This window comes from Gigantopelta aegis, chromosome 14 (genome assembly GCF_016097555.1).
Source record: "Gigantopelta aegis isolate Gae_Host chromosome 14, Gae_host_genome, whole genome shotgun sequence".
Taxonomy (NCBI): Eukaryota; Metazoa; Mollusca; class Gastropoda; order Neomphalida; family Peltospiridae; genus Gigantopelta; species Gigantopelta aegis.
In genome coordinates this window covers 2,881,619-2,953,707 of record NC_054712.1, presented here as the reverse complement: position 1 = coordinate 2,953,707, position 72,089 = coordinate 2,881,619, and the positions used below count along the sequence as shown (strand labels likewise).

The 72,089-nt window shown below is 38.5% G+C and overlaps 2 protein-coding genes across 2 annotated transcripts; both read right to left on the bottom strand.

The window, feature by feature from the left end:
- Nucleotides 1-27,298: 27,298 nt before the first annotated feature.
- Nucleotides 27,299-37,151, bottom strand: LOC121388764 (uncharacterized protein C20orf85-like). The gene is made up of 3 exons (XM_041520257.1): nt 36,717-37,151; nt 33,433-33,514; nt 27,299-30,112 (listed from the first exon to the last, which is right to left on the bottom strand). The coding sequence occupies exons 1-3, from the start codon at nt 36,785-36,787 to the stop codon at nt 29,855-29,857; spliced, it is 411 nt and encodes a 136-aa protein (XP_041376191.1). The 5' UTR covers nt 36,788-37,151; the 3' UTR covers nt 27,299-29,854.
- Nucleotides 37,152-44,753: 7,602 nt separating this feature from the next.
- On the bottom strand, nt 44,754-45,221 carry LOC121388398 (MARCO-like protein). Its single transcript, XM_041519706.1, has one exon. It carries the CDS (start codon nt 45,219-45,221, stop codon nt 44,754-44,756), a length of 468 nt encoding a protein of 155 aa, XP_041375640.1.
- Nucleotides 45,222-72,089: the final 26,868 nt, after the last annotated feature.

Below are 72,089 nucleotides of genomic sequence, written 5' to 3'. Positions count from 1 at the left end.
GGTCCAAAACAAACTGTTCATCCATTCCAAAAATTCCACATAATTAGAATTGAACACAGCACAGAAGTGTTGCTTTCTGTTCTAACTCCGTTCCAGGTCAGCTCACTAACCATGCCAGAGACCGCACCTGGGGTGGACGTGCCTGAAACCATTGGGGTATATGGGCACGTAAACAGAGTTCCGAGTCTGTTCAAAGATTCACAAATGTAAAATCTAATAATTGATTAACAACATTGGGATTAGGGCGATATGCGCACTAATATTTTGTATAGACGGTCATTGGATATAAAATAATTATAGTTTATAAATGTTTGAATACAATTCTTTCAAATTCTGCAACTTAGTATATATGATATAGGAAAAGAATATTTGTTTATCGACACCTCAGCACATTTTAAAACTACGATTGTTTGTGCCTAATTTGGTTATTTCGGGATAATTTTGGTGCAGGAAAAGAGGGAGGAAACCCATTGCCGTTTGCCACCACAAAGGCTACTACAGTGAAAGATCTTTTATATGTATTGTTGCATGGTACATACATCGGCATTTGATGTAGCAGACACGGAGCACTGGTAAACACCTCGGGCAAGCGCTCTACCACAAAGTTACAAGTCGATACCCAACATATTGTGTTGGATACGTCTCTACTAACCCACTGTCCTGGAAAGACAGTCCAAATAGCTGAGGTATGTGCCCATAACAACGTGTTTGAACCTTAATTGGATATAAGCACGAAAATAACTGAATTAATCAATGTGGAACACATCAATTCTAGAGAGACGATCTAGAATGTATTATCGTGATCAAACTTCGGGTGGTGTAGTAGAGTATGGACTGACCAGGGAAGTAGGGTCAGTACTTAACAAACAGTCGTCTGTCTGTACGAAACCGTATATCACTGTGCTCCCAGTTTACCAACACACACGCACGCACACACACACATACATACACGCACGCATACACACACATACACTCACGCACATACGCGCACACACACGCATATATATATATATATATATACACATACACACACATACATACATACATACACACATTGTGCGCACACACACGCACATATAGACATATACATACACACACACATACATACATACATACACACGCAGTATGCACACACACACACACACACACACACACACACATTATATATATATATATATATATATATATATATACATGTGTGAGTGTGTAGGGTACGCACACACACACATACATACACACAATGTGCACACACACATACATATACACATACACACACACGTGTATATATATAAATCTGTGTGTGTGCGCGTGTGTGTGTGTGTAAATCTATTTCAGTGGATTGTCTAAAAAAAAAAAAAAGGCTATTAGTCAATTATTTCAGTGGACTATCTCACATCCCAAAGGAATTCGAATCAATCCCCCACAAGGCAGCAAACATGGCAAGCAATTATTACTAATCAGTAATCGCTCAAACTATAAACGAATCCGTAAAAGCCTCTATAACATGATAAATATTATCAAACATTCGGAGAAACGCCATGCGATATTGTTAACGAGGTGGAAACAAACCACAATGCTTTCAGCAAATTAAACCAAGTTTAGCAAACATAATTAGCGGAAATTACGTTGTTGCAAAGCAGGCGGCTGATAACCATTTGCCGCGCTTCAAAGACAGGCATGCAACAGCAGAAATCATGGCTCCCGGGAGTGTGTAAATTAGTTTTTCATTAAAAATCCTTTAGGTTTTTTTCCCCTTGCTTTTATGAATGTAGCGAAAAGGTAACACGAGATAGTAAAGCGATAAAAACAGACTGCATTCAGTAACAGTCGTAATTATGAAATTAATACCCCAACAGGCGGACGAAGCCAACTATGAAAAGATTAAATTAGAATGAGTAATTTCTTAATTATCAAAGAGTCATCAACGTCACCAAGTAGGCTACGTTTCTTGCGCTGGTTGCGGGTTAGTACGTACATTATACGCTATTAAGAAATGGAGAATATACGAGGTGGGAGGGTAGATCGCTGTGAATGGTTGTTATTAAGCGTTATGCACGTGCTAAACGTAATCTCTTGTTTCCGATTTAGTTTCCGACAATCTTCGCTGTGTTCCGCCAGAATATATTACTATCACTGGTATCAGGTTATTCTTAAATTTAGATTTTTGATTAAAAAGTACATTCATGGCCGTAGATAATATTATTGTACCAATGCACTAAATATACACACATTTAAGCTATAATTAATAATTACAAAATCGCCTTTAAAAACAAATCCTATTAAATTTTTGTTCTATTTTTTTTAGTATTTATACCATTTAATATCATCCAGATATACGTAATATAAAATAAATAAATGAAATAATTAAAAGAAATCTACAAAAAAGAAGAAGAATTATTATAAATACACAAAACAAATAAATTAACAAATAAATAAATTGGCATACTTGGCATATATTTGCTACAAGTTGCTCACTGCATTTAATTTCGGACACTTTAAAAACGAATATTGTTAAAGGTCATGCCGCCGTCAAGGTCAAGACAGATTTCATTAGCAAGCTTTTGCAGACATGTTTTTATTAAAACACACAGTTATACCTACATACATCAAGTAAACAGTATTGCTTTTATAGTTTGCTTTGTGCCATATTATAAGGATGCAATTAATGTTATATTTATAATGACCGGTTACACCACACACATTAAAACTATATATATATATATATAGTTTATTGCATTAGGCTTACTGGTGACCGGCCTCGGTGGCGTCGTGGCAGGCCATCGGTCTACAGGCTGGTAGGTACTGGGTTCGGATCCCAGTCGAGGCATGGGATTTTTAATCGAGATACCGACTCCAAACCCTGAGTGAGTGCTCCGCAAGGCTCAATGGGTAGGTGTAAACCACTTGCACCGACCAGTGATCCATAACTGGTTCAACAAAGGCCATGGTTTGTGCTATCCTGCCTGTGGGAAGCGCAAATAAAAGATCCCTTGCTGCCTGTCGTAAAAAGAGTAGCCTATGTGGCGACAGCGGGTTTCCTCTAAAAACAGTGTCAGAATGACCATATGTTTGACGTCCAATAGCCGATGATAAGATAAAAAATCAATGTGCTCTAGCGGCGTCGTTAAATAAAACAAACTTTTTTTTTAGGCTTACTGGCCTTTGAGCATTCACGATATACATACAAATAAAATGAAATACGGTCGTGTATGAACAAACAATCATACAAAGATTACCAATCATAAAAAAGACATACCAAGTGTGATCTGATATCTAAAGTATTAGCCCCCCAAAAACGTATGTTACATGACCAAGTAATTAATTAAACATACACGTAAAATATTGTCGTGTTATCGAGAAGCTTTAGATGTATAATAAAATATTCCTTAGTTGAAATGCTTTAAAACAATACACAGCTAAATTTCTGAGCATTATTATCATTACACAAATCAATGAATTTGAACAAATTGGGGTATTTGTGGAATATAGTTGTTTCCGTATGCTACCATACAGTGGACAGACAAGTACAAAACGATATTCATCTTCTATGTCATCACATATATTACACGTTCTGTCTTCTAATACAATAGGGTTAGGCGTGTTCCATCTTCCTGTTTCAACCGATAATCTATGTGATGCTACACGAAGTCTGGTCAATGCAGATCTAAATTTCTCAACATACACCTAAATCCAAATATTGCTTATAACAAAATAATTGTGAAAAATGTTTATATAATTAAGCTCTAGAAGATTCATTTAATCGTGACCTCCAGCCTTGTATCTTGGTGTGGATATTTGGAAAGGCCACCTAATATCATAAAAATCATTAATCTAACAATTACTTTCAAAACGTAGCTATTATAACAAACCTGGCAAACGTTCTGTTATCTCAAACAAAGAATATCTTATCAATTTTGTTACCTAAGCAACTATCAATATCTATTACAAAATTCAGATTAGATAACCATCAACGCTCTTTTGAAAAGGGCAGGTGGTAAAATAGACCAATAGAAGAAAAGAAATGTACTTTTTGCACTCAAATTGAATTAGGTGATAAATATCATTATCTTTTTATCTGTCCATTGTTTGTCGATACTCGTAAGAGATATATCAAGTCAAATGAAAATACTTGTTCAGGCCAATGAAAATACTTGTTCAGGCCAATGAAAATACTTGTTCAGGCCAATGAAAATACTTGTTCAGGCCAAATATTCTAAAAGTTCACCAATTGTTTAATAATAAAAGTTTACCAGTATTAAGAAATTATCTCAATTTGTAAGAATTTGTAACATGACCAATGAAGTAATAAAGTGTTTGTTGTCGATTTTTTTTTTTTTATGGTCTATTTCAACTTGATGTTTGCTTAATTAGTTACTTGATTTGTCTTTGTGTGTGACTGTGTGAGGATTACTTCTCAGTCAAGTTTGTTATTTAATTTCAACTTATTTTCGTGCTTATATCCAATTAAGGTTCAAGCACGCTGTCCTGGGCATACACCTCAGTTAACTGGGTTGTCTGTCCAGGACAGTGGATTAGTTGTAAGTTGGTTAGTGGTTAGCGAGAGAGAAGAGGGTGTAGTGGCCTTACACCTACCCACTGAGCCCTTAAGAACTCTCTCTGGGTTGGAGCCGGTACCGGGCTACGAACCCAATACCTACCAGACTGTAGTCCGATGGCTTAACCACTGCGCCACCGAGGCCGGTTCAAGCTGCAGTGATAACAACTAAAAAACCCCAAATATTTTAACCTGTTTTATTTGCACGTGTGTTGGTTCTAGTGTGACGTCAGTGGTATGGATTCAGATTTTAACCTGTTTTATTCGCACGTGTGTTGGTTCTAGTATGACGTCACTGGTATGGATTTATATTTTAACCTGTTTTATTCGCACGTGTGTTGGTTCTAGTGTGACGTCACTGGTATGGATTCATATTTTAACCTGTTTTATTCGCACGTGTGTTGGTTCTAGTGTGACGTCACATGTGTGAATTAATATTTTAACCTGTTTTATTCGCACATGTGTTGGTTCTAGTGTGACGTCACATGTATGGATTCATATTTTAACCTGTTTTATTCGCACATGTGTTGGTTCTAGTGTGATGTCACTGGTATGGATTCATATTTAACCTGTTTTATTCGCACATGTGTTGGTTCTAGTGTAACGTCACTGGTATGGATTCATATTTTAATCTGTTTTATTCGCACGTGTTCTAGCGGCGTCGTTAAATAAAACAAACTTTTTTTATTCGCACGTGTGTTGGTTCTAGTGTGACGTCACTGGTATGGATTCATATTTTAACCTGTTTTATTAGCGCCTGTGTTGGATCTAGTGTGACGTCAGTGGTATGGATTCATATTTTAACCTGTTTTATTCGCACGTGTGTTGGTTCTAGTGTGACGTCACTGGTATGGGTTAATATTTTAACCTGTTTTATTCGCACGTGTTGGTTCTAGTGTGACATCACTGGTATGGATTAATATTTTAATTTTTTTATTCGCACATGTTGGTTCTAGTGTGACGTCACATGTATGGGTTAATATTTTAACCTGTTTTATTCGTGTAAATGGACACCAGAAAAAAAGCGAGAGTAGAGCTCGTCTTCACAAATGTTACTTCTCGGACAAAATAGTTTGTTTTGTTTAACGACACCGCTAGAGCACATTGATTAATTAACCATCAGCTATTGGATGTCAAACACTTGGTAATCCTGACTTGTAGTCATCAGAGGAAACCAGCTACATTTTTCCATTAGCAGCAAGGGATTTTTTATACGCACTTTCCCACAGACAAAAATATAGGCTGTATTTATTTGATCCCAGATCGATTTTTTTTTTTATCTTGAAAACTTTTCTATTGGTGGTAATTGGGGAAAGCCAAAAGACTGCACCGACCTAACATCATCTCACCCCGGCCATTTTTGCTTTGATGTTGCGACCCCCGAGGTAAAATGTACTCATTATTTCGTCTGTCGTAACGTGGCAGGCAGACGGGTTGCATGCATTGTGCTCCTTCCGTGGATAGCGACGGCGATAACTATGTAGAAATGAAAAGGTACGCATACGTCACATACATATAGTCGCCCTGCTGCATAAACTCGGTGAACAAAGGTACCAAGGTTGTACAGTACAGCGTCTTCTATACTGACGTCCAAAAGAAACGTTACAAGGCTTTACAAAACGGTACTAGTGGCGTAGGCAACGGGGCGACCACAGGGACCATGCCCCCCCCCCCCCCCCCCCATTATTAAATTTGATAAAAGCATTCATACATACATACATATTGGAAATGGAAATGTTTTATTTAACGACGCACTCAACACATTTTATTTACGGTTATATGGCGTCGGATATATGGTTAAGGACTACACAGATATTGCAAGATGAAAACCACTGTCGCCACTTCATGGGCTACTCTTTTCGCTTAGCATCAAGAGATCTTTTATATGTACCATCCCATAGACAGGATAGCACATACCACGGCCTTTGATGTACCAGTCGTGGTGCATTGGTTGGAATGAAAAATAGCCCAGTGGGCCCAATCCCAAACCGACCGCGCATCAACCGAGCGCTGTACCACTGGGCTATGTCTCACCCTCAAACATACATACATACATACATACATACATACATACATACATACATACATTCATACATACACACACACATACATACATACATACATACATACATACATACATTCATTCATGCCTAACTCACCACCCACCCCACCTATCCCATCTAACTCATGTAGTTCAGTACCTCGTCTGGGAACTTCTTTTGCTGACGCATTAAAGTCTCCCACCGCCCTGAATCGCAACTCAGGGCGGGATACAAATTTTCGACAAACAAAATTCTATCAATTTCGGCACAACGTTTCGGACAAATCTCAATGGCGCCTTCCAGAAATTAAGAAAAAAATCTCTTCTTTTTGGCTCATCAAATTTCTCCAGAATTAATTTGGACACGCATTCCTGAGGTGCAAGTAGAATGTTACCCAGGCGCCAATTTTAATCATTTTCGGACCATGGCATCAAATTATAAGGGCAAGTCTCAACCCGAAACCATTGTTCTTAACATTGGTATAAACTCAAAAGATCAAAATCCAACCAGTGCAATAAATCAGTTGCGAAACATGATAAGCTCGATTCGTAAACGTTTCCCTAGGTCAAAAATACTTTTTATCGAGCTTAACTTTTCGGTAAACCTGCCTCAACCAAATAAATTTGGCTGCAAAAACAATGAGGAACATACAAATTATACCTGCGCTTCACGCGTGTGATTTTGAGGTTGGGCAGGACAACATTCACTGGACAGAAACAACTGCCAATAAACTTTATCGCAGTTGGATGATGTACTTAAATTTAAATTTAAACTAAGACCGGGAAAGGGTAATGTCCACCCTGATTTAGGACTAGGAACTAACATTGTTAACCTAACTGGTGACACTAACCTTCTAACATCCGCTGAAAAATCATTACTGGACAGGGGTTTGAATTTTGTTCCCACACCCCAACCAAAAACAGGCTTAGAGGCTAAACTTGACAATGGTGTAATGGATACGGCAGTTTTTGACAACAAAATGAAACTGGCCGACTATTTTCGGCGTCAACTGGAGAAAAAATCCCATTCACGGAAAACTCCGGCTGGTTACCCCCAAACTCTAGTGTAGATCCTGAAATCATTAAAGCTCATAAAAGGATAGTGGGAAAAGTGAGTGATATGACAGTTTACACAAATCAGCAAAATCTTTCTGTCATGGAACGTCGTGCTCTCACCAAACTACGCAAAAACCGCAAAATTGTTATAAAACCTGCAGATAAAGGGTCAGCCACTGTCATTCTATCAAGGGAGAACTATATTCGGGAAGCCCATCGACAGCTTAATAATTCAAAGTACTACAAAAAATTAGACAAAGCTATTTGGCCTGAGAATTGTAAAAAGTTCAATGCAATTATTCAATGTCTAAAAGATCAGGGACATATTAATAAAAAACAAGTAAAATATTTAGAAGCCAGGTCACAATCACAAACCCGGAAATTTTATTTACTTCTAAAAATCCACAAGCCAGTCGATACATGGACCGATATTAACACACCATCCGGTCGTCCAATCATTTCAGACTGTGGATCAGAATCGTACAATATTTCAGAATACATAGACTTTCACTTAAAACCAATTGCAAATAGACATGAAAGTTTTGTGAAAAACACTGAAGATTATCAAAATTATCAAAAACCAAAATCCCAAAAGATTCATTCATGGTTACCCTTGATATTGACTCCATGTACACCAACATAGGTATTGATGCGGGCATTGATTCAGTTAAGAGAGCATTTGATAACTACCCAGATCCAAACAGACCAGATAACAACATTATTGAGCTGTTAGAATTAAGCCTAAAAGGAAATGATTTTGAGTTTGATGGAGAAATGTATCAGCAAGTGTGTGGTTGTGCTATGGGCAAACGTTTTAGTCCAAACTTTGCATCTATCTATGTTGCCGAATGGGAAGAGGCTGCTTTAAAGAAATCGAGTAAAACACCTCTTTTGTACCTCAGATATCTCGACGATATACTTATCATTTGGCCACATTCTAAACAAGAATTTTGGAACTTTTTTGAGCTATTAAATCAACAGGATGACAATATCAAACTTAAGGCCACCATATCAGATAAATCAGTTGACTTTTTGGATGTAACAATGTATAAAGGTACACAGTTTGAAACATCAGGTTACCTAGACTACAAAGTGTTTTTCAAACCCACAGACACACACCAACTTCTCCACTGCAAGTCTTTTCACCCATGCCACACCTTTAAAGGCATTGTTAAATCTCAGATTATTAGATTTCACAGAAATTCGAGTAACAAACAGAATTTCAATGAGGCTTTTTCACTTTTATTTAGTGCTTTAAAACCTAGGGGATATTCAAAACGGTTTTTAAGAAAAATTAAATCTGAAACTGTTCGAGAATTAGAAAATCCCTTTAGGGCAACTGAAGACTATAAATCATACAAACTTCAGCATAACCAATTGCCTCAAATAAGCACTGGCTCCTCTACTACTTGTGCCAAAACCAGGTGTGGACTTCACAACTTACTTAAAATGCAGTCGACTTTCAAAAGTCAACAGACCAAAATTGAATATCAAATTCGGACAGACATGAACTGTGATTCGAAAAATGTAATATATCTAATCACCTGTAATTTATGTAAAAAACAGTACGTAGGACAAACGCAAAACCAACTGAGAATTAGAGCAGTTTGTCACAAGTATGATATTCGGCATGAAGTTGACACCCCTGTCGCCAATCACTTCAATCTACCTGACCATTCGCTAGATGAAAATTTTGAAATAATTCCAATTGAACAACCCCTGATACTTGGTTCAAAAGACGAAACAGACCTCTTGAGACTTGAACGACAAGCCTTCTGGATTCGTACATTACAGACAAAACAGCCATTTGGAATCAACGTTGAATCTGGTAAAGCTGTAAAAAGAGATAAAATAATTTTTCCAATAATTTACAGTCGACGTAGCGTTGATATTGGTAAACTTATGAAGGGGGAGTTTTTAAATCTGCAACCCGTTATGAAAAACCCTATTACAGCACGTCCGGTTATTGCATATAGAAAAAATCCAAGTCTCAAGGATATCTTAGTCTCCACCCGACTACACGCCGCTTAAGCCTCTAAGCCAGTCCATTTTTCAGTGGTTGGTTTGTTGTTATCCCTTTCCTAACAATTTTTTAAAAACAAATACATCGTATCCGGCTGTAAACAAAACATAGTACTAGCCAAATAAACTTAAAACAAGACCGAAAAACATTTTGTATATCACAACGGTCAATTTAAAATCAATTTCGAATCCCTGGGGCAAAATTAGAAAATAACAATTTTTTAGTTTTAAAAAATTCCTGAGCCAGTGCGTTCATTCATTCTTAAATACATACATACATTCATACATTCAAACATACACACATACAAACATACATACATTCATACATACATTCATTCATTCAAACATACAAACATACAAACATTCATACATTCATACATACATACATACATACATACATACATACATACATACATACCTACATACATACATTCATTCATACATACATACATACATAAACATACATACATACATACATACATTCATACATACAAACATACATACATACATACATACATACATATATAGATATTCATACATCAATACATACATTCGTTAGATGAAAACTTTGAAATAATTCCAATTGAACAACCCCCGATACTTGGTTCAAAAGACGAAACAGACCTCTTGAGACTTGAACGAGAGGCCTTCTGGATTCGTACATTACAGACAAAACAGCCGTTTGGAATCAACGTTGAATCTGGTAAAGCTGTAAAAAGAAATAAAATAATTTTTCCAATAATTTACAGTCGACGTAGCGTTGATATTGGTAAACTTATGAAGGAGGAGTTTTTAAATCTGCAACCTGTTATGAAAAACCCTATTACAGCACGTCCGGTTATTGCATATAGAAAAAATCCAAGTCTCAAGGATATCTTAGTCTCCACCCGACTACACGCCGCTTAAGCCTCTAAGCCAGTCCATTTTTCAGTGGTTGGTTTGTTTATATCCCTTTCCTAACAATTTTTTTTTTTTTTTTTTTAAAACAAATACATCGTATCCGGCTGTAAACAAAACATAGTACTAGCCAAATAAATTTAAAACAAGACCGAAAAACAGTTATATTTTGTATATCACAACGGTCAATTTAAAATCAATTTCGAATCCCTGGGGCAAAATTAAAAAATAAAAAATGTTTAGTTTAAAAAATTTCCTGAGCCAGTGCGTTCATTCATTCTTAAATACATACATACATACATACATTCATACATACATACATACATACATACATTCATACATTCATACATTCAAACATACACACATACAAACATACATACATTCATACATTCATACATTCATTCATACATTCAAACATACAAACATACATACATTCATACATTAATACATACATACATTCATACATACATACATACATACATACATACATTCATACATACATACCTACATACCTACATTCATACATACATACATACATACATACATTCATACATACAAACATACATACATACATATATAGATATTCATACATCAATACATACATTCGTTAGATGAAAACTTTGAAATAATTCCAATTGAACAACCCCCGATACTTGGTTCAAAAGACGAAACAGACCTCTTGAGACTTGAACGAGAGGCCTTCTGGATTCGTACATTACAGACAAAACAGCCGTTTGGAATCAACGTTGAATCTGGTAAAGCTGTAAAAAGAAATAAAATAATTTTTCCAATAATTTACAGTCGACGTAGCGTTGATATTGGTAAACTTATGAAGGAGGAGTTTTTAAATCTGCAAACTGTTATGAAAAACCCTATTACAGCACGTCCGGTTATTGCATATAGAAAAAATCCAAGTCTCAAGGATATCTTAGTCTCCACCCGACTACACGCCGCCTAAGCCTGCGTCTAAGCCTCTAAGCCGGTCCATTTTTCAGTGGTTGGTTTGTTTATATCCCTTTCCTAACAATTTTTTTTTTTTTTTTTTTTAAACAAATACATCGTATCCGGCTGTAAACAAAACATAGTACTAGCCAAATAAATTTAAAACAAGACTGACCGAAAAACAGTTATATTTTGTCTATCAATTTAAAATCAATTTCGAATCCCTGGGGCAAAATTAGAAAATAAAAATTTTTTAGTTTTTAAAAAATTCCTGAGCCAGTGCGTTCATTCATTCTTAAATACATACAGTGCGTCATTGAATATATGTATGTTTAAGTCAAAACCCGACATACATACACTAGAAATATTCAAAATATAAAAATACATATATAGCCAGTGCCAGGTCTGTCTACATCCGCATGTAAGTCAAACGTTGCCAAGCCATGGGGCCTTAGAACCGCGTGGTTGTTGGACCGGTACGAATATGGTCGACTAACGATCGTTCTATTTTTTGTGGAACGTAGTTGGTCTGATTGGTAGCGTTCCGGCCCAACAATTGCGGGCGATTGGGTGCCACAGGTTCGGGTCTCGGTAACGGCATGAGGTAATTTGTGAAGGCAATACAGGATTTTAATATCCCCTGTGTCAGTGCGTCATTGAATATATGTATGTTTAAGTCAAAACCCGACATACATACACTAGAAATATTCAAAATATAAAAATACATACATACATACATACATACAATATATAGATATTCATACATCAATACATACTAGCCAGTGCCAGGTCTGCCCAAAGTTTCATGCGCGAAAGCGGGATCAACCGCGTAGATTGTAGGCCCCATGCATATGGTTGAGTTAAAGAGACTTCCTTTTTATGGAAGCTTCGATAGCTCAGAGCGTATCGTGGTTAGTCTTGCAATTTGCGGGCGAATCGGTGCCACAGGTTCGAGTCCCAGCAACGGCATGGGACAATTTTTGAGGCCAGAAAGGATTTAATTATTCCCTGCGCCAGTGCGTTAATATCTATGTATGTAATAGTCAACCTCGACATACATACAATATATAGATATTCATACATCAATACATACATACTTACATACATAGACATACATACATACATACATACATACTTACATACATACATACATACATACATACATACATACAGAGCTCAGAGCGCATCGTGGTTAGTCTCGCAATTTGCGGGCGATTCGGTGCCACAGGTTCGAGTCCCAGCAACGGCATGGGACAATTTGTGAGGCCAGAAAGGATTTAATTATCCCCTGCGCCAGTGCGTTAATGTCTATGTATGTAACAGTCAACCTCGACATACATACAATATATAGATATTCATACATAATACATACATACATAGGCATACATACTTACATACATACATACATACATTATAGCAACGAACGTTTGGCTTTAACTTGCCCCAGGTTCATACAGACACAGCAAGGGCGTGTTCTGAAGCGAGAGCGCTCGCGAACAGTTTCACTGGTTAACTTCGTATTCTATCCTCTTACATTCATTTGACGCTTTAGCTTTAGCGAAACAAAATCTAGCCAGCGATCGGGGACTCTCGGTTTCCTGGGGATCGCGTTCCCTACGTTCAGGACAGCGAGCAACGCTAACGTTCTCGGCCTATATGACTGGTACCGAATGTAGTCATTTTATTTGGTCTGCGTTCAGCCAGACCGAGCAGGAAAAACGTCTGTTAAACGTGTTTGTGCGCTTCACGGTAAACTAAACGACTTCGTCAGAAATCACTTCAAATAGTATGCAGACATCAGCTTTGCTCACTGTCGCTTAACATAGGGTTGGCGTAATATGAGGAACATAAACCAGTCTAGCAAACGTTCGCCTGCTCGGTCAGACTGAAATGAAAGCAACACAGAAGACCGATCTTTCGTGGGAGATCGTTAAACTGGTCTACAATCATTCGGTTTAATGTGTAGCGTAACACACACACACACACACACACACACACACACACGTAGGTACACACACAAGAATCACAAGAATACACACTCACATACACACACACACATACATACATACATACATACATACACGCACACACATACAAGTACGTACACACACACACGCAGATACACGCACACACACATACACACATGCAGATACACGCACGCACATACAAGTACGTACACACACACACACACACACACACACACACACAACAAACAAAAACAAGTTCACTAGACAGGCCAGACCCCCCCCCCCCTCCCCCCCCATTAACTTCGATTACTACAGTCGGTTTAATGTATAGCGTAACACACACACACACACACACACACACACACACGTACGTACACACACAAGCACACACTATCACATACACACACACATACACACGTAGATACACGCACGCACATACAAGTACGTACGCACACACACATACACACAGATACACGCACGCACATACAAGTACGTACACACACACACACACATACAACAACAAACAAAAACAAGTTCACTAGACAGGCCAGACCCCCCCCCCCCCCCCCCCCCCCCATTAACTTCGATTACCATAGTCTCAACTGCTAAAATTCCTAAAATTCAGTCGGCTGGTTTTCGCAAAACGTTTGCAAAATATTTTGACTGGTTCAAAATAAACCCCTGTTGTTTTAGCTACGCGTTAAATAAAGGATCACATCATCCCCAAGTTCAGATTAGCCTGTGTGGTGGAAAAAGATATCCTCTCCCTCTCTCTCTCTCTCTCTCTCTCTCTCTCTCTCTCTCTCTCTCTCTCTCTCTCTCTCTCTCTCTCTCTCTCTCTCTCTCTCTCTCTTGTCTGTCTGTCTGTCTCTGTGTGCCTCTCTCTCTCTCTCTCTCTCTCTCTCTCTCTCTCTCTCTCTCTCTCTCTCTCTCTCTCTCTCTCTCTCTCTCTCTCCACCCTCTCTCTATGTCAGTCCGTGTGTCTTTATCTGTCTGTCGCTCTCTCTCTCTTTTTCTGTCTGTCTGTATGTCTGTCTCTCCCTCCCTCTGCCCCCCCCCCCCTCTATCTCTCTCTCAACGCCGCTAGTGTACATTGATTAAGTAATCACCGGCTATTTGATGTCAAACACTTGGTCATTCTGACACCCAGTCTTTGAGGACACACTCTGTATGTCTCCATCAGCACTAAGTGATTGTTAGATGCACTTTCCCACAGACAGGACAGTACGGTCGACACTAAGTGATTGTTAGATGCACTTTCCCACAGACAGGACAGTACGGTCGACACCACGGTCTTTGCTGTACCAGTCGTAGAGCACTGGTTGAGATTGGGGCGGGGGGGGGGGGGGTCAAAGAATAGGTCCACCGACGTTTTTCTTTTAACGACACCACTAGAGAATATTAATTTATTAATCATCGGCTATTGGATGTCAAACATTTGGTAATTTGGACATATAGTCTTAAAGACGAAACCCACTACATTTTGTTATAAGTAGCAAGGGATTTTTTTATATGCACCATCTCACAGACAGAATAGCACATGCCACGGTCTTTGATATACCAGTCGTGGTGCACTGGATGGAACGAGAAATAGCCCAATGGGCCCACCGACAGGGATCGATTCCCAAACCGGCCGCGGATCAAGCGAGCGCTTTACCTTCAACCGATGGAATACTTGTGTAATAATGTACAGGTGCGGGATCCATTTCAGTCGGTAGAGCGCTCTAGTCCCCTCTGTAGACCCATTCTTTCGTAGTTTTTCCTTTCCAACCAGTGTCTCAACTGGTATATCAAAGGCCGTGGTATGTGCTGTACTGTCTGTGGGAAAGTGCATATAAAAGATCCATTCTTGCTTATGGGAAAATGTAGCTGGTCTCCTCAGACGATAATGTATCGCAATTACCAAATGTCTGACATCCAATAGTCGCTGATTAATTTGTCAATGTGCTCCAGTGGTGTCGTTAACCCCCAACTTTAACCTACATAGTAACCAATAAATCTCTCTCTCTCTCTCTCTCTCTCTCTCTCTCTCTCTCTCTCTCTCTCTCTCTCTCTCTCTCTCTCTCTCTCTCTCTCTCTCTCTCTCTGTGGTGTGGGATCTAACGTGTCTGGTGCTTGCCTGAAGTCCTTGGGTTATAGAATCCAATCTCCTCAGTAGACTGTTTTTGTTTGGCCCACAACTCGTATCAAAGGCTGTGTTTTGTGTTATGTCGACGATTAATTAATCAATGTGCTATAGTGTCGTTAAACAAAACAAACTTTAAAAAAAAAATATGATTACTGCCAAATGACCTTGAGCACCGAAGAAGCAGACGAGACGTCGTTAGCTCGCCGGAAGTCACACTTTTAATGTGCAGTCGGGTATTTGCGGAAGAGCTTAGGCAATCGTCTGGTGATGAGGTTTTCTCGCTTTGTGAAAAACAAATTATCGCAATCGCCGGGCGATAATGGCCCTCACGTCTGCATCGAGAGCCACTCGAGTGGCTCGGCCTATCAATAACAGTACGCAGACATTGCTCCAGGTGGTGCAGCCAAAATGGAGGTCGAAAATGGCAAGACGACATTGAACAAAAGCGAAAAACAGTCTGAACTGAACGATCGGCAGTGACATTTCTTAATCATCCTGTTATGGGTCTTATATAGTGGGACACAGTATATTACGCAAACAGTCGTTCTGTTCGCGTGTCGGTTACGCAGTTTAAAATTCACGCGAACCGCCAATCGATTACGTGATGAATCGTTATGTTCTGAAATTAAAAATTGCAAACTTAAGGATCACCAGAACTCGGGAACGGCGGAGCAAAGGGGGCGGGGGCAATAGCCCTCCCCCTAGTAATTCTGAATTCAGTCCCGTCACACTACTCGCAAATCGCAAGTGTGGCCTTGTCAGTCCCGTCACACTACTCGCAAATCGCAGGTGTGGCCCTGTCAGTCCCGTCACACTACTAGCAAATCGCATGTGTGGCCTTGTAAGTCCCGTCACACTACTCGCAAGTCGCATGTGTGGCCTTATCAGTCCCTTAAAAACACACTATTCGCAAATCGCAGGTATGGCCTTATCAGTCCCGTCACACTACATGTACTCGCAAATCGCAGGTGTCATCTTATCGGTCCCTTAAAAACACACTACTCGCAAATCGCAGGTGTGGTCTTATCGGTCCCTTAAAAAACACACTACTCGCAAATCGCAGGTGTGGCCTTATCGGTCCCTTAAAAAACACACTACTCGCAAATCGCAGGTGTGGCCTTATCGGTCTCTTAAAATCACACTACTCGCAAATCTCAAACATTTGGTAATAATGACATGTAGTCTTAAAGAGGAAACCCGCTACTTTTTCCCATAAAGCCCCAGTCTCACATACACGAATTATACCCCGAATGTCCAGGAATATACACGATCCTATGCAGCCCCGATTGATCCCGATTTTTCGGGAAAAAATGTGCATGATTCGGCTTCTTTCCCGAACTGCGTACGACTGTTGCAAGAACTAATACCATACCACTACGATCTTGAACCCGATTCATTACGAATCGAGACGACCTACTACGTGTCCCCTAGGATGCCTTCCCGAATACGCTACGAATCATGATGATTAATGTGGAACGCGTCAAAAATTACTACGACACGCCTACGAATCCGCACGACTGCTACACGAACCAGTACGACTGCCTCAAAACGCCTATATGAAGACTGCCAAATAGGCAGATTTCGTCTTGCCACGATCAGAAGAGATCAGGCCCTTTTTAAGGGCCCTATGGGCAACCTAGGGAGACACCCCAGCATCAACGAGGTCTAATTAACGAGCTACTCTCGACGCACTAATTCCAAACCTAGACGTAGCTCCCTTATTTTACTCTTTAGACCTACCGTTTAAAAATGCGCCAAATTTCCTTCATCTAAAATGAGTTTGGCATTCATTTTGGCCATCATCCAAATTCAAATTCCATAGCACCATTACACTCTCCGCCTGCTACCGATCATTCGGGGCGGCTGGTGCTTTCTTGCGCCAGTCAGCGCAGGCGGTCCTTTTTCCTAACTCCCCCACATTTCCCTGTCATGGACAGGGCAGGCGGCCGAGGCCGACACCCGTGCCCATGATAGGCGTGTGCTACAACAGCTTGTTCTGAATGTACACGTTAAAACCTAGTCCTGTCCTGTCCTGCCAGATTTCATTCGACGTTCTGCCTGCAAGCAGTGAACATCACCATGCCGCTTTTCAAGAAGTCAACAACCGACCGCAAGGAACAAGGGAAGAGCCAGCGTACCCGTGGAGAACCAGAAGCAGAGAAAGAGCCAGATAGTCGTACGAATACCCCACGTTTAACCACGAATATCCCAAATGCGTCTACGAACATACTACGGTTACGCACGATGCCCTCAAGAACTCGTAAGATTGAGTCACAATTTCAATTTTATTCACGATTACTCCCGACAGTTTTGAACATGTTCAAAACAGTCGGGAGTCGATCCAGAACATTCAAGAATACTGACGAAATGCCAGGTCTTTATGGTCTCAGTACGTATATCCAAGAATCACCAAGAATTGTTAAATCGGGCTCATTCAGTATATAATTCGTGTATGTAAGACTGGGGTTTTAGTACCAAAGGATCTTTTATATGCACCATCCCACAGACAGGACAGCACATACCACGGCCTTTGAGACACTAGTCGTGGTGCACTGGCTGGAACGAGAAATATCCCAATGGGCCTACCGACGGGGATCGATCCCAAAGCGACCGCGCATCAAGCGGGTGCTTTACCACTGGGCTATGCCCCCCCCCCCCCCCCCCCAAACCGAAAAGGCAACACAGACCTCATAGTCTATGAGCCAAGACCCCAAATTTGACCAATTATTACCATCCGAGGGCACCAAACTGAACTATACTTTTTTTGATAGGTGTATGTATCTGGATCTTAAAACAGCATGATAGACTTTTCTGCAGAGTAGCTCAAGGTCAGAAAATGAGTTTTAGTTGAGAGGGGATATTTTTTCTAAATTTTAAATAACGTTTCTCTGTATTAATCTGTTTGTCAATATATAGATAATTTTAATCACACAAACTGAAATGCAATTGTCAACATTCACCAGAAATTAATTTTGAACTATCCCCAGCTAATTAAGGCATTGCAACATCATTGTAATCCAAGATGGCCGCCAACATATAAACAAATCGTAATTTATAAGAAGGAAATCGTAATTTATCGCATTTTACATCAACTGGGAATATATTTTGATGATACTGAATGAATTTTATGGGCCAAGGAATTTATTTATGACAACCTCTTGCTAACTAACATATTTCATTATCGTTTCAATCCAAGATGGACATGGAAATGGCCGCCACGAGTAGAAGTGGCCGTATTTTACATTCTACATCTATTCGCCAATGAAGGGATTTGTTATATGAAAAACATTTCAAATATAGTAATCACTTTGTAATACAGATACATTTTATCACTGCCTGAATTCAAGATTCCAAAATTGTTGCAAAAACAAAGAAATGACCATTGTATCACCTAACACAATAATTTTGAAACCAACTGCTACGTTTTAATGGTAAACCAATCCATTTCCCCCAAAATCTACGTACTACATAAAAGTTGCTTGACATGGATCAAATAGTTCACAATGCCAACATTGCTGTGATAAATGGGCATATGCACGCAAGTCACCAGCTACTAGTGTTTATACGAAGGATGGCCGAAAAGTCCTGGTATTAATTACGAATGATATGTTGTACACTCATAACAGTTTGCATGTATTAAATACAATATGTTTTATGCTCATATGCTGCATTTGAACCAAATACACATTGCACCAAATACATAATCTTGTAGCATATCTCTACAGTCATCAAAGTGACTAGATATTATTTGTTGATAAAAATTGACAAAACTGGCTTATGCGCTGTCATCAAGTATCTCCAACACAATTCATAAGCCATGACTAATATAAATATTCTGCCCTAAATGTGAATGGTCTTCAATCAAACAATATTAAAAGACGAGATGTCCTCAACTTTTAACGGAATAAAAAGTCTTCCATAATTTTCCTGCAAGAGACACATAGTTCAGTTAAAGAAGAGAAACAATGGTCAGATGAATGGGGATATAATTTATTTTTCTCATGGAACTAGTAATAGTGCAGGCGTAGCGATATTAATTAAAAATAATTTTGAGTATAATGTCAATCAAGTAATAAGTGATAAAAATGGTCGTTATATTATTTTAGATATATTAATAGAAGATTTCAAGATGTCCTTATTAAATTTATATGGCCCAAACTAAGATTCCACAGAATGTTTTGACAATCTTAAAAAACATTTAGAAAGTCTCCCAGGTTCTGTTATTATGGCTGGCGACTGGAATGTAGTTCAGGATTATTCCCTAGATACTTATAACTACAAAAAAGACAATAATAAAAAATCCCGTAAATGTGTTTTAGAATTAAAAGCATATCTTGGTCTAAATGATCCTTGGAGAATTTTAAACCCAGATAGACACCAGTATACCTGGATATTAAAAAATCAGACCAAACAGAGTAGACTGGGTTTTTTTTAAATTTTTTAGTATCTGAAGATATTTTTGCAATGGTTAAAACATGTAATATTGGTATTAGCTACAGGTCCGATCATTCCATTATCTCGCTACAAATATCACTTAATCAAATAAAACGTGGGCCGGGTTATTGGAAATTTAATTCCAGTCTGCTGTATGATAGCGAATATATACCCGACTGGTCAAAAATACTATTTCTGAAACAATAGAAGAATACCGTACTTCAGATGACGATGGACAAGACATGACCTTCTCCATCAATGACCAACTTCTGTTTGAAATTTTAAAGATGAAAATTAGAAGTTTAAGCATATCATATGCAACTAAACGAAAACAAGAAAGATTAAAGCAGGAAAAATATCTAGAAAAAGAAATATTAAAATTGGAATCAGAATCTGGATCGTTATCGGATAATAAAGTTAAACTGTTACATGACAAAAAACTAGAATTAGAACATTTACGTATTGAAAAAATAAAAGGCATTATTTTCAGGTGTAAAGCAAAATGGTATGAAGAAGGTGAAAAAATACACAGTATTTTCTAAATTTGAAAAAAAGAAACTATATAAGTAAGAATATGGCGGAAATATTTAATGATGAAAATATATTACAAACGGATAATGTAGATATTTTGAAAGTTTGTTCAGCTTTTTATAGGAAATTATACTCCAGAATTGTAAGCAAAATTCTAAGGAAAAGTTAAATAATTTTATTAATGTTAACACAAAATTATTAGATATCGATAAAAAAATAGTTGTGACGGTCCTATTTCTTTTGAGGAATGTACTAAAGTGTTGAAAAATATGAAAAATGGTAAAAGTCCAGGTTCAGACGGCTTTACAGTAGAATTCTATAAGTATTTTTGGAAAGATATTGGTATATATGTTTGGCGCTCAATCAATTACGCTTATCAGTGTGGTAACTTTTCCGATTTTCAAAAACAAGGCATTATAACTTGTATCCCTAAAGAAGGTCGGGGCAGACGGTAACTAAAAAACTGGCGTCCTATAACATTATTAAATGTAGATCGTAAAATTGTTTCTAGCGTTATAGCCTTTAGAATGAAAACTGTTTTGTCAAATATAATAATTGAGTCTCAAAGAGGAATTTTAAAAGGGAGATTTATAGGTGAAAATACTAGGGTTATATATGATTTATCGAACTATTGTGACATAAATGAAATTCCAGGTTTACTGATTACGATCGATTTTGAAGAAGCGTTCGATACTGTTGAATGAGAATTTATAGACAAAACATTAGAAGCATTTAACTTTGGACAGTCTTTTAGAAAATGGATAAAAAAAAATATATAATAGCAATAGCGCGGCTTTAAATCTCGGCTATCTTTCAGATTTCTTTAAATTCGAACGAGGCTGTAGGCAAAGCGATTCACTTTCATCATATGTGTCGAGTTGCTGTCTGATGCTGTCAAACGTAATACGGAAATTAAGGAAATAAACATCAATAATCAAGAATATTGTATTTTTCAGTATGCAGATGACACTAATTTGACCTTAGATGGATCAGAAAAAAAAGCTTAACTGAAGTTATGAAAATATTAGATGATTTTGGTTCTTGTTCAGGGCTTGAGATAAACACAGATAAGTGTACGGCAACATGGTTTGATTCCAAAATAAACTCTAATGAGCAGTTATGCCCACACATGCCACTAAAATGGTCTAAAGAACCTTTAAAATTATCGGCATAATATTTTCAACGGACCTTCAGAAAATGTGTTCACTTAACTTTGAAAAACAATTATGTAAAATGAAAATGGTAAAATAATAATTATAAAGTGACAAATTCTTCCACTTTTTACACATTTATTTATTGCTCTTCCAAACCCAGTTTATTAATTTTTCAAATAATTTAATACATTATTATACATATTTATCTGGAATGGTAAAAGAGACAAAATTAAGAGAAATTTACTAATTAATGAGTATAAACATGGAGGACTTAAAATGATTGATCCTTTGTCGTTTTGCAGATATTTAAAAGTAGCATGGGTAAAAAGATTAATAACATCAGATGGTTTGTGGCAAAAGTTGATAAAGACAATATTACTCTACTTTGGAAGTTTAGATATTTTTTCATTTCAGAAAAAAACAATTACTTAAGATATCAAAATGTGTCCAAAATTTATTCTGGAAAGATGTAATCAATAATCATGCATTACTACAGGAAAATGAATTTCAAAATGAAAACAAATTTATACAAACCTCTACTATATTTTATTATACCTAAAATAATAAATCAGTTCCTACATTGGTATGAAAAGGGTCTAAAATCGGTATGTGATTTATTTACACCGAATGGTATGATAAAGCGATTCATAAGAGTTAAAAATGAATATAACCTAAACGGTAATTATTTACTATACTTTAAAATACTTTCATATATTCCAAAATATTGGTTATGCAAAATAAAAAAACATATGTTAACTTTGGAAACCCTAGATAATGACAATAATTTAAAAAGAATGCAAAAATCGAAAAGCTGTAAATTTATTTACTATTTATATACAAAATCACAAGTGTTTTCTACATTACATATTGCGAATAAATGGTCACAAAAACTTAATACAAATATTACTGAAGGTCATTTGTCAAAATGTTTTGAAATTATAAAACAAATTACCCCTGACATTAAAACTCAAAACTTTCAATTCAAGCTTATACATCGTATTTTGACAACAAATACCTATCTCTGTATGTGTGGCATATAGGCGGAAAATAAATGCAGTTTTTTGTGCTAACGAACCAGAATCTTTGGAACATATATTTTTCTATTGCCTTCACTCTAATCAAATATGGAAAACATTTGAAATTTGGCTCGAAACAAAGATAGGATCAGTTAAAAAATTAAATATTCAAGATGTTTTGTTGGGTATCCCTAGTCAAAGCATTTTAATAAATCATCTAATTGTTGTACTGAAAAGATACATATATAATTGTAAACATAAAGAAAAACTACAAAAATTTATGGAAGCTCTTAGTTTTATAAAATATTATCGAACAATAGAAAAATATATTTTAAGGTACAATGAAGACCGCTTCACAGAAGAAAAAAAGGGGCATTTTACCTCTTTAAAATTAATACCTTAAATAATAATAATAATAATAAGTCCATCAATTCCACTTAGTTTATTTTTACGCTAATGGAAACATCCTTTCAACTGGACATAAAACATTTCCTTAATTATCTTACTAATATAACTGTCCTCCATGACTTTGCCGATCTCTATCATGTAATAGATGTACATAACCTATTTTTCATTATTATTATTATTTGGCGATGTTATTTCTCCTAATAAGATGTATCATGTTTATTATGTATATGTGTGTATAGTATACCCAAGCCACATAGGTATATAACACGGATGTAAATGTGGCATTTCATGGAAATAAACTTTATAAAAAAATGTATCTCCAACTGAAAGGACTAACTCCAACAGCCATCCATGCGGCGTTGGTATCAACTTTAAGGGGTGACGATCCTTTCTTTGTCACTGTTAACAGTTAAGAGGTGGGCAGCGGAGTCCAAGAGCAGAAGAGAGTGTCGAACACGATCCAAGACCAGTACAATCTTCGACTGCCACTATCAAATTTAAAAAAAAATAAATACAAGGATGATCGACGACTCACCACACATCACATAACCAATACAGGAGGCATTTCTCATGAGAAAGTTAAGGAATAAATTAGGTATAACAAAGGTTTCAGCGCGCTTGGTTCCAATACACATATGCACCTGTTGCTGTCATAGCTGCTTTGTATGACTGTGGCTTTGAACGTATTAATCATACTCCGTATTTACCAGATTTGGCACGGCCAGATTTCTATCTTTTCCCAAACTTGAAGAAAAAACTGGTAAGCATTATGCAAATGATGATGCTATCATTTCTGCTGTGGATAACCTTTTTAATTCACGAGCAGGAAGCCTGTAACACTAGTGTGATCCAGGCACTCGAGCACCGTTGGCAGCAGTGTGTAAACCGCGGAGAGGATTATGTTGAAAAATAATAACAACAAACTCCGTCAGCGTAATTTATCATAGTTAGGCTCAGAACCTTTCAACCATTCCTTATTGTTTTACCATTCCCATTTTCTATCTCTATATAATTGATATATACTTTATCCTTTATACCAAGACAATTTAACAAAATGTATCAATCTGATTAAAATCAGCTCCACACGCTATAGTATAGATCAGTGGAGCTGATTTTAATCAGATTGAAAATGTATAAACGTGTGACGCCAACATTTCTCACCATAACATGGCAATTACTAGTATACTAGTGTACTTCAGTTATACCTGAACATGATCGGCCATCACCAAGTAAACCAAGTGGCTCAGTTAACAGGATTAAAAGGACTGCAGTGGTTGTTTTAGCATTTGTTCCATGAGAGCTACATTTTTCATTCAAAAGTTGGTATTGTTTTATTGAAAGCTACACGAATTAGCTGCATAATTTCAGAGATGCTTTTTCTGATTTCTGTCCAAATGACAGAGCTACTAGCAAGAACTGCAATGGACAATGGACAAACAACAATGAAAAGGGTTGCTTCTCATTAGATCTCATGCCCTTCCAGGCTGTACTACTGCTGCTATAATTAATATAAAGGGTTACAAAAACAAGAGTTATCAAAATTCTGCCTGAAGTCACCAGAAAGGCTACATTTAGATGGTACAGGCGTTGATTGGTGAAAATACAAAACTTTAGATCACTTCCACTAGTAATTATTGCACGTGGAATGAAACCATGCATCCTCTGAAATCGTCCTATTCAATGCAGCTCTTTAACCACATTTCGCCGACTGGGTAATGTTGGTGTTCAAGGTGATGTATTTTATGTTTGTGCATTGTTAGGACATCTAGGATTCGGTGATGTATATTCAAAATCAATAATGTTTACTAGACAGCAACCCCTTTTATTGATATTTGATATGGCAACTCATTTTGGTAATATTACACGTATAACGGAATTACCGGATATATATACATGTACTAGAAATTACAATGTTACGTCGAGAAAACTTGATGTTGGACGAGTTTGTCGAGACAAACGGTCCTGGTCATTCAAATGTAGTGATGAAAAAGAGCACATTGATTTATTAATCATCGGTAAGTTTGACATATTATAGTCTTAGAGAGGAAACCCGCTATATTTCTCCATTAGTAGCAAGTGATCTTTTATATGCACCATTCCACAGACAGGATAGCACATACCACGGCCTTTGATAAACCAGTCGTAGTGCACTGGCTGGAACGAGAAATAGCCTTATGGGCCCACCAATGGGGATCGATCCTGGACCAACCGCGCATCAAGAGAGCGCTTTACCACTGAGCTACGTTCCGCCCTGTGTAGTGATGAAGTATATATATATTATATATGTATGTATCCATTATCAAGAGACAGAAAATGGGAATGATAAACTCCACAGTATTTACCAAAACATCGGGTATTGACTACGACTTGCCCATTTATCAAAGCCAGATTGGCATTATAGACTTGGTCTGTATGATGTAACATTTCTTCTAGTTTAAACGTAGATTGGTTCACACTTAACACATAGAAGTCAGCATAAGAATTAGTACTTTAGATGAAATGTTAGACAACTTTACTTATTAATATACATGTATTTTTAATGGATTGAACACTCTCAAAACTTAGCAATTGGATTCAAATAGATTGTTTCAGGTGATGAATATAACATATTTCTTTGTTTTTGCAGCCATTTTGTTAACCATCTTCAATTCTGGAAACGATAAAAATTTCTCAGTAGAAAGTTAATGCAATAATTGAATGTGCTGCCCGATATAAAAGCCTGTGTTTGAAGTAAACATTATTGTTTGGAGTAAACTAGAATGTAAGATCTAGCCACTTCTTACTCCTAACGACCTGTTTCGGGGCCATCTTGGAGTTAAATGAGGATGCAATATCTCAGTTAGCATTTGTTGAAAATGTATTCCTTGGTGAATAAAAAACCCCAAAAAGTTCTAACTTCACAATCTTAATATAGTGTAAAATTAAATAAAATTAAATGTTCTTGTCCTGATTACTATAGTGGTGGCCGTCTTGGATGTAATGTCTTGATTAGCTGTGAGTAGTTCGATATGAATCCTCTGACACCTAAAACGCCGTCAGGAACATCAACAGTTTCGTCATTATTGATAAAGTATTGGAGATGTTTCCAGTTCTGTTTTAACAGCCATGTTGAACGCCATCTTGAAAATTTCAAAATGCTCAAGGATACCAAATTACACCTCTCGGATCCTTAATCAACACTTACGACAGATACAAAAACCACAAAGAACATTGTCGGTACCGAGATACAAGGTTTATAAGTGCTTTAGTAAACACTAAAACACAGATTTCTTAGGTTTTTCGACCACCTGAACGATAAATGTTAAAAAGTGTTATAACTAGGTAAAGCTACATATTGAAAAGTCCATCATGCATTTTTGTTTTGTCCTAGGGTGTACTAAAACAATTATAACAGTTTTGTTTGGTGCCCTCAGATGGTACCATTTTTTTGTCTGGCTCATGGACCATCAGTAATTAAATCGTAATAATTTACAAGGGAGGTAACTGAAACATGAACTTGTTCACAAAATTATAAAACAACCAAACTCCATTTTTTTTGTTTTATCTAATGTATTTTCCGGGGTGCATGACCCTGACCCCCTCCCCCAAATACTTCACCAGCCACAGTCTACCCCCCCCCCCACCCCCTGCACAATGCTCTGTACACGGTTGCAATACGAAAACAATAGGCTACATGCACATAACTGTCAAACGAACAGACACAAACTTTATTGATATGTACAACACAGAACAAATAATGCAGAGTATAATAATAATAATAATAATAATAATAATAATAATAATATAACAAAAGCTATTATTTGGCTAATTATGAGACGGGTGGAAATTATAACTGTACATAAAATGATAAAGATACAGGTAGGGGTACAATAATATACTGCATACTATATAATATATTATAAAACTTTGTGTGGGGTTAAAAAAAAAAAAAAAAAAAAAAAAAAAAAACCCTCACCCTTGCCCATCCTAAAACAAACACCCCAACAAACATCCTTTGGGCTTAAAATAACAAATTAGCCAAAATCTATTGTATTGAATAGTATTTTATTATCCTGTACATACATACTGGAAGTTTTAAACTGCGTCAAAAACTACTTTCTGCCCACTCACGTTATCAGTTTTGAAATCGCCCAAAAACAATGACCAATGAGATGAAGGAACTTTTTTATTAACAAATCCGTATACATATACTGATGAAAATAAATTAGGGATCACACCAACACTATATATCAGGAAAGAGTGACTGCAACCAAGACGCCTCAACCATAGTGTCAGGAAGCTCACGGTGTAATTGACATTCAGTCTGACATTACTGACAGTCAGTCTGACATTACTGACATTCAGTCTGACATTACTGACAGTCAGTCTCACATTACTGACATTCAGTCTGACATAACTGACATTCAGTCTGACATTACTGACAGTCAGTCTCACATTACTGACAGTCAGTCTGACATTACTGACAGTCAGTCTGACATTACTGACATTCAGTCTGACATAACTAACATTCAGTCTGACATTACTGACAGTCAGTCTGACATAACCGATATTCAGTCCAACATTACTGATATTCAGTACCACATTACTGATATTCAGTATCACATTACTGATATTCAGGCCCACATTACCGATATTCAGTCCAACATTACTGATATTCAGTACCACATTACTGATATTCAGTATCACATTACTGATATTCAGGCCCACATTACCGATATTCAGTACCACATTACTGATATTCAGTACCACATTACTGATATTCAGTATCACATTACTGATATTCAGGCCCACATTACCGATATTCAGTACCACATTACTGATATTCAGTACCATATTACTGATATTCAGCAACACATTACATCTTTTCCCACGCTATTAGTGACTGACATGAGGTCTACAATACTAAGTGATCCCGTATTAGAGATATTTCAAAACCACACCGTTACTGTTACGGAGTGATAGGTAGGCTTTGAGTGTAGTTGGTGACGTCGCAACAGTTTGATTCCCGCTCTTTATGATTGAAAGACCTACATAATAAATGTCGTGGTTAATATAACATTATATATACAGTATATATACATTTCACTTCTGAGAATGGCGCCATTTTTAAGTCACTAGCCGTGCCGATCTGCAAACCGAATTATATTGGATCGAATTTACAACGGCTTCTTTTTCTTAAACGCAGATGTTTTAGCAGTATAAATGTATGTAGTTACACACGTGTAAGACATTTATAGCTTTGTAAATTGGGCCCAATATGATTATCCGCAACAGTACCGGTGTGGTTGCGAAACCCGTCTAATGTTTTCACTCAGTATGTGACATTTGTCCCTGTATGGAGATATACATAAATATGTTGTCCAGATAGACAGAACGGGCACTTTTAAAACAAACAACAAAAGGCACTTTTTGTATTTTGCTGGTGAGCCACTGCCTCTGGCACCCCCGCTAGATACGACCCTGATGAACTAAATGCACGTTGGATTGATTCTGTACCTCGTATTTAAATTGGTTTATCACTGATGATTCGAATTCCTCCGTGAGGATTTAACATTTGCTGCCTTTTTATGAAGTGAACTATATATATATATATGTATGAAGTACGTTCAGTTATCCGTTTGTCGCTAACGCTTGCTAGACTGGAATTGTGTTACACACCCGTGTAAGAGATAACCCGTTGTAGATATTGCTAGATAAATATCGTCTCCAGCATGTCTTGGAGATAACTTTTGAGATTTGTGACTGGCTGCTCCACGGTGATGACCCGGTCACTACAACTATACCAGTCAATAAAATAAGGACGTCCGAAATCGATTGTTCTGTGACATAACTGTGTGACGCGTTAGTTAACAGTCGCACGAGTGCAGTGAAAACGTCTCATTAGTTGGAAAAGACGTCAAATGTATTTTAAACCTGGTTTTAAAGGATATGTAAGAAATAAAATATCATATTCGTGTCAGTTTGATACCATTTATCTTATAACTCGTTGTTTGAAAACGTATCCACCTCGGCTTTCGCTCGTTAGATTGGCGTACGTTTATGTAAACAACTCGTTGTAAAATAAATTGTATCCATCAACCACTCCTGTAGTATTCTTTACGCTACACATTAAATAAAATGACCACTTCTGGAACCAGTTAAAATAGTTTGCTAACGTTTAGCAAAAAACGGCGTCTGAACGTGGGCATGTTTTTAATTGGTTCGGATGTAGTTTCAATGAAAGGCACGAGTCCATTATAAAAATTAAAAAAAACAGGCAACCAAGAAACCAGTGTGTCATGTGTTCTGGAGGTCGAGCGCTCGCGAATAAATTGACTGCTACCATCATTTTATAATCATACCAGGCCCGTACGCGGGGGGGGGGGGGGGGGGGGGGTGCGACGGGTGTGTACGCACCCCCCAAACTAATTACTAAAGGTCCACTTTTCTCTATTAAATTTTAAATAACGTTACGTAATCGTTGTTGTTTTGAGGGGTTATTTTTATGTTGATTGGTCCCATCATGAGCAATTCGCACCCATCCATTAAAAATCCTGCATACGGGCCTGCATATCACATTCCTATAACGTTTGGCGCCAAAAAAAAAATAGAAAGTCTAGCAAGAAAGCGCGATCGCTTGCCCTCCTGCACTTTCCTCCTTTCTGACATTTTGATTTTCACAATCCAAGTGACCCAATGCTTGTTAAAATAGTTAGCATTTTGATTAGTTGATGGCTTCTTTTGGCCAGTTCAGCTGTTTCACTAAGCCTCCTTTCGGTCTGGCATATCGGCCATACTTGTCGAGTGCCAATTGTCTCTCCGCTGACCGCCAGCCAATGAGCTGCGCCGTTGTACTGGGGTACGGCCGGGGAGAGGGTAACACTTCGATGTATTCCTCGATTGGGGTCACAGGTCGGATTTGTATCAGCGGGGAAAGTTTCCTTTTCGGTTTTTCCTTCTTTGGAAGTTCGTCTTTCACAATCTGCATTGAAAAAAAAACCACCCACAATAATAAAATAAAGAGAAACAATAAACAAAAAGAACGGTTGGTTAACAACACCTTTACATATGTTAACAGGCGCGGATGCAGGGATTTTACCAGGGGAGTGTAGAATCTGGCGAGCGAAGTTTATAGGGGGCAGGGGGAGGGGGAGGGGTCGAGTCATGCTCCTCCGGAAAATGTTATGAAAGAAAAGATGAAGGATTGTTTTGTTTAACAAAACCACTAGATGATGTATTAATCTTCGGCTATTGGATGTCTACCATTTGGTCATTTTTAGATACAGTCTTAGGGAGGAAACCCGCTACATTTTTCCATTTTTCCATTAGTAGAAAGGAATCTTTTATATGCATCCTACAGACAGGATATCACATACCACTGTCTTTGATATATATATATATATATATATATATATATATATATATATATATATATATATATATATATATATATATATATATATACATATGTATGTATATGTATGTATGTATGTATGTATGTATGTATGTATGTATATGTATGTATATATGTATGTATGTATGAATATCTATATATTGTATGTATGTCGAGGTTGACTGTTACATACATAGATATTAACGCACTGGCACAGGAGATAAATAAATCCTTTCTGGCCTCACAAATTGTCCCATGCCGTTGCTGGGACTCGAACCTGTGGCACCGAATCGCCCGCAAATTGTGAGACTAACCACGATGCGCTCTGAGCTCTGTATGTATGTATGTATGTATGTATGTATGTATGTAATCTATCTATCTATTTATCTATCTATATCTATATATATAACTATATACATATGCCCATAAAAATCACAATCAAATATGTAATTTAATTAACCATTAGGACAGCCAACGGAATTGGGCTCGTTCCTTTCAAGTGAACATTCCATAACATGATGCCAAGCGGGTGTTGCCGACAAGTGTGTTGTCTTTGTGTAATTCATCTCTGTCCTACTGAGTTGCGAACAGTCAACTTGACACATTTGATTGATTCGTCGATTTTATTTATCACAAATAAATGTAAAACTTGAGAAATATGGCACCTATTTATTCAAAGATTATGTGTATAATATGTAGTTTATAGAGATTATTACACGAGCCTGTGTGACAAAAATCCTGACACTCGTTTCGTAAAATCAGTACGATGTAAAAATGGCGAAATATGACACTTATTTATTCTAACATTATGTGTAGAATTTTTAGTTATTAAAAAAAAAAAGAAGTTAAAAACCCCCCAAAAAAAACCCGGAATTGGGCACTTGCAACTATGATACTGCACCTTTTATATATATCGTGGAAGAAATATTGCGCTGAAATTATTAGTTTGAAAGCAGCTTGTGAACATTGTTATCAACTGGTTGATCTTTGTGAGGAGGGATTAACACCGACAGTTTAATGAATCAATGAATCAATCAATTTTGTTTGCCATAGCTGTCATTCAGCTATTGGTTAAAACTTACAAATACAATGCGTGATCATTTTATGCAACATTAAACCCAATAAATGACTAGTGCATTAACATTATTATAAATAATTTTAAAAACCCACCTACATATATACACTATTAGGAGGAAACATGTACTAGAATTATAATAACAACTCTTTGCGTCTTTGCATAGAATAGTAAATATATTTTGATAAACCTAGTACGCACTTGTTTGATGTTAAGGATAAAAGCCTTACAAACTTATAATAAGACGGCCAAGCATAATAATATTTCTTTACGAAACGTAGTCTTACATCTCTGTAACAAGAACAAACAAGTAAAAATTATATTCATCTTCAATGCTATTTGTATTACATAGTGTACACAGGCGTTGTTCTATTGGGATGTTATTAAGTCTTCCATGTTCAATGTTAATATCCAATATACCACATCTAATATTAAATATAGCCATACGATATTTTATACAATAAATTGTATCTAGGTATAATTCAAAACAATAATCTGTCTTAAACATACAATAGTTTTTTAAACGTGAAAATGTCGACATTTTGGCAAATGAATTTTGTATATATTGGTATCGTAACCTTTGTCTGGTACATTCATATGACACAGCTGATGCATTCTCGGTTTTCCAGATAGGAATGAAGCCGAGTTCTTCTAACAGATTTTTAACATGCATCGCCCTATTTTTACATTTTGTAATAGTGTTAGACTGTGTTCTCAATATTTTATACATATTGTAAACTAGAGAATTCTTGTTTCGGATTATTTTAAACCAGTTAATATTCTCTGCTTACATAAAACAGAAATTGGAAATCTCTCTAACTCTGAAAGCACAACGCTGTTTGGTGATGTTCGTTTTGCATTAAGAATATGCTTACACAATTTAACTTCGACCTTTTCTAATTCAGCAATATTATCATTAATTCCACACATTTCGGATCCATAGAGCAAAAATGGGTGCAACCATCTTATCAAATAAAAACAATTTCGTACTAATATTCAACTGAGCAGATGAAAATATATTATACAATACTTTTCGTCGCCTGATGAGCTAAATCTTTACATGCTAATTTAAAATTACCAGTATAATTAAAGGTAATACCTAACCAAGTAAATTTGTCAACAACATCCAGCTCTGTGTTTTGTAAAACCATTTAAATACATTGCTGGATTTTCTATTTTCAAAAATACAGATTTTGGTTTTATTTATGTTAACCTCAAGACTCCACTTATCGCAGTACTTTGCTAAATTGTATCATCTGCATACATAAACATGAATAGAGATATATCGCGTAAGCTTCTGATTGGATCAACGTTGTTAAAATAAATATCATTAACAAACAATATAAATAGTAAAGGTGATAAAGGTTCACCTTGCTTAACCAAGAGACACATTAAAAAAATTCTGATACATTTGAAAACATTCGGACACAGTTTCGTACATGGCTATACATAGAAGTCAGAATGGTTACCATTTTATTTCCGATACCATAATGTAATAACTTTGACCATAAGAAAGAATGTACTACACTGTCAAATGCCTGAAAGAATGTACTACACTGTCACATGCCTGAACCTTAGTGGACATAGGCATGTTAAAAATGACCTAAACCTAAACACCAGTTGTTTAATCTATTTATTAGTACTAAAGAAAATACTTTAGCAAATGCGATGATAATCACACTTCTACACTGGTGATTTTACTTTTAACAGAGCTGAACAAAATCTTATTACACTCAGGCCGTTATGCAACACATTCAATGGTATTAAGTGCCCCCCCCCCCCCCCCCCCCCCCGTGATTATGACGTAATCCGGCCACGGTATGGTTCCACTTACTTCTTTATAATCGGTGGTCAGGAAGTTCCAGTTGTTGGGCCACCGTTTAGCAGACGTTTCTTCCAGAACGATGTGGTCCTTCCTGTAGAATAAAATACATGTTTCATTAAACAAAACTGACGTCATGCAAAATGGTGTGTGTGTGTGGGGGGGGGGGGGGGGGATTCCCGAGGTCGACCCCCCTGCTTAAAGTTGAAGACCTTAGTTTCAACCAGTAAAAATGGACATTAAATTTGGTTTATCTACAAACATATGTAACATATTTGCATAAAGTTATAATAGTATGCAAAAAAGTCTGCGATGTTGAAACAGAAAAATACTCTTTAAAAAACAGACTACAACTCATTTTCACAACCGTTACTTCTCTGAGGTACGTGCGTTTTTCAAAATATGAAAACTGCATTTCATGATATTAGAAACACCAGGATGACCAGAAACACTTCGAATGTACGGAAATGGATAATCTAAACAATGAAATCTAAATAATGTCTGATTTCAATTATCAAAAACGGCCCTTATAGTTAAACATAGCTGTGGTGTTTAAAAACTAGGGTCTGTCGCTTTAAAGCAAATTTGTTCTGGCAGGATATGCTCAACTTTCGCGAACACCTGATATCATCACTCTTTTAAGAGTGATTCATGAGTGCATGTCATCACAACTACTTATTATAATGAGCTCTGTCCGGTGCTAGTTTTGATTTAATAAACTAGTCCGAGAGTGGCAGTCCTCTATGTGGAGGTCAAACTTATGTATTATCTAGAAAAGAATCTCGGGAGTGGCTGTCCTCTTACAGACGAGGCACTAGATAGAGATTCATGGAATCAACTACTGTTTTGCCAAATGCCCATTCGACTGCATTGTGCAGAGATACGATCTTGTGACAGACACGAAAAACGGGTTTTGTCGTTCAGATTATATTATAAAGTTCCTTGAGGGCAGAGTTTTGTCATAAAATACACCACTAGAGCATATTGATTTATTAATCATCCGCTACGGGATATCAAACATTTGGTAATTATGACAGTCTTCAGTTAAAGTTTGTTTTGTTTAACGACACTACTAGAGCACACTTATTTATTAATCATCCGCTACGGGATGTCAAAGTTTGTTTTGTTTCCGCTACGGGATGTCAAAATTTGGTAATTATTTGGTAATTATGACAGTCTTCAGTTAAAGTTTGTTTTGTTTAACGACACTACTAGAGCATATTGCTTTATTTACCAGTCCCTGATTCGCACTTGTCCACTGTGTTGCGTGTATGAGAAAATTGAACTCTCCAAGGGGTGAAAAGTTTGTTTGTATATCCATATATCTATTATACGACAAGGCGACCTGCGTGTGCATAGGGTGTGTTGTGTTTACATAGTGATCCTACTAACACACAGATCGTATCATATATAGCTGTACTTTACAGCGACCAGGTGAAAACTAGGGGCACGCTGCGTGTAGATGGAATACGTCTGTTATTGTATATGTACATATTCACACACACTCACACATACATGTGTGTGTGTGTGTGTGTGTGTGTGTGTGTGTGTGTGTGTGTGTGTGTGTGTGAATCAATGAATGTATGTATGTATGTATCTCACTCTCTCTCTCTCTCTCTCTCTCTCTCTCTCTCTCTCTCTCTCTCTCTCTCTCTCTCTCTCTCTCTCTCTCTCTCTCTCTCTCTCTCTCTCTCTCTCTCTCTCTCTGTGTGTGTTTGTGTGTGTGTGTGTGTGTGTGTGTGTTTGTGTGCGTGTATAGTAAAACCTCTGTAGACCAGAATTTCCACAATACCGGACGTTTTTAACGGTTCCTTTTTAATATTCTGTTCAGAACTTAACATCTCTAAATCGGTTACCTCTTAAAACCACACATTTTACTCAGTCCAGAGGGTGTCCGGGTTACAAAGGTTTCACTGTGTATATACATATACATACATACAATGTTTACATACATACATATATACATATATATATACATATATACATATACATACATACAATGTTTACATACATACATATATACATATATATACATATACATACATACAATGTTTACATACATACATATATACATACATATACATATACATACATACAATGTTTACATACATACATATATACATACATATACATATACATACATACAATGTTTACATACATACATATATACATATACATACATACAATGTTTACATACATACATATATACATATACATACATACAATGTTTACATACATACATATATACATATATATATATATATATATATATATATATATATATATATATATATATATATATGTACATGTATATGTATATATATATATGTATATGTATATGTATATGTATATGTATATGTATATGTACATGTACATATTCTAGTATATAATAGGCAATATCAGAGCTCGTTACAACGACCGTCGTTACGACATAATTTACACCATCCTTGGGACCCAAAATGTCTGGAGCAAACGTACATCAATGTTATTTCTTTTTATTACACAGGACTTCACACCTGATACCGACAGAGCAAATAAGGAACAGACGTACATGTATCTGACTTTTGGAAATATCTCTTTTCATCAACATTTCATAATCAAAGATGCCGGAGCGGGTTCATAGTGTTGCTCTTGGCGACCAGTTATTAGTATAAACGCCACTTAGTAAGTACCTTTGATTTCTTTCCCCAAGATACCGTTGTCTGTATGTACGTGTATTTTTATCATACAAGTTCTGTTTGGGTACAAATTTATAAATCAAACACTGAAAAAAAAACCTAAGCTCCTTATATAATTAAAAAGATGATCCAAATAAAACAAAATTTTTTTTTGGTTCGGGGTTTTTGTGTTATTTTTTTACTCCTTTTTAAAAAATAATTTGGTGCATGGTCTAGTAGTGGTAAATGAGATTTAGGTTTATAGCGATTGATTGCGGTTGAGTTTATTAATATCTAATGTGTTGTGGAAATTGGCGACAATTAAGATCAATACGGGCCGTTAAGTGCTGAATCATCAAAGTGAAACCGCCAGGCACCAACTTCGAGCGATCACGGCACAAAAATAATTGGTGAAAACGGATCGACGTTTCAGCAAATCAGATATAGAACATGAAACAAACGGGACTTCCAGGAATAATAATAATAAATAATAATAATAATAATAATAATAATAAATACAAAAGGCTTGGCAACGATTTATAGATTATTTTGTATGACAAAAGATAAAGCATGTTCTACAGGATCAACCTGCATTACGGGACAAATGAAAAACGAATGAATAAAGATTAAAAGACTTACCAAATCTGATCTTGTGCGACATAGTTACATCCCGACACCTTATTAACCGATTTGGCAGCGGCTTGGGCCATCTTACTCTCTGTCTTTTAAACTTCTTTTCTTTTCGCTTGGCTTTGTTTTACAAGTGACTAACGTTTGAGGCCAGTATGTTTCTCAAAGTAGCGAGTAGTAAATCACTAACAGGGGTCCGCGACCGTGCTCCGACTGAGAGCGTAGATTAGCGCGTGACACCATAGCGACAAGCAACGCTAGCCGAAGTGGAAGTAAACAAGGTCGCGTTCGGCCGTGCGTTTTCCCTCTCCGTGAACCTGGCGAGAGTTTATCAGTAATAAATAGTTAATTACCACGAACACAAGTGACCAATACCTATGCGGATTTCGTGTAATTACATGTTGTGGTAGGAAAAAAAGACGTAGCAATTGAACGGAGTCTTCAGACCCCATCATGGAATCGTTTGCAAAAGGTATATGCCTCGATGAATACATACAACACGGCATTGATCCTATAGGGGTGGGGAATACTGGGTTACTTACATGCTTTATTCGAGTGCACCGGTTAACTGGCTTTTAACAAAAGCTCGATCAAAAAGATTTATTTCCCACATGCCGAGAACACCTTTGTTCGTTCACACATGAATGTATGTATGATAGATCGAGCAATTTATATTACAATGTCGTGTGTGTGTGTTTGTTTGTTTGTTTGTTTGTTTGTTGTGTGTGTGTGTGTGTGTGTGTGTGTGCCAAATGTCGCATGCAGACTGTGTATTAATAACTTTTATTATAATTATTAGTCATGATTGCTTATACATGTTTGTCATTCAGCATTAACCCTCGCCTTCGGCACATTTTCCACGGTACTCCAACGTGTGTGCCCTCCATAGGCGTACGTGCTCCCATTTTTTGTGGCCGGGGAGGGGTGGGGGGGGGGAGGGGTGGGGTTCAATTGCTACGTCTTCAGCACTTAACGGCCCGAATTGAACAAAAGTGTTCGAATCTGGATTACAACGTTTGTTTATATTAGCATTACAGCCAAAAAGCTATATAGCTATATAGGGTTGCCAACGAATCGCCACGCATGTTTACATGGATTACAGCTAATATTGTTGGTAGAATAATGAAAGTACATGATGAAAAGTGTTCCGCTTATGGTGCCCACAAAAGACGTGCTTGAACCTCCATTGATTTGTGATTGATTGGTTGATTGACTGAATGATAGGTTGATTGATTGATTGATTGATTGACTGAGGGTGGAGGTGGGAGAGTAATTCAGTTTTCTAAGGATGAAATGCTTAATTAAAGCAGAGACGATTTCAGCGAATTCTAAAGGCGACGCTACACGCTACGAGTAACAGAATAGCCGATTGTGACAGGACAAGCTTTACAATTTCATCCGAATCATCGGTTGTTATCCAATAGCCTATTCTATGAGCGGGACGTAGCCCAGTGGTAAAGCGTTCACTTATTGCGCGGTCGGTCTGGGATCGATCCCCGTCGGTGGGCCCATTGGGCTATTTCTCGCTCCAGCCAGTGCACCACGACTGGTATATCAAAGGCCGTGGTATGTACTACCCTGTCTGTGGGATGGTGCATAAAAAAGTTCCCTTGCTGCTAATCGAAAAGAGTAGCCCATGAAGTGGTGACAGCTGGTTTCCTGTCTCAATATCTATATGATCCTTAACCATATGTCCGACGCCATATAACCGTAAAACAATGTGTTGAGTGCGTCGTTAAAAACAAACATTTCCTTCCTTTACCAATAAGCTATTCTGGTACGAGACACTCGTATCGTGTGTCATAACCTTCATTAAAGGCGCAGACCCTAGTTCCGGTCCGTGAAAACGGAAAGTAAGTTTGGTTAATCTACAAACCTGTAACACATTTGGATAAGGTTATAACTTATAACACAGAGAAGCTAAAGTATGTGATGTTTAAACGGGGGAAATACGGTCCAAAAATAGACTAGAACTTGTCTCAATAACCATTACTTCTCAGACAAACGTGCATTTTTAGAATTATGAAAAATGCATTTTGGGGCATTACAAAAACCTGGATGACAAGAACCACTTCATGTACTAAATTGAATATTCTAAATAATAAAATGTAAGTACTGTACAAACGGCTTTAATAGTAAAAAAAATACGTCGTAGTGTTTAAAAAGTAGGGTCTGTCTAATGAATATTCTGCAAAATTTTATGTGTAATACGAACATTTTTCAGTCGTTGATAACTCCTACTACATGTGGAACATAAATTTTGGTAATTCTGAATTGCAATCGTAGAGCGGAAATCCGCTATATTTTTCCATTAGCAGCAAGAGGTATTTTATATGCACTTTCCCACAGGCAGGACAGCATAGCATATACTACGGCCTTTGGTGCACTGGTTGGAATGAGAGAAAAACTAATCAGAGAATGGGTCCACTGAGATGAGATTCTCAAGCGAACTAGCAATGAGACTAGACGTGAATTCGTGCTCTCTCGACCTACCCCCCCCCCCCCCCCCCCCCCCCCCCCACCTGGGGGGATTGATGGCTAGCTATGGCTTGCTGTTGGAGTACCGCGTCGCGTACACCGGGTCACGGGCAACCGTGACCTTGGTGTACGGGGACGCGGCCACAGCCAAGAGGAAGAGGACAAGGAAGAAGAAACGTGCGCCAGGCACAGCTCAGGCGGGGACAAAGCTGGTGGCTCAACCGCCAGCGGCGGTCCCGTCTGCGTCGCTGCCCCCACCACGACCAATCCAGACGGAGCGAAAGGAGGCGACTCGCCAACCAGCCGCACCGACTGTGCAGAAGCGAAAAGAGGAGCAACTAACCAGTGCACCACGGCCTGCGTCACCTGTTCTCGCCCGTCGCTCTTCAGCGTCGAGACCCCCACCCACGGGGGACTCCGCGATGGCGACATTGGATGTTGGAGTTGCCAAGCGGAAGGCCGTGACCCCCCCGGGGGACCAACCAGCCAAGACGCGGCCTTCTGCTTCCGCTAGGGACGACTGGCAGCTCGCGAAACGAAAAATCAAGAGCCAGTACGCTAAGTACGTGGTTGGTGACGTATCGGATCCCTACAAACTGCCAGGCGGGATCCAAGAGAAAGAATTTAAAACTTTCCCGGAATGCAACCAGGTCGCCATCCACCCTGGGGATCTACGGGGAATCGGGCAGGTCCTTGTCATCACTTCGCGTCGGGACGGCTTGTATAGACAGGGGATCCTCCACAACGAGATGGACAACTACACCGTTCACAGGATCATCAAGATCATCGCCGGCGCTCAGTACCTCCCATTGGCGAAATGCCTATGGGCTCACGACTTCAGGAAGTTGGTGCCCCACTTCATTGAGGACTACATCATCTCTTCCCCGTAGACGCCAACCTTATCTAGGACAGGTATCCTCCTTTTTGGGCTTAGTTGGACTTTAAACAATTTTTGGTTGAGCTTCAAAATTTGTATGTTTATTTTTTTTATAAATAGTCCAACACACTTCTCTTTGGCGCCCGTTCAATCGCTCAAATCACCTTAAAACCTTTTCGGCCGAGCAGTCAAACTTATTTTGGGGTTTAACTTTCTAGTCCTGACATGATTTTAGATGCAGTTATTCTCCGTAGAATTAGGTTTTTTCATGTAGAACCGAAGGAATCGAAATTCAGCCAATCAGAGCACGGCCCATATTCGGTGTCTACTATTTGGTCCGCGCAGTCGCTGGACCCTACTAAATACTTGTATTCCAAATTCTGTCCACCTCAAACTCCCCCCCCCCCCCCTCTTGTCCTAGACTTAGTCACTTGCGAAGTCAGAGATTAAGCCCATGACAGGCGTGCGTGAAGCTTTCGTGGCATGTATGCACGTTAAAACTTACCAACAACAACACTGAGATGATTCGATCCAACGATACAAGCACCTCAGGGGAGCGCTCTACCGACTTAGCTAGATCTCAGTAAACGTTTTAAACAAAGGCACGTAAAACGTAAAAATAGTGTCGTTAACACAAACACTTCCATTTGTATTAGTAGTAGTAATAGTAATTTTTTATTAGTGGTAGTAATAGTAATTTGTATTAGTAGTAGTAATAGTAATTTGTATTAGTAGTAGTAATAGTAATTTGTATTAGTAATAGTAATAGTAATTCTTGTTTGTTTTTCTTGGGGGTTGGGGTTGGGAGAGGGAGGGTGGGAGTAGATTGTCGTAATGGTAGTAAATCTAAGAGCTATACAGTGTATGTTATACAGGTAGCAGTATACAGTTAGCTCCCTTGTATACCCGCAAATAGTTCGCTTGTTCGTTTTGCACAGATCCATGTTTGAAGGCTAATTAGTTGGAATAGCTTAAGCTTGGTGATAGCCAAGGAGTCATTTTTAAAAATGACAGTTGGTTCGTCATCAGCAGTGCAAAATGTTTAGCTGTAATGAGGCTTGGTATTCATGCACCGGGTTTTCCTTGTGACAAAAGTGGGGCGCGATCAATTGGGTAATTTTTCAAACAAGTTGATTTTGTGAAAAATTTAATGGCTAAACCTTTATTCAAATATAATTATGACCCTTTTTATAATTTCCTTGAGACTAAAAATACCTGTATCTTTCTTTTTTAAATCACAGGTGGGCATTTAGGATGCCAGGGACTGGCATGCACAAATCTCATCTGAAGATTCACAAATAACAGTGGCCTTCTACCACAAATTACAATTTTAGCAAGGGATTTAGACTGAGACGAACGAAATTTGTGTGTGTGTGTGTGTGTGTGTGTGTGTGTGTGCGTGCGTGCGTACGTACGTACTTGTATGTGCGTGCGTGTATCTGCTTGTGTGTGTATGTGTGTGTGTACGTACGTGTGTGTGTGTACGTATGTGTGTGTGTGTGTGTGTGTGTGAAGTCATTTTAAAAAAAGAAGACAATTTGCTTGTGCGGGGTAAGTGTCAACCCCCCCCCCCCCTATCTCTATCTGTCTCTCTCTCTCTCTCTCTCTCTCTCTCTCTCTCTCTCTCTCTCTCTCTCTCTCTCTCTCTCTCTCTCTCTCTCTCTCTCTCTCTCTCTTGTTGGGTTTCAGGCGCTTGTACAGGAGTGGTCTCGTCCCAGCCAATGCTCCACAGCTGGTGTAACAAAGGCCATGGTTTGTGCTATCCTGCCTGTGGGAAGCGCAAATAAAAGATCCCTTGCTGCTAATCGGAAAGAGTAGCCCATGTAGTGGCGACAGCGGGTTTCCTCTCAAAATATGTGTGGTACTTAACCATATGTCTGACGCCATATAACCGTAAATAAAATGTGTTGAGTGCGTCGTTAAATAAAACATTTCTTTCTTTCTTTCTTTCTCTCAATATCTGTGTGGTCCTTAATCATATGTCTGACGCCATATAACCATAAATTAAAAAAAAAATTCAATACATTCTCCAAGAGAACATGTCTTGACCCACTTCGCGCGCCACCATATAAACCCCGCCTCGCCCAGCAACCCCTCCCCCGCCTCGCCCAGCAATCCCCTCCCCCGCCCCGCCCCCTCCGGTAAAATTCTTGCACCTGGGCTTCTTTTTATTTTTTTCTTACTCCGTTCCGTTTGTTCCCACGATCTTCTTTAACACACCGACGCAACCTGTGTATCAGCTGGTTTGCATGTGTTTATAAAGCCCATCAAGCATACACACATTATCATAATGGCTTCTGCAGATAGCTCGCACGTGCGCACCTTTTTATAGACTCGTCAACAGCTGTTTCTATCATGCTGTCTGCATAAGTTTAGGTGCACATTTATCAAGGGGTTAACCCGGTTTATCCTTCGACTCGTCAAAAACTGATAGGTTTATCTTTTAGAATAAAACAAAATGTGCATTACAATTAAGTCACAGCTTCCCCCCTCCCCCCACCGGCCAACAGAAATAATATTTCAAGTTTGGGATGGGTCAAACTATTTAGGGGGATGCGAGAGCATGCTCTTTTGTGGATTTTGTTGGGGGGTTGGGGTGGGGGTGGGGGACGAGGCTCAAACGCAATTTTCATTGCTCTGGTGAGCAATATTTTGGGAGTCTAGTTTTAAATGTTTTAAATGAGGGGGGAGGTGGGGCGCTGTCACTCTCTTTGAAAAAAACAAGTAACCCTCCCCACATTTTCTTTGTTTTTTTATTTATTTTTGCAAAGTATTACTGTATATCTGTCAACAGAAACCATCTGTCCACGCAATCATTATCTCACCATCCATAATCCACACAGAGATCCATTCATCCAGATTCCATCCAGAGATTCATTCATCCAGAATCCATCCAGAGATCCATTCATCCAGGATTCACCCAGAGATCCATTCATCCAGGATTCACCCATAAATCCATTCATCCAGGATTCACCCGGAGATCCATTCATCCAGGATTCACCCGGAGATCCATTCATCCAGGATTCACCCGGAGATCCATTCATCCAGGATTCACCCAGATATCCATTTATCCAGGATTCATCCAGAGATCCATCCATCCAGGATTCACCCAGAGATCCATTCACCCAGAGATCCATTCATCCAGGATTCACCCAGACATCCATTCATCCAGGATTCACCCGGAGATCCATTCATCCAGGATTCACCCGGAGATCCATTCATCCAGGATTCACCCGGAGATCCATTCATCCAGGATTCACCCGGAGATCCATTCATCCAGGATTCACCCGGAGATCCATTCATCCAGGATTCACCCAGATATCCATTTATCCAGGATTCATCCAGAGATCCATCCATCCAGGATTCACCCAGAGATCCATTCACCCAGAGATCCATTCATCCAGGATTCACCCAGAGATCCATTCATCCAGGATTCACCCGGAGATCCATTCATCCAGGATTCACCCGGAGATCCATTCATCCAGGATTCACCCGGAGATCCATTCATCAAGGATTTACCCGGAGATCCATTCATCAAGGATTCACCCAGAGATCCATTCATCCAGGATTCACCCGGAGATCCATTCATCCAGGATTCACCCGGAGATCCATTCATCCAGGATTCACCCAGAGATCCATTCATCTAGGATTCACCCAGAGATCCATTCATCCAGAATTCACCCAAAGATCCATTCATCCAGGATTCACCAAGAGATCCATTCATCCAGGATTCACTCAGAAATCCATCCATCCAGGATTCACCCAAATATCCATTCATCCAGGATTCACCCAGAGATCCATTTATCCAGGATTCACCCGGAGATCCATACATCCAGGATTCACCCAGAGATCCATTCATCCGGGATACACCCAGAGATCCATTCATCCAGGATTCACCCGGAGATCCATACATCCAGGTTCATCCAGAGATCCATTCATCCAGGATTCACCCGGAGATCCATTCATCCAGGATTCACCCGGAGATCCATTCATCCAGGATTCACCCAGAGATCCATTCATCCAGAATGCATCCAGATATCCATTCATCTAGAATCCACATAGATATCCATTTATCCAGAATCCACATAGAAATCCATTCATCCAGGATTCATCCGGAGATCCATTCATCCAGGATTCACCCGGAGATCCATTCATCCAGGATTCACCCAGATATCCATTTATCCAGGATTCATTCAGAGATCCATCCATCCAGGATTCACCCAGAGATCCATTCACCCAGAGATCCATTCATCCAGGATTCACCCAGATATCCATTCATCCAGGATTCACCCAGAGATCCATTCATTCAGAATTCACCCAAAGATCCATTCATCCAGGATTCACCTAGAGATCCATTCATCCAGTATTCACCCGGAGATCCATTCATCCAGGATTCACCAAGAGATCCATTCATCCAGAATTCACCCAAAGATCCATTCATACAGGATTCACCAAGAGATCCATTCATCCAGGATTCACTCAGAAATCCAGTCATCCAGGATTCACCCAAATATCCATTCATCCAGGATTCACCCAGAGATCCATTCATCCGGGATTCACCCAGAGATCCATTCATCCAGGATTCACCTAGAGATCCATTCATCCAGTATTCACCCGGAGAATCATTCATCCAGTATTCACCCAGAGATCCATTCATCCAGAATTCACCCAAAGATCCATTCATCCAGGATTCACCAAGAAATCCATTCACCCAGAGATCCATTCATCCAGGATTCACCCAGATATCCATTCATCCAGGATTCACCCAGAGATCCATTCATCCAGAATTCACCCAAAGATCCATTCATCCAGGATTCACCTAGAGATCCATTCATCCAGTATTCACCCGGAGAATCATTCATCCAGTATTCACCCAGAGATCCATTCATCCAGAATTCACCCAAAGATCCATTCATCCAGGATTCACCAAGAAATCCATTCATCCAGGATTCACTCAGAAATCCATTCATCCAGGATTCACCCAAATATCCATTCATCCAGGATTCACCCAGAGATCCATTCATCCGGGATTCACCCAGAGATCCATTCATCCAGGATTCACCCGGAGATCCATACATCCAGGATTCATCCAGAGATCCATTCATCCAGGATTCACCCAGAGATCCATTCATCCAGAATGCATCCAGATATCCATTCATCTAGAATCCACATAGATATCCATTCATCCAGAATCCACATAGAGATCCATTCATCCAGGATTCACCCGGAGATCAATTCATCCAGGATTCACCCGGAGATCCATTCATCCAGGATTCACCCAGAGATCCATTCATCCAGGATTCACTCAAAGATCCATTTATCCAGGATTAACCCAGAGATCCATTCATCCAGGATTCACCCAGAGATCCATTCATCCAGAATCCATCCAGAGATCCATTCATCCAGATATCCATTCATCTAGAATCCATATAGATATCCATTCATCCAGAATCCACACAGAGATCCATTCATCCAAGATTCATTCATCCAGAATTCACCCAGAGATCCATTCATCCAGGATTCACCCAGAGATCCATTCATCCAGAATCTGTCCAGAGATCCATTCATCCAGATATCCATTCATCTAGAATCCATATAGATATCCATTCATCCAGAATCCACACAGAGATCCATTCATCCAAGATTCACCCGGAGATCCATTCATCCAGGATTCACCCAGAGATCCATTCATCCAGAATCCGTCCAGAGATCCATTCATCCAGATATCCATTCATCTAGAATCCACATAGATATCCATTCATCCAAAATCCACATAGAGATCCATTCATCCAGGATTCACCCAGAGATCCATTCATACAGAATCCGTCCAGAGATCCATTCATCTAGAATCCATATAGATATCCATTCATCCAGAATCCACACAGAGATCCATTCATCCAAAATTCACCCGGAGATCCATTCATCCAGGATTCACCCAGAGATCCATTCATCCAGAATCCGTCCAGAGATCCATTCATCCAGATATCCATTCATCTAGAATCCACATAGATATCCATTCATCCAAAATCCACATAGAGATCCATTCATTCAGGATTCACCCAGAGATCCATTCATCCAGGATTCACCCGAAGATCTATTTTATAGTGTGGGTTATCTACACTGTATGCGAGTCGTGTTAACTGCTACGTCATGTCATAGGTTTTAACGTGAACATTCAGAACAAGCTGTTGTACTCGTAGCGCACGCCTGTCATGGGCACAGGTGTCGACTTTCGCTGGCTCCTTCGTCCAGGACAGGAAAAGGTTTGGGGTGGGTGGGAGAGGGGGTCGCCGGCGCTGGCATGTGCAAGGGAGCACAGGCAGCCCGACCAGGGTCGGTAGCGGGCGAGGGTTGGTTCTAGGTGCTGTTGAAAATGTCGTGTTAAGAAGCGAGAGGCAAATATAAAAGATGGTGTGAACACAAGAACAGTGGTGGGGGGGGGGGGGCAATCTAGGTCAGTCGGTACACCGCTTGCCTGAGGTCGCAAGATCGAACCTTTACGGTGGACCAATTCTGTAACTGGGTTTTTACCCCCATCCCAACCAGTAAACAAAACCAACTTTAAGGTCCGTATCAGGCAGCAAGTCAGCTACAAAGGTCTGGATTTCATTTATTTATTCGTTCAAGCATTATTCCGTCTATTTGACCAACACCTAAACGGCCACCCAAAGTAATCAATAATCCTTCAAATTTCGTCCTATCTCACTGTCCCTTCAACGCCCCCCCCCCCCCCCCAACACTGCTTGTGCTTTTCAAGTACATTTATAGTGATCGAACACGAATTTTAGATCTCCGCAGTTATTTCCCTTGACTAGGCTTGCTTCTTCTTCAAATATTTCCCCTCCCCCCCCCCCCACCATTTAAGTTTTATCTTGTTTTGATTTTGGCTTGTTTGTTTTGTAAGTGGGGGGGGGGGGGGGGTCTGTTTGCTTGTTTGTTTGTGTGTTTGTTTGTTGTTTTTTGTTTTTTGGGGGTTTTTTCTTGTTTTTTAATATTATATATATGATGGTGTTTTTTATGGGCTGGTGGTGGTAGAAGGGTGGGGATTTCCAATCACCGATGCTGAGAGCTGCTGCAAAAATACTTATATTGGATCAATAGAGATAGGCTGAGATTTTTCTCTCAATAACCACCACCTATAAAATAAACGTATATAATTAGGCAGTATTTGCATAAATCTCTTAATGATATATTATCCCAGATAGAATGCTACCGGTGGTCTATCATTTCATTTCAACTTATTTTCGTGCTTATATCCAATTTATGTCCAAGCACGCTGTCCTGGGTACGTGTATTCTTTCATTTATTAAATTCGTTATATATTAACGCTGTGTTATTGGCTTATTGGTAATGAGCACTTTATTTCCCCAAAACAAATTTCAGACTTATTTTAATACCATCTTAGACCCAGATCCAAAACAGATTCACATAAAATACATGTATGGATGTAAAAAATAATATGTTCGAAAAATATATGAAAAAGATGTTCATGTAAATATCTCCAACCTATCCAAAGATATTCTGACGAACACACGCACACACACGCACACGCCAATCAATTATTCACATGCGTACACACACACACAAACACACACACACACACACACACACACACACATATATAGTACACTCACTCACATAGCATATATTTACGTACAATCAAATGCATGCACACACACAGACAGACACAAACATACAGACACACACACACACACACACAGACAAACACATACACACACAAATACACTCATACATATACACACACAGACAAGCACACACAGAAAGAGTCAGACAGACACACACACAGAGACAAACACACACACACAGACACACACACACACACACACACACACATACACACAGACACACGCACAGACACACACATACATACACAAACACTCTCTCTCTCTCTCTCACACACACACACACACACACACACACACACACACACACACACACAGAGAGAGACACACGCACAGACACACACATACATACACAAACTCTCTCTCTCTCTCTCTCTCTCTCTCTCTCACACACACACACACACACACACACACACCACACACACACACACACACACACGCACACACACACACACACACAAATACAAGGCGTCACTTACATTTATTTTTAATGACTATCTACGTCAGTGTTAACTAACCCCTTCCACATTTTGTGTGGCCAGCCTACAACTTTAACGCTTAATTTAATTCTTGACAAACATCTAAACTAACTACACTACCATATACATCATGCATTTAGTTTTTTGTTGACAAGACTGATATCAGTAGACTGATATCAGTAGACAGCAGTGCACCAGAGCAGGAATATATACATTAACTAGAGAATGGCGTAACAATACTAGTATAGAACAGAAACTAGTCAAGCACGTAAACGTCGACTAGATATCCTGTGTCGTTGCGGTTGTAAAGTGTAACTGATAGGCGGTGCCCAGTGTTATGATTAGACGTGGTGTATAATTCGATATTGCTCGTCGAGTGTAACCAGTACACTTTATTGTCAGATTATGGCATTTAAAGCTTATATTTGTCAATAGACATTGCGCTACAATTACGTAATTGAGCTACTGGTGTCACGGGGGAGGCAGTGCTTATTCTAATTTAATCTTATTTAATGATTTATGTGCCTGAACCTCTTTTGGAAATAGGCACTTAAATAAAGTAACAGTAATGATTTATACGTGTGCAACAAAACAGCTCGGCATCTGCAAAAAAAGAAAACAAAAAAAAGCCAGGTCAGTGTGATATATAAAAAGTGTGTTAAACGACACCACTAGAGCACATTGAATTATTAATCATCGGCTATGTAATTTTGACATATAGTCTTAGAAATGAAACCCGCTACATTTTTACAATAGCAGCAAGGGGTCTTTTATATACACCATCCCACAGGCAGGGTAGCACATACCACGGCTTTTGATATACCAGTCGTGGTGCACTGGCTGGAACGAGATGTAATATATAGTCTTCTTTAGCTAGACAGAAAAGAAAGACTAAAATAAAGTCAAAACCTATTTGACTGGTCCCAGATGCAAAAATGTCTGTCTAAAGTCTGTTTTGTTTAACGACTTCACTAGAACACATTCAAACATTTGGTAATTATGACTCGTAGTCATCAGAGGAAACCCGATACTTTTGTCTTAATGCAGAAAGGGATCTTTTATATGCACTTTCCCATGGACAGGAAAGCACATACTACGGCCTTTGTCCAGTTGTGGTGCACTGGTGGAATGAGAAAAAAACAGAATCAGGTGAATGGATCCACCGAGGTGGTTCGATCCTACGACGCAAGCACCTCAAGCGAGCACTCAAGCGACTGAGCTAAATCCCGCCCCGTCTCAGATGCATGTCCTGATCTAGAAAAATAAATAGATCAAACAAACAAACAAACCCTAAAAACAAAGGTTTTAACGTGGTGCCTTCGACAAACTCAAAATACCCCCCCCCCCCCCCCCCCCACACACACACACACCCGACCCCCGCACACACACATTAAAAAATCCTGTATACGCTTCTGATTAAGTCCAGGCACGTATGCAAGAAATGGGTCCGACACCCCACCCACCCCCTACCCCGCTCAAGTAAATGTTCTTCTTTTTCAATACATTTTCCGGTGCAGCATATCTCGAGTCTAATCTCCATCCCCAACCCCACCCCCAACCCCAACCCCACCCCCCACCCCCCACCCCCGCTAAAATTCCTGCACACGAACATGAAGCCGCAATCTAATTAAAATTAGCTCCACTGGTTAATTACTATTTAATTGTGGATCTAACAGCACCCCGTTGGAGCTCATGTCCAGTTGACCTTTCATTCGACCAATAAAAACCTTACTTGCAAAATCATGCCAGTGATTTGAAAAGAATCTGAAAACATTCGGGATTATGTTGAGGGTATACGAAATGATTCGGGTGAATTACGAAGTATGCCGAACACTAATTTCAATATAAAATTTTATATAAAATTCGTTTCAAGACAAAACAAAAAAAACGTGATAGTATAGTCATAAAATCTGTTTATACTAGTATACAATCCAGAGTTTATTACTGCACTTTTCCCCCTGTTTTTTTTAATGTTGAAATAGACCAACAAGTTCGCCTATTGTATAAATAGTATCGCCCGATATTTTAGAATTTGTATGCTCCCGAATAACGCTATAAAAGGCGAAGTGTAATTGGTCGATATTTAAATTGTTATTTATAGATGAAATGTCACCTGGACACTGTAGCCCACGCAATGCTGTTAGATCTACTGGTAGACCAGTAGAGCTAATTTTAATCAGATTGATGAAGCCGTTATGTTAAAGCTCACTCTTGAGTGAAAGTCGGTACGGGGATGCGATCCCAGTTACCACCAGCCTTAAACCCCGATGAATTAATCACTGTAAGCCCCGCCCTGTTTCTACGTGAGTTCTGGGCTAGGATCTAACGTCTGAAGAACGTGTCGGTATTTTATCAGTCAGGCCGTGTACACCAAGTAACAATAGAGCAGACAGGAGTCCTTTTACTGTGACAGTGTTTTCGATTTTCTTTTTCTTTTTTCGTATAGTGTAAGTGGCAATCAAGGGAGAGCTGTTTTCGCACGCCGGTACTTTTTACCTCATTTACATCTATTGGTTCTCATGTCTAGACGAACCGGGCAATGAAAATCAGAAAACGTCAATAGCATTACACGGAGAGGAAAGAGAGAGAGAGTCGGGTCAGCCTGACCCATGACGTTGACCTCATAATGTCATTACACTAACAGACTAATTGGTTTTACTATATTCAGGGTCATGTCTAATGTAAAATAACGGGAGGGAAGGGGTATATATATATATATATATATATATATATATATATATAACTAAAACCGGGACGCAAAAATATAGGGTCTTTTCCAACTAGATAAAATGGGCATATATATATATATATATATATATATATATATATAACTAAAACCGGGACGCAAAAATAGGGTCTTTTCCAACTAGATAAAATGGGCATTTTCGAAGTGCATTGGCATTGCTCCCCCCTCCCCACACACACACCCCACACACACAAACACACATCCGCTTCTGCTAGCTACGCCCACATCTCGTATTTAGGAGCGAAGTAAAAGGAAGGGCTAGAGCAGAGATTTACATCGTTCAATAATCTGTCAAAAGCCAAACAAATAATAATAATAAATTTGTTTTGTTTAACGACACCACTAGAGCACATTGGTTAATTCAAATCATCGGCTATTGGATGTCAAACATTTGGTAATTCTGACTTGTATTCGTTAGAGGAAACCCGCTACATCTTTCCTAATGTAGCAAGGGATCTTTTATATGCACTTTCCCACAGATAGGATATCATATAGCACGGCCTTTGATATACCAGTCGTGGTGCACTGACTGGAACGAGAAATAGCCCAATGGGCCCACCGACGGGGATCGATCCCACACCGACCGCGCATCTAACGAGCGCTTTACCACTGGCTACGTCCCGCCGTAAAGCCAAAGCCAATAAAGAAATAGAATTATATATATATAATGGCAATCAAATGGGGTGGGGGACACGGGATTTAGCTCAGTCGGTTGTTTGCTCTCTTGGGGTGCTTGCGTCGCAGGATCGAACCACCTTGGTGGATCCATTCATCTGGTTGACTGTTTCTCGTTCCAACCAGTGCACCACAACTGGTATGTGATTTCCTGTCTGTGGGAAAGTACATATAAAAGATCCTTTGCTGCATTAAAAAAAAATGTAGCAGATTTCCTCTGATGACTACGTGTCAGAATTACCAAATGTTTGATATCCAATAGTCGATGATTAATTAATGTGCTCAAGTGATGTCGTTAAACAAAACAAACACACTTATAAAATAGGGACCGTATCTAGCTAAGAGCACTTTTTTTCTTCTTCTTTTTTTTCTTTTTCTTTTTTTGCTAAGAGCACTTGCCTCGGGTGTTTACATCTTAATCACATTGATGGACCCATTGTTTAAACTATGTTTTTCCTTCCCAACGAGTGCCCTACGACTGGAATATCAACGGTTGTGGGAAGTGCAGTCCTATTTGTGATAAAATGCACATACAATATATCTTGCTGCTGAAAAACTAACTGTAGTGGGTTTCTTCGTGTCAAATAGTTCACTTCCAGTACCCGATGATTAATAAATCAATGTGCTCTAGTGGTGTCGCTAAACAAAACGTAGTGGGTTTCTTCGTGTCAAATAGTTCACTTGCAGTACCCGATGATTAATAAATCAATGTGCTCTAGTGGTGTCGCTAAACAAAACGTAGTGAGTTTCTTCGTGTCAAATAGTTCATTTCCAGTACCCGATGATTACTAAATCACCGTGCTCTAGTGGTGTCGCTAAACAAAACATAACAAACTTTTTTTTTTTTTTAAATAATAGAACAGTCGATTTGAATTGGGCGATTTGAAATTGGGCGATTTGAAATGGGCGTTTTAATGTTTAATTAAAAACGACTTTGTTAACGACTAAAAAAAAAGAAGAAAAAAAAAAGATTTAATATTAAAAAAGAAGATAAAAAATAATGTATGCGGGATATCCTTGTTGTTTGACGTAATCGTCTGCATCCGTTGAAATTTATAAGTGTCAGACATACTCTTAATATGCAAATGAAGCAGACGTCTTTACCATGACTGCGAGCCGCGTGCCAATCAGTGGGGCGGATCGATCGCGTCGCGTGGCGCGTACCCGTTATACCTTGTTACGTTAACAGTCGTCTGCCAGACACCAGCAGCGCACATTCTATAAATAGTTTTATGACACCAAAACCGGATGTGGTGTCTAATCGCTGCCCGTACTTACGGTGATAAAGAGACAAGATATTACACGAGTGATTCTACTACAGGGGCGGACCTAGCGGGTGGCAACGGTGGGGGGTGGTGGTTGTACCACCAGAAAAATATGGTTAAGTGCCCATTTTGATTTTACCCGGTGAAAAGGCCTCTAATATTAAACCCCGAACCCTGATTTGTTATTTATTATTATTTTTTTTTTTTTTTTTTTTTTTTTTTTTTTTTTGGGGGGGGGGGGGGGGGTACTAAGACCCTAATTATTGTAGGCTTCAAGTTCTTTATTTGCTTTTAGTTTTATGGTTCATCATCTTAATACATACCATAATAAATTATACATAAATATTTGATGTACACATACTGAAGGTGAAACAACACGGGTAGGTAGCGATACAATATGTGTCACAATACGTGGGATACGATATAATACGTATTACAGTACGTGGGATACGATATAATACGTATTACAATACTTGGGGTACGATGCGGGACTTAGCTCAGTTGGTTGAGTGCTCGCTTGAGGTACTTGCGTCGCAGGATCGAACCACTTCGGTGGATCCATTCAACTAATTGGTTTTTTTCTCTCATTCCAACCAGTGCACCACAACTGGTCAAAGGCCGTCGTATGTACTTCCCTGTCTGTTGAAGAGTGCATATAAAAGATCCCATGCTGCATTAGGAAAAATGTAGCGGGTTTCCTCTGATGACTACGTGTCAGAATGACCAAATATTTGACATCCAATAGCCGATGATTAATTAATCAACGTGCTCCAGTGGTGTCGTTAAACAAAACAAACTTTAACTTTAGCAATACAATACAATACGTATCCCAATACGAGGGATACGATATGTATCCCAATACTTGGGGTAAGATACGACACAATACGTGAGATACGATACGATATTAGATAGGGCAAAATATTTTTGGCAATTGCAGATTTTTGTTTTACCATTTAATCACATATCTATCCAAATTTTACGCGTGTTTGGTCGTCGAGATGTTTCTGTTAGCTCAAAAAGTATTTTATGCCAAACAGAAAAGGTGCGTACCTCGACAATTAATGTCGGTGACATTAAAGGCATATTGTCACAGACCACTGAGCTATTAAATAGCCTAGCAAAGTATTACCTGAACAAAAATATATTTGATTTCCCCCTAAATGTACTTTATTCAAACATCTACGTAACCACCATGATTAATGATATTTTGCGAAAATAACTGAATTATGGCAATGGTCCATAATCCAAAAACTAAAATTGCCAAGAGGACTGACATGGATTTCACTCCATCATGGTTCAATTAAAGTGATGCGATAGCCAGATTTTTTATTCAAAAATTAATGTAATTTTCATTTATTATCCATTTTTAGACAAATAAGGTCCTTAAATCCGTGACAGTATGCCTTTAAGAGATATTCGTATAGTATGTATCACGATTCAACTTCCTTAAATCGATGTATCGCATCGTGGATCTCGTTCGCGATACTAAATCGCATATTAAATCGCTGTTGTTTGTTGTTGTTATATCTAGTTCATATGTTTGGGCTTTTTTTATGGGAAAATCCCCCCTTAACCAATGTACACATACAAAGGTTGCAATAAAGATTGCATTGTATTGTATTGTTACATATCTAACAAGTTCAAAGCAGTGGTGTGTGTGATTAACTAATAATAAATAATAGTCATGTACAAATAAAAGTGATGCAAGTTATATTCAACATGTTTCTGCAATACCCGATCTCTAATTTTAATCGCTAGCAATAAATATGTTTTCTAGATTGTATCTTTTGTTTTTGTTTAACGACCCCACTAGATCAAGATTATTAATAATCGGCTATTGGATGTCAAATATTTGGTTACTGTGACACATAGACGAAACCCGCTATATTTTCCCAGGGCAGACCAGGGTGGGGTGTATCTTCACAGTACACAATTTAGAATAATTTACTTTTATAAATGTGTGGGGGGATGTGGGTAATAGATTAATTTCATTTTCAGCTATATTATCTCAGGGTTGGGGGAGGGGCAGTGCTTTCCTCACCCCTCGATTCCTGCGCCTATAGATGTACAGGTTCGGATTGTATTAGACAGTCAGTGAAGATCCAAGTGAACATGTGCTTGTCCAAGGGCGGATTCGGGGCGTTGATCACCCCCACCACCACCACCACCCACCCCTCTCAAGCAAACATTTCTAAATACATTTTTGTATATTTTCCCGGGAAGTTTGATTTGACCTTCGCCCCTATAAACTTCGGTTGCCAGTCTAGACCCCCCCCCCCCCACCCCCACCACCACCACCACCACCACCTTCCCCTGCACAAAATTCCTGCATACGCGCCTGATGAACCCAAAAGATCCACCCGAAAACAGCCAGGTACGTGGTGTTACGAATGTCATCGTGATATCATGATAATGTGTGCGCATTCATCTAGTAACGGAAGTGTATCTGGGCGTATCGCTATGTGTTGTCACGGCGGGCAGGAGGCCGGCTCTTAACTGCTTACGTAATTTGTCCGTGACAACTTTTTTTTTTTTCATTTTTTTTTTCAAATACTGCTCTATTTCCTTCTCGACCCATCACCGATATTGATTTATTAACATTATCGCACATATTTGTTCAAGGATTGGGACACCGTAACACACCAAGCTAGGTAAAGAACAATGAAAACACGCGGTAACCTAATTCCCGTTATATTATAAAACAGATGAAACACAGCATACGGCGGCGGCCAGGTCACTGTGACCCAGACACAAAAGTCACACACGCAACTGTGGTGAAATACGCACCGGAACTCGGACTCACAACTTATAAATAGGATCAGTGCATTTATTAATATTACTGGAGCAGAAAATACAGTCATGATATAGAATACCAACAGGAAATATGTAGAGATTCATTTTCTCTCGCTCTGTCTCTCTGTCTCTGTCTCTCTCGCTGTCTTTCTGTCTCTCTGTCTCTCTTTCTCTCTGTCTCTGTCTCTCTCTCTCTCTCTCTCTCTCTCTCTCTCTCTCTCTCTCTCTCTCTCTCTCTCTCTCTCTCTCTCACACACACACACTCACACTCTCTTTCCTGTTTACTTGTTAGTATTTTCAACACGCAATGTAATGGTGTATTTATTTTTATCAATATAACATAATTAAGGAAACAGATGTCGCGAAATAAATATCAGATTCGCTATTCTCTCTCTCTCTCTCTCTCTCTCTCTCTCTCTCTCTCTCTCTCTCTCTCTCTCTCTCTCTCTCTCTCTCTCTCTCTGTGTGTGTGTGTGTGTGTGTGTGTGTGTGTGTCTCTCTCTCTCTCACACACACTCACTCACACTCTCTTTCCTGTTTACTTGTTAGTATTTTCACACGCAATGTAATGGTGTATTTATTTTTTATCAATATAACATAATTAAGGAAACAGATGTCGCGAAAAAAATATAACAAGTATTACGAAATAAATATCAGACTAACGACAACAACACAAGGAGAGTGCTATGCTACTCATTTATTTAAAATTACTGGGATATAAAATCAAGTTTCATGCGCGTTACGAGCCGTATTATTTGATGAGGCTAATCGAAGTGTGATTTACCTCACTAGATATCGCGCTCGCCTCACGTGCATGGGTCGTAGGATCGAACTTGTTTTTCGGACCCCCCACCCCACCCCTCCCCTCAATGAAAATCTGTGCAACACGACTGGTATATCAAAGCCTGTGATATGTACTATCCTATATGTGGGAAAATACATATTAAAAATAAATTCGTTGCTGCAAATGGAAACATAGCGCTTTTCTTCTGAAAACTATATAATGTAATACATTTGTTTTGTTTAATGACACCAATAGAGCACATTGACTATAGTACTGTCGGAAATAAAATAAAAATTATTTTCGTCGATTATTTCTTACATATTAAACTGACAAGTAAATATTTTGTAAATATCTATTTAATGATAGTCTACCTAATTTAGCATTTACTTGTTTGGGCGCTCATTGATGTTCAAAGTGGTGTTTACTCTTGAAATTAAAAGAAAAATGTCAGTAAACAGGTGATTTGTGCACATTATTGGAACAGACTATAAAAAAAATTGGTCAACGTGTGTCAGTTTCATTGCTGTTAAAATATGTGAGGGACTGTTTCTGATGAAGGTTTACCCCTATCCCCTCCAAAACAAAATATTTGTAGTCATTAATTTTATAAGTAACTTTTTAGCAAAACTGTCAAGAACCATTATGAGTGATCCATTATACCGGTATTAAAGGTGCTATCTCAATGTTGCACAATGACAGCTATTACAAATCATTTTAGATATGTATATATATATATATATATATATATATATATATATATATATATATATATATATATATATATATATATATATAATTTTGATTTAACATTTAAAGAAGACACCTTTAACAATATGCCCATAAATGATTATAGGAAATAATTTTATCTACTGGTAGAAAATATATTTTATTGGAGAATCTTTATCACAGCTCTGGCATATAACTATGATATAGCACCTTTAAATTGTTGCAAGATTGTGTAAATTTCTCATGTACTTATATTGAATTTATATCCAATAAATATGCTTGTCATAATTAATAATTTATGCTGCAATTCAAAAGAATCAGTTAACTTGCAGTTTTAAATTAAAAGTTTGTTTAAGGGTGAATGAAACTGACAATATCAAAATGTGTTATAGTCTTTTCCAATAAAGGTCACAAAAACTTGTTTACTGATATCTTGTTTAATTTCAAGAGTAAACACCACCTTGTACATCAATGAGAGCCCAAACAAGTAAATGCTAAATTAGGTAGAGCATCACTGAATGGGTATTTACAAAATATTTACTTGTCAGTTTAATATGAAAGAAATAATCGACGAAAATCATTTTTATTTCAATTTCCGACAGTACTTTAATTCATCGTCGGCTAATGAATGCCAAACATTTGGTAAATCTGACACATAATCTTAGAGAAAACCCGCTACATTTGGTCTAGCCGGGGTTGGGGCAGTTACATTTCAATTTAATTTTCAACTGGGGCCAGGGAGCAATGTATTATTATCAGACTTGGTGTGCCTTTCCAAAACCTCCGCCCCTCCCCACCACACCTCGTTTCCGACACATATGCTGACAGGACTAGGAGCGGGACGCAGCCCAGTGGTAAAGCGCTTGCTTGATGCGGTGTCGGCTTGGGATCGACCCCCGTCGGTGGGCCCACGACTGGTATATCAAAGGCTGTGGTATGTGCTATCCTGTCCGTGGGATAGTGTATATAAAAGATCCCTTGCTATTAATGGAAAAATATAGCGGGTTTCCTCTCTAATACTATATGTAAAAATGACAAAGATGTTTGACATCCACTAGCCGATGATTAATAAATCAATGTGTTCCAGTCGTGTCGTGTCGTGTCGAGTCGTGTCGTGTCGTGTCGTTGGATAATATTGGAGCGGGGGAGGGGATTTAATCCCCAAATCCCTACCCCTGCACACGCGCAGACCTACTATCACACATGCGCTGTTCAACTACTGAGTTACGTCATGCTTCATTATAATATATGTTTGATCATATTTAATTACGTTATTTAAAACAAGTGAGTACAACAAAGACAAAGTCTGATTTGTTTTGGTGAAAAGATTTTTATTTTATAAAGAAGAAAAAATCCCGCAACTTCCTTACCACATACCCCGCAAAAATAACAACAACAAAACAAACAATAACAACAACAACTAACAACAAAAAACAAAAACAAAACCCATGAACCCCCCCCCCCCCCCCCACACACACACACATTTAACGTAGAGCAAAACGCATGTCGTAATCGAATCAACATACCAAGCTCTCCGGACCCCTGCCTTAGCGCACAAACAAATTATCATCAATATCCGCAAGGAAAAAAAAAGTCCTGCTTACGTCACGAGTAATCTAATTGTCTGGATATAGAACGTCTGTGAAGTCGTAAAATTATTATATTAACTTTTTTTTTTTTTTTACTTTATAAGATGACGCCGTTTACAGTTTTCACTTCAACATTATTAATTTGTTTACTACGTTTGAAAGTATGAGATTGGAAATGACATAATTCTACCAGGATGCCCAGTGTAATTAGTAATACGTAATCTTTTGCGAATATACGTAATACTCAACAGGCTAATTTTACGAAATATGCAATGCAAGTAGGTTACTTTTGTAGTATCACATGGGCTATAAATATATAACACAGCATCAAAATCACCGTCCAGTAAGTGGATTAGAACCTGTGGTTCTCTGTGTGATTTCAGCACTCTACCAACTGACTTTCCCACTGCCGACTATATAGGACAGTAGTTGTATTTTATATACCAACACTACAGCACATAATTTTAACACAATGTGTTTTATACCCCCCTTTCCCGCTCAACATATATCAGAAATGATCACGTGTATTCGTGCAAGTGATCACTTGTTTTCCACTCAAACCGCTGCTCCACGACTGGTATTTGAAAGGCTCTGCTAATTTGAAGTTCCTTCTGTGACCAGCTGTAGCCGAAATATCCTTTACCACCGACAATCACTTGAGCCTGGTTCCCGTAAACTAGCCAGCAGAACGTCGCAGAATATGAACCTAGCGAACACTTTTGTATACAGTTTCCGTGGACACATACATATGAGGCGCGTAAAAAATATTTTAGCCTCAGCAAGGAGAGGGGAGGGTTCGTTGGACCCCCCCCCCCCCCCACGCCTACATCCATGACATTTTTGTGGAAATTTTTACTGTCGCAGTCGGTCTGCGTCAGACAGATCGGTCGTAGAACCGACGCAGACCGTATTACTATAAAATGTTTCTTTGGTTTTACATCAGTCGAGTGGGGTGGGTATGTGTGTGTGTGTGGATGTGGCTCAGTGATAAAGCACTCGCCCGATGCGCGCTCGATCCAATATCCGTCTCCGTCGATGGCCCACTGGGTAATTTTTCGTTCCAGCCAGTGCACCACGACTCGAATGTCAAAGGACGTGATATGTGCTATCCTGCCTGTGGTATGTGTTATCCTGTTTCTGGGATGGTACATATAAAAGACTCCGTGCTAGTAATGGGAATATGTAGCGGGTTTCCTCTCTGAGACTACATGTCAAAATTATCAAATGTTTGACATCCAGTAGCCGATGATTAATAAATCAATGTGCTCTAGTGATGTCGTTAAACAAAACAAAGTTGAACTTTTTCGTCAGTCTTCGTCGATTACCGATCTGTTACAGAGTTCATGGAAACCAAGCTTAAAAGCAACCTTCGTCAGAGATCGGGTTTCTTATCTCACTCTCTTGACCAAGTATCGCAATGGGAATCTACAGAAAATTTTAGTACATACAGCACTCCACATCTTTCGGCTATTAGTAAATGTAACCGACGTCACAGTAACACTAACCGACGTCACAGTAACACTAAACGACGTCACAGTAACACTAACCGACGTCACAGTAATAGTAATCGACGTCACAGTAACACTAATCGACGTCACAGTAACGCAGTAACACTAAACGACGTCACAGTAACACTAATCGACGTCACAGTAACACTAATCGACGTCACAGTAACACTAATCGACGTCACAGTAACACTAATCGACGTCACAGTAACACTAAACGACGTCACAGTAACACTAAACGACGTCACAGTAACACTAATCGACGTCACAGTAACACTAATCGACGTCACAGTAAAACTAAACGACGTCACAGTAACACTAATCGACGTCACAGTAACACTAATCGACGTCACAGTAACACTAATCGACGTCACAGTAATAGTAACCTACACTTACAGAAAACGTTAGCACACGGGACAGGATGCAAACCATATATCTTATTTTATCTACAACAAAAATTACATATATTATTAAAGAAATAATAAGAAAATACAAATAAAATACAAATAAAAACAAAAAACCTCAATACATACATATAGAATTATGTAATGGTAAATTATAGGCCTCTGTACATTTGTTTTATGCCCGGCGCAGACGAGCGTTTTTTTAACGCATGCGTCTTGCGTTAAAAAACGCATCCGTACAAACGCAGTAAAAACGCAAGTGTGCGACCCCCTCTGCGTTGCGTTTTTTAGCGCTGCGTCGATTTTTCAAATATCAAACATGTTTGATTTTAGACGCACAAACGCATCCGTCTCCTGCCGCATCCGTCTAAAAACGCACGTGTGCGCCTACTTGCGTCTGCGTTGCGTTCACATTTTTATATTGACGAATGTCTATTCAGTAACATGCCTTTCGAAATGGCCACTCCAACTGACAGTTTAACAATTAACAATTATTGGTTTCAGTGATGAATAGAACTGTGAAAACAGACCCGACCATTAAAAATTACTAATATGTAAATGTTTCAACACAAATAATTTCCAACTGCTCATCTTTGAAACAAAGACTAGGCATGTGTAATTAATGACATTTCTAAATAGATGAAATTAAAAACTATAAATTATTGCATTCACTGTACTATGCCTAATAATAATAATTAAAACAAACAATTGTGAAATAAGAAAGAATTGGAATGAATGAATGTTTAACGAAACCCCAGCACGAAAAATACATCGGCTATTGGGTGTCAAACTATGGTAATGCAAACAAATAAGGTGATGATCAACATCAATATAAAAATTCAAGATTTAAATAAAAACAGTGTAAAGAACTGTGCAAAAATACAAATATCACAGATAGATACTGACTTTTACTCAAAATTTCAATCTGTGCTGTATTGGCCATTCTCAAAGAGAATGTTACACCCCTGCACCATGGTGAGGTTACAGCACGCGCAGGGGAAAATAAGAAAGATTTATATCGTAATAGTATATTGTACATAATGTTTTAAATAAAGTTGATTATGTTTTAAAATGTATTAATAAATTACATTTAATCTTTGTTATTTTTCCTAGAGTAAAGTATAAATAAATTAATTAATAAAAGAAATCGTCAGTGGATCGCAGGAACGCATCGCAGGTAGGCGCACACGAGACGCATCCGTCTGCGTTGAGTCTGCGTTTTTTAACGCAGACGCATGCGTTAAAAAACGCTCGTCTGCGATGGGCATTATTGTTTGGATTTTAGGATTTGTTTTAAACATCACAAACAGACAAAGACTTTTTTTCCAGGTTGTTTTGACATTACACACATGGGTGATGATGAAATGAATACTGAAGCCGCAGTACTTTATTTCGGTTTGGGATTATTTGACAAGGTCGTTCTCCCTGCTTGCTGTCAGTTGATATATATCGATATCAACCAAGCCCGGGGTACATCCAACCTGTAATGTATGCCGAGTAATTATGCCACTTTTAGGGTCATTATGACATGCACTTCGGGTACACACCCATAATCGACCCGTGGGTGAAACACTTTACACCTTGTCTCAAGTGGGATATGAATCCAGTACTTATCAGCCTCAAGTCCGATGGCTTAACCACTACACCGCCAAGATAATTCAAAATTTATTTAACTTACCATTTAATCCGCAAAAAAAGAAGAAAAAAAAAGAGTATAATTAAAACAAACACACACTAACACACACACACACACACACACACACACACAAACACGCACAAACACAAACACACGCAAACACACGCACACACACACACACACACACACACGTTACGCAGCAAAGTTAGACGTGCACGAGTCATTTTCGCCGTTTGTTTTAGAAACCTGGGTAACCTAAACAATGACTGATCGGTAGTATGTGCAGTCCCGCATGTGGCAAAATAGGATTTTTCTGCTAACAGAAATATACAACTTGTTTCCTCCAAGACTATGTCAAAATTAGCAAATGCTTGACACCCAATAGTCGATTATTAATAAATCAATGTGCTCTACTGGTGTCGTTATACAACAACAACAACAACAACACAACTACTACTACTACTACTACTACTACTACTACTACCAAAAACTTTAACTTTATTAAAGGGCACGTTACGGCTGAACATTATCTCTCTGTCACCATGAATACTGATAATAAAATAGTCTCATTTTCGACAAAACGTGCAACAAACTAATTTTTATTACGGATAAGTGACACTGTAGACTATAGGAGCGGCTTGAAGGAGCTTTCGCCTGATGCGCGGTCGGTCTGGGATCGATCCCCGTCGGTGGGCCCATTGGACTATTTCTCATTTGAGCCAGTGCACCACGACTGGTATATCAAAGGCAGTGGTATGTAATATCCTGTCTATGGGATGATGCATATAAAATATATCTTACTACTAATAGAAAAATGTAGCGGGTTTCCTCTCTAAGACTGTCAAAATTATCAAATGTTTGAGATCCAATAGCCGATGTTTAATAAATCAATGTGCTATAGTGGTGTCGTACAACAAACCAAACTTTAACTTATCTCACTCACTGTCGCCCCCTGCGTGTGCTGTAACCTCACCGTGGTGCAGGGGTGTAACATTCTCTTTGAGAATGGCCAATACAGCACAAAATTGAAGTTTTCAGTAAAATTCAGTATCAGTAAAATTCTGTGATATTTGTGTTTTTGCACAGTTCTTTACACTGTTCTTTACACTGTTTTTGTTTAAACCTTGAATTTTTATATTGATGTTGATCATCACTTTATTTATTTGCATTACCATAGTTTGACACCCAATAGCCGATGTATTTTTCGTGCTAGGGTGTCGTTAAACATTCATTCATTCATTCATTCACTCACTGTCGCCATGAATAATTGTAGGTTAATAAAATAGTCTCATTTTCCGACAAAACGTGCAACAAACTAATTTTTATTGCGAATAAGTGACACTGTATACTACATTGACATTCAACTGGAGTAGCGGATCCAAGAAGCAGGGGCGGATCCACTGATGGAAATGGGGGCGGGGTGGGGTGGGGGGTGGGGTGGAGAGACTAAGGGCATATGAACCAACTCGTGAAAAGGGCAACCCAATAATTTAAAAGCTAGAAAAAAATATCATGAAAATATTTAAAATGGGACGGGTTCCCTACTCTTCCCTTTGATTCCCCTCTGAGGGGCGGGACGTTTTGGGTGTGCACCCCTATCCCTATCCCTGAACTTAGATGTACCATGAAAATCCAGTTTTTCAGATAGTTAAAACTTTTATTTAACTGTTGGCAGAGTAGTATAACCGTCCAAATGTCCGTCTACCTTTGCTGTCTACATAAATAGACTCGTAGGTACGATATGTGGAGTGGAGGGGAGCACACGTGACACTCTGTGTGTGTGTGTGGGGGGGGGGGGGGCATAGTCTGTAATGGGAGACGCACAACCCATATTTTTATCTTGAATTTTTGTCCTCAAGTGGAGGTAGGGGTGGGGTTCTACGAGCTTCACATAATGCATACATGGGTAAAGTGTACACCCTCCCTAGAAACATACCAGCATCCGCCCCTGGCTACGCAATTGACCTAATTTAATATGTTCCTCTTAATAATACAGCGACTGTGAACTGAACAATTAAATAATCAATTTAGCGAAAATTGTCAGTAGGACAAGGATGTATAAATATTATATTTTTTTAGTTTTGTTCAATTTTTTTTGTTTTAATCATAATTAATAATTATTAATCCTTTACTGGCCCCGGCACTACCACCATCATCACCCCACCTCGTCCTCGTCCACTGAAAATGTCATCATAACCTACCTGCCCCAGCCATGTCACACTTCCGAAACAAAGAGATAAAAAAAAAATATAATACTAATAACTAAGGGGAATTAACCCCTATGACCCAGACATGATGACCCACCGATCATCCATTCATGACTCGTGGAGTTTTGTGATCAATAAGCGCGGGGTTTTCTCCGATTGCTGCAAGTATTTGCGTGCGCCAAACAACAGTAACGTGACACATAAGGGCGTCAGAGAAACGTGTTTCAGGTAGCAGGGAAGTAAATAATCATACACTGTCCACCATGCTAAAATAAATGAAACCCCCACACACCCACCCCCACAAAACACAAATTTCCCCAAGTGAATCCCATGTGTAGTGACGATAGCCAGTCCTTGATTTGTGCTTCAGGGGTATCTGAACTAAGTGATGTCAACCTAAATCTGGGGTCCAGTTTCAACCCGTGAAAATGGATACTAAGTTTAATTAATCAACAAACGTATAAAGTTACAACATAGTGAAACATGAGTCTGTGACTTTGAAATGGTGAAATACTCTCTGAAAATAGACTAAAACATGAGTCTGTGACTTTGAAATGGTGAAATACTCTTTGAAAATAGACTAAAACATGAGTCTGTGACTTTGAAATGGTGAAATACTCTCTGAAAATAGACTAAAACTCTTACTTATTAGACGCACGTGCGTTTTTAAAAATATGAAAAATACAATTTGTGATATTAAAGACACCAGGATGACCAGAAACACTTCGAATGTACGGAAATGGATAATCTAAACAATAAAATCTAAGTAAACTATGATTTCAGTTATCAAAAACGGCTCTAATAGTAAAAAATACGACTTAGTGTTTATAAACTAGGGTATGTCCTTTTAATATTTCATTTTTGGAAGCATTCACGGCTTAATGGAAGTCACTTCGCCCCGGCTTTGTATTCATACTCGGTAAACATAAATAACTCATGAAAAGTGATATCTCATTCAACACAACTGTTATGTGGACCATGAAGGCAAGTGAACTTTCTGTCAAAGTGAAACATTTTGACCTATTTTCAAACATAAAATATTTTATTTAAAAAATGTTTTAAAAACATAATCTTCGTAACACAACGCTGATTGGTCAGTTTACTTTTCTGCTACTTTCACCTTTTTTCCGTTCTAGTGTTTTCTTACCCACAGATGCATATACATGTATCAAACAATAATTTTTTTGGGTGTAATAATACTGGGATGATTAATTAATTAAAATACGATCAGTGGGTCCATTGGGCTATTTCTCGTTCCAGCCAGTACAACACGACTGGTATATCGTGGTATGTATTACCCTGTCTGTGGGATGGTGTATATAAAAGAACCCTTACTGCTAATCGAAAAGAGTAGCCCATGAAGTGGCAACAGCGGGTATCCTCTCTCTGTCTGTGTGGTCCTTAACCATATGTCTGAAGCCGTATAACCGTAAATAAAATGTGTTGAGTGCGTCGTTAAATAAAACATTTCCTTCCTTCCTTATCTCCAATTCAATACTTATCTCCAATTCAATACTTATCTCCAATTCAATACTTATCTCCAATTCAATACTTATCTCCAATTCAATACTTATCTCCAATTCAATACTTATCGTCATATAGGATTTTGTTGGACAAAAAATATTAATTTGTGTACGTGTGTCTGCGTGTGTGCATGCGTGCACGTGTTTAGTGGCGTCATTAAATAAAACATAAAAACACGAAACGGAGATTGCGGTTTTACAGGTGCTATCTTCCCTCAGACAGCCTCTATGTTCTTATGACTATGCAAATGCCAACCATCAGGCTTTCTGCCAGAAAATAATTTAAGGGTAGGCTACACAATAAAAAGAAAACGGCTAATAAGTGTCCTTGTTAGCTAGTAATGGGTTTGAAATCTTTTGAAATTGGACACTACATTTGATGTACTTTAATTTTAAATAGTTTTCTCATTATAATCTTTCTAAAAAATTATTAAAATGTATCCATTAATTTTCAAGATTTTAGGGTACGCAACTTAACCGTTCGTATCCTCTAGAAGAAAACCTGTCCGTTAAAGGGACATTCCTGAGTTTGCGGTAATTTTTTAGATGCTATCGACTAACAGATACTTTTTAACGATTGTAATTACATATGAAATGTATTTTTCTGCATAAAATATTAGTGTTTCTGATCATTCTAATATTTGTACTAGGTTAAATTTCATTTTATTTCCCAAAATAATGTTTTTCGTGCGTACGAAATTATCTGAAGACAAAATCCAGTTTGGGCGTATTACAAATATTAACACGACCAGAAACACATTGAATATACAGAAACTGATATTCAAAACAAGAAAATATATTTAATACGTAAGTTTAATCGTAGAAATATTTTATTAGTCGGAAACATCTTACAGTGCAGTAAATTCAGGAATGTCCCTTTAAGCAAAGCCCAACACATACACACACAAAACGTATAAAAAGGTGCATAAATCGAATAACTTTAAAATGCCATATTCAGTTAATTTTCATTTGTATTTATTTCTAATAAATAACTTCAAATAATTTACCTCATATATAATCTTGGCCTTATTGACTCGAAAATATCGATACTGCAATGTGATGTCAATTGGTGCAAACAAGGTCTCCTGCGAGAATCATTGATTAAAATAGAAAGTAAACAAAACCCTACTCCACATACGAGTATACACCCAAACAGAAACCAGTTCTTCGCTTTCAAAGAACTGTGGAAGAAAAACAGGTACGCAATAACTATGACGTCTGATGAACATATTTTAGTTCTGAATCTGTTGAATATAGAATGGAATTCTCGTTCTAAAATGTGTTGAAAATAAAATTATGGTTCCAGATAATGTTAAAGAACTTTACTTTTAGAGTACGTTGGACACCGATTTCTACTTGTACTTGTGCTGTTATTGTAGCTATATTTATTCCAATGAGGTCTGTCTGGTGCTAGTTTTGATCTAGTAAACTTGTTTGTTGTTTATACTTTTTCCAGCTCTGTCCTGTGCTAGTTTTGATTTAGTAAACCTCTCTGTACTTATTCCAGCTCTGTCCCGTGCTAGTTTTGATCTAGTAAACTAGTTTTGAAGTGGCAGTCCTCTTTGAGAGGTGCAGGAAGGATGTATTGTCCAGCAAAGAATTATCTTCAAAGTGGCTGTCCTCCTATAGACAAGACACTAGAGAGATAGTAATGGAATTAACCACTATTTTGCCAAACACCCATTCGACTCTGCATTGTGTAGAGATGCGGTTTTGATCATGGATCATTATTTTATCTTTCAGATTTGGAAATAAAATTTTAATTCTAGAGTGTTAGACAACTGATTTTAGTTCAAGAGATAAAATTATTTTTCCAGAGTCTGTTACATACAATATTTACTTCTAGAATATGTTGGTAATACTAAACTAAATACTAGTAACTTCCTGCTGGGTCAAAGTTCGACAGAACAGTTAATACCACAAGTCCTGTGATCGGTGATAAATGTGAGTGTGTTGATTGTAAAACAATTTAGTTTTATCTGGTCAAAAACATCTATGCAATTTTATTTCATCTAGTACCACTGTGTCAAGTAGCCTTGTACTTGAAACATGTATGGAGTACCTGCATCCGTGGTGTATGTGTCGATTGATATGCTGCATATGCTACTATTGTCGTCTATGGGATTTGATTTGGTGGTATACATCCTATTAGATATAGAATTCCAGGGAACATATTGGTTTTCAGATTTCGATCAACGACAGTTGTTGGTTGATTTGAAAATGTACATGTGTATTGGAAAGTACTGTTAAAATTTTAATGTTCATGTTTCAGAACCGTGTAGCAATGTCTGAAACTTGTATTGCGAATCGCGACGTGATACGGAATAAAATAATAACTGAATTCTAGTTCTAAAGTCCATTGAGCAGACTTCCAGTTCTTGAGTCAGTTGGACACAAAATGCTAGCTCTAATCAAGACCTGGAGTCCTGTGGATATAGAATTATACGTATGTGGTCCACTGGACATATTATTCTAGTTCTAGAAAACTGTTATGTTATGTCTATGTATGTATGTATGTATGTATGTGTGTATGTATGTATGTATGTATGTGTGTAGGTAGGTAGGTAGGTAGGTAGGTAGGTAAGTAAGCAAGCAGGTGAGTGGGTGGGTGGGTTTTGACTAGATGGATAGATAGACAGATAGACAAATAGATAGATGAAATTGAGAATACCAGTTACTGAGTTTTCAAAACATATCTAACGATTGCAAATGAAAGCAAAAGTACGATAAATGATATTTAATGGATACAAATGCAGTATTCTTTTTTGTTTTCATATACAAAAAAAACCCAGGTTTGAAATAATTTAAAGTAAGTTGAGAGGTGAACAGATTATTACATATAATATGTCCGTGTGTATACATGTAAATATGTTTCCATACTGGTTCTGACGTGAAAATAACAACTGCGGTGCAGTTGTATATAGCACTTATTGTTAAATACACTTTTATACCATCGACTCTTTTAACTGCCGAACCGATATATGGACATAATACTCGTATTATGTGAAAATAACACATATTTAGTTATTAAATTTCTAAAATATAATTATCAAAAATAAGCTTAATAACACATTAATAAAATCAATTAACAGCTTACAAACACATTTCTACAGAATAAACTAAAGAATAACATAAGGATATGAGATTTTGACATAATTTCTCAAATAAAATACTGATTATATTTTAAATAATGCCCATAATATATTTTAAATATGTTTATGTCTATGGATTTATGTCCGAGTAATATTATACTGACCCATAAATGTATGAAGTACTTCACCCCCCCCCCCCCTCTCTCTCTCTCTCTCTCTCTGTCTCTCTTTCTCGCTCTTTATTTTTCTCTCTCTCCCTCTATATTTTCTCCGTGTGTGTATGTGTGTGTGTGTTCTGTGTGTATACATGCGTGTGTGTATACATCTAAGTGTGCGTCCATGTGCACATATGCAGATGTGCAAACAATGAACAGATTAAAAACTAAAAACGTCCCACTTCCTCTGTGTGGGAGTTGACACTGTTCTGTTCTGGATTTCGCAATACTTCCCCTATAACTTCCCCATGGTTAAAATGCAGGCGCAGATCCAGGGGGTGGAGATGGTGAGCAACCCTCCCGAATTTCCCGAAAACCCCCACCCAGATCTGTGAATACAATGGATTGTTTTAGTGGGGTTCGTGTAATATGTTAGGTTGGTATTTGTGGGAAAAAGTACCACACGAATAATATGCATAATACTCTAGTGGTGTCGTTAAACAAAACAAACTTTAATATGCATAATAATGCACTTAATCTTGAATATTGTTGCAGTAAAGGTCATTGGCGTAGCCGGGGGGGGGGGGGGGAGGGGTTAATTGGGGTGATGTTCCTTCCAAACACACCTCTTTCCCCCACCTGCTATATTATTATATCGCCCCATAACACGACCCACAAAGAGTCACGCTGCTAATACGCCCCCCGGCCCCCCCCCCCCCCCCCCTCCAATATCACATTTTGGTTACGCTTGCAACAGTTCATAGAAACAGTCTTCATCCGCCCCTGGACTGCATTAATATTAGCCGTTGTTTCCCGAATGTTTCATTCTTGAGATCAAGGAATTCTGAAAACAGAAATTATTGATAATTAAAACAAAAAGGTTAGTATGACATATACTCGAATCTAAACATCGTTCTTTCTTTTTATCTTTCCCGTTAATATCCTTGGCCTATATATTCTAAGAAACGGAGTGAGTGCCATGACTTGGAAAGTAAGGCAAGCCAAAGGGGACAAGCGCACGGCAGGAGTAAGCAGTGTAAATACATGATATAAGCTGGAACAGACAACAGGGACTTGTAGCCATCTTCACAGCAGTTTAGCCAGTCTGTAAACCTACATGTATACAATATATCAAAAGAAGAGGGGTCCAACGGCGACAGAATGACACCCCACTATCATATTTCTATCAACAAGGAAAAAAAGAAAGAAAGAAGTGTTTTATTTAACGACGCACTCAACACATTTTATTTACGGTTATATGGCGTCAGACATATGGTTAAGGACCACACACATTTTTTTTAGAGGAAACCCGCTGTCGCCACATAGGCTACTCTTTTTTACGACAGGCAGCAAGGGATCTTTTATTTGCGCTCCCCACAGGCAGGATAGCACAAACCATGGCCTTTGTTGAACCAGTTATGGATCACTGGTCGGTGCAAGTGGTTTACACCTACCCATTGAGCCTTGCGGAGCACTCACTCAGGGTTTGGAGTCGGTATCTGGATTAAAAATCCCATGCCTCGACTGGGATCCGAACCCAGTACCTACCAGCCTGTAGACCGATGGCCTGCCACGACGCCACCGAGGCCGGTATATCAACAAGGATGAAAAATGGTTGTGAACGATCGTGTAAATTTTATTTAATTATGAAAAATATGTTTTCCTTTCAAAAAAATCTTACTGTGAACTGCATTTTATTGTATAAAAGGTATACATTATTACGTAACGTAACGTAACGTAACGTAACGTAACGTAACGTAACGTAACGTAACGTAAACAGTTATGGCTGTCGTACTGTCAAACAATTATGAACAAGGTCTAACTGTGCCGATCGCCGGGACCCCTACGTATACCAAGTAGCCTATGAAAAGTTAAAATTTGTTTTGTTTAACAACACCACTAGAGCGAGTGCGAGTGCGAATAATTTTTACATGCTCATATACCACTAGAGTTTCAAGCATGTCCTACCCGGGGCCTGTCTCTGGATAGCCAGGGGCTTGTCCTGGGACAGAAAAAAATTAAGCGGACAATTTTGAAATGTGGTCGCTAGATTAGATCGGGTGGTCAAAAAGTAATTAGATAAGATCGGTGGCTTGACTCGGAAGGGAGGAGGGGGGCGGGGGCGGGGGGGGGGGGGTTGAAAATGGGCAGAATTTAAAAAAAATAAAAAATACTGTTACAAGCCAAAAATAAAAAGAATTGACTGCTCGGTCGAATACATGGGCGTACGACCCGGGGGGGGGGGGGGGGCAGGGGGGGGGCAAATTCGGGCAAAACAGTGGGGAAAATTCGGGCAGTTTTTATCTGGGTAAAATTTCTAGCAAATCAACCCCTCCAGCCCCCCTAAATCATAGAGTCCCCATACGTCCATGGTCGAATATTTATATAATTTGGAGCATTTTAGAAGGACAGTCCAAAAACAAATAAGAGAAAGAAGAGAGGATCGGACTATTTAATAATATTTTTTAAAAGAAAGTAATTTCGACATAACATTTGAACGAAGGTCAAAAAGTTTAAAATCCGATCTATATGTCCACGTGAGTGGCCTCGGTAAGGCCGTTAGGGTGCACAGCTTGTAGGGACGAGATGTGTTGCATCTTGTCAAGAAACCCCCTAGATTGACAGTCAATAGACGTTGAAGGTGTAGTGCTGTGCTGAAATACAGAACTTGAGAAGCCGGATCCCTCTGAACGAGAGAGAGAATCAGACTAGGGTATAGTCCAGTCATCATGGGTTGGTATAGTGGTGCGGACAGGCTCGACTCCGGAGGATACGAGATGGTATCACAATAAAACAAAGTAAAGT

Bases quoted from the DNA above. Each gene is read 5' to 3' on its own strand.
- LOC121388398 (XM_041519706.1), bottom strand. From the start codon at position 45,221: ATGAATGGATATCTGGATGCATTCTGGATGAATGGATCTCTGGGTGAA.
- LOC121388764 (XM_041520257.1), bottom strand. From the start codon at position 36,787: ATGGCCCAAGCCGCTGCCAAATCGGTTAATAAGGTGTCGGGATGTAAC. The intron at 33,515-36,716 runs GTAAGTCTTTTA...TTTATTCTACAG, and splicing joins GTCGCACAAGATCAGATTTG to GAAGGACCACATCGTTCTGG. The intron at 30,113-33,432 runs GTAAGTGGAACC...TTTTCAATGCAG, and splicing joins TGACCACCGATTATAAAGAA to ATTGTGAAAGACGAACTTCC.